Genomic DNA, 72,089 nt, shown 5'->3' with positions numbered 1-72,089 from the left:
CAGTTGATCATCCCTGAGGGCAGGGTTGCAGGCCCTAAAATTATAAGCAAGAGGAAATAATAATATAGATTATCTTTTTCTACAGAGACATGAATGTTTGTAGTATTTTGAATTTGTCTGATGGAGCATTTCAAACATTTGCAGATCTAGATTTGTAGATTTTTCTGAACAAGTTGCCAAAGCTATCAAAGTTAAGACAAGCTCTTGACGTTTGAAGAGAGAACTGCTTGTCTAAAGCTAGTATTTTCTATCTTCGGAGCAAAACCAATGACTAAGTAAATCCCTAAGTCCCCCTCCTTCTCTTTATATATAATCTCTGATATAGTTGTATGTGTATACACATCTATGTTAATCAACTCAGATGAAAAACTTTACTTAGAGAAACTTCTACGGAAAAAGAGCCACAGGTATAGGGATGAATGATCTTATCTTTCTAAATGTGTTTTCTATTATAGCAGTGGATATAGATAAAAATGCATTCATAGTGCTTTTAACAAAAATAGTTCTGAAATATAATTTATAAAATTTGTTGCCCAAAGGCTAAAATAAATTTATTAGCCATAGATGAGTACTCTGGTTCTAATAGGTCTGCATATGTGGGTAAGTATATATCGTGCCTAATATACGTTATATATAGTTTATATATATTCCTCTAACAACAGCTTAATAAACATTGTCTCCACAATTAAATTATTTTAAAATCAAAATTCATTTTTGAATATTTATAGATCTGTCTCAGTGCATACAGGGACAAAAAAGAATATAAAATAAAAACAAACATTACTTGTAAGACCGATATAAGTCACCTCACTTACTGAGTTCTCAATAACCTCAAGTTAAATAACGTTATTTTCATTTTACAGATAAGAAAACTGAAGGAGAAAAATGTTAGTAACTTGTCCAAGGTCTCACAGACTTTGCTAGGGGTAGGCTGTTATGGTTTCAAACTCAATTTTTTTAATTCTAAAGCCGTTACATTTTCCACTCTATCATACTATATATTTTTTTACTTTACCCCCCTTTTTTTTTCTTGGTAAGGGGAACTAGCTATGTTGTCCAGGGTGATCTTGAACTCCTAGCTCATGCAATCCTCCTGCTTTCAGCCTCCCTAGTAACTGGGACTACAGACACGCCACTGTACCCAGCTCATTATTATTATTATTATTATTGAGATGGAGTTTCGCTCTTGTCGCCCAGGCTGGAATGCAGTGGTGTGATCTTGGCTCACTGCAACCTCTGCCTCCTGGTTTCAAGTGATTCTCCTGCCTCAGTCTCCCGAGTAACTGGGATTACAGGTGCCAGCCAACATGCCTGGCTCACTTTTGTATTTTTTTTTTTTTTAGTAGAGACGGGGTTTCGCCATGTTGGCCAGGCTGGTCTCAAACTCCTGACCTCAGGTGATCCACCTGCCTCGGCCTCCCAAAGTCCTGGGATTGCAGGCGTGAGCCACTGTGGCCGGCCCCAGCTCATTATTTTTAAGGCATTCCTCATTGTAATTTTCCAGGGAAATAGGAAAAAAAGATTGGAAATAGTGGAAAAGTCAAATAAACAAACCCTAGTAATAGCAATGATATTAGTCGTATTTATAGTATTAAAAATTATTACCTGTACAGCCTAAGGAGTCATTGAGGACTATTTTATAAAGCCAGTTAACCAAGAGACACATTAGAGGCACATTTTTACAATTCTCTACTTGGCTTAAAATATGACTTTAGTAGCATGAAAATGCACAGAACACTTATCATTCCATTGTATAGTATGCTATGTCTTTGTCATACTTGAAAGCATTTCTCAAAAAGATGTCCGAACCTTCAGAAAATGTATATTCCCTCAGAAAAAAAAATTGTTCTATATATGTTAGCTCAGGTTTGCACAGAAGACCCCAAAATGGGATTAGGCAAGAACTGGGGGAGGGAGCTAGATGAGATGGGGAGAACCCTCAGACTGAAGTCTGATTTGCATGGGGAGAAAAGAGGAAAGGGAGGAGAACTGGGTACCCAGATTGTTTTTCACAGGTCGTTTTGTGAATTCAGTTGAGATAATATATGTGAATGATTTAACAGTTCCCGTATGCTAAATATATACTCCATAAACAGGTTTTGTTTTTAATTTCAATTTTTAGAAATCATTGCAATGAGAATTATAGATACTTGGTGCAAGTCATCTGCCCTGTGCATTTTTCTTATACCAAAGCCGTACCGCTACAATGGAAAATTTATGCCAGACCAGTGGTTCTCTTTCCTTGACTGAGTAGTGAGCAATCTTCAGACATCCTTGAAGCTAAACACTTTCTAGGTAAACCCAAAGGAAAGCGAAAGCATTCGGAGTCAACCTTTTGCTCTTATGTCTGCTTAAATAAAAATTTTATTCTAGAAATATTTTACTTTAAAAATCTTCTTAGTTTTATAAAATGTCATGCTCTTTGCAAATATTTTAGAATAGAACATTTGGAATAAACAGTAAAACTCAAAGTATTATTCTGTCCAACCAATTCTAATTTACACTTAAAAGTTGAACTATTTTAAAATAAAATAAAAGTTGTGTCTACATAAACAAATTAAATTGACCTTTGATTTAACAGACAAGTCGATTTAGTAAAAGTACAATTGAAGCTTTGAATCAAAACAATGATTTGCTATGTTTGATATGAGAACAAATATTATTTGATTGAGCTTTAATTTACATAATTTTTCCAGAACTTAAATTATATCAAAGTCATGGATGTTAAAATTGGACATGACATTTAAAAACTTCCTATTTTGACTTTGAAGGAAAAGGCAAAACTTGTACATATTATTGTAATATAATAAATATACAAAATAAATATATATATTTTATATAATAAATATATAATAAATATTTGTTTTATGTGATACATGACATTTATTTCAGCATCCTTTATTTTAACATTTTGAAAAAGTACATGCTCATTATAGAACATGTAAAATATTCAGAAAAATATGAAGAAAAACAAATTAAGGAGAAAAATTAATTTGTCTTTGGTTCTACTACCTAGAACAGCCTTTGTTAACATTTTAATATATTTCCTAAATAAAGTAAGCTGGGATAATCGCTCTTTAATGTTAAAAATAAATGTTAGGATTAATACTCTAGTATCATGTTCTCTTATCCAAAATTATGTTTAATTTTTCTCCTTGGTTGTGGGTCAGTAATTTTTTTTTTTTTTTTTTTTTTTTGAGATGGAGTCTCACTCTGTTGCCAGGCTGGAGTGCAGTGGCACAATCTCGGCTCACTGAAACCTCTGCCTCCCAGGTTCAAGTGATTCTCCTGCCTCAGCCTCCCGAGTAGCTGGGACTACAGACACATGTCACCATGCCCAGCAAATTTTTGTATTTTTTAGTAGAGATGGGGTTTCACCATGTTGGCCAGGATGGTCTCGATCTCTTGACCTTGTGATCCACCCACTTTGGCCCCCCAAAGTGCTGGAATTACAGGCGTGAACCACCATGCCCACATGGTCCGTGATTACTAACTCATTATTTTACTTCATAACATCCTTAACTTCTCTTAAAAGTGATACATAGAAAATGTTGTTTTTTACTTAAAGTAACTTTAAATCAAGTTTCTATGTTTGGGGCAGTTTATAATGTACTACATAGAAAAACCCTTGTCTCTTAAAACTACAATTGGGAGCTGCTATTAAAACGAGGAAATCATTAACATGAATGTGCCTTCCAAAAGTGTAAATGAAGTTTCAGAAAGACAAGAGCATTGTCTACCAAATTTCTTCTGCACATGGCCCAGGGCAGCTCATTGTCTTAACAAGTAACTTTTAATAAAGAAGATGGTAAAAGTTTAAACTCCTAATGCCAGTTTAGGTTCCATATCTATATTTTGTGTCACAGGCACAAAATCTAGAGTGTGAGATTTGGGATTACATTTACTTTTCTTTCTTTGTTGCCATAGATACATAAGAAATCTGTGACCAGAAAAATTTTAAAGGATAGAGAAAATGAGATAATATAATTTAGTACGTATCTACCATTTTTTTGATTTTAATTTTTTTGAGACGGGGTGTTGCTCTGTTGCCCAGGCTGGAGTGCAGTGACACAATCTTGGCTAACAGCAACTTTCGCCTCCCAGGTTCAAGCCATATCTACTCTTTCTAAAAAACGTTTTCCGGTGAAGGACGCTGTCATAGGTGTGATAGCATTTGTGCTTTAGGGTGGATTTGGGTGTTAGATAGGTAAAATAGATAACTGTCCATTTCCTGTGTGAAACATACTTTTGAATCGACTACAGGCTTCAAGTGGCCGTCAATGGGATAGAAAATGCCATTTGTGATAGATCACAATTAAGAGATTATATAACAGAAAAGAAAACATGTTACAGTTTTTGGAAAACATTATATTTTTAATAAAATGAACTTCCTCTTCCCTCAAGAAGCATCTTTGTTTTATATATATATTAATTGTGAATAGGCAAAGGATTTGTTTATTTGAGATATTTGCTTTGGAAAAAATAAGAAAAATAATTTGAGTGAAAATGATTGCAATTAGGCAAAGGTAGTGGGGAGAGAGAGAAAGAGAGAGAAAATCTGGGAATGAGAAAAGAATACAGTGAAGTGGAAAGACCATGAGCTTTGCGATCACATAGGTCTGAGCTTCACTGAAATTGGGGTTTCATTTTTGGTTCATTACATTCATAATTACGTGAAATGATTCCTCTGAGGACTATTTTCTTCATCTATAAAATGGGACTGTTTCTCAACTATCATTTATTAAACTCTTAGTATGTACCAGGTAATTTGCTGAATTCCTTACATTTTCATCTTAATTAATTAGAGGTACTACTGTTTTCTAAGGCAAGTATAATTTTTCCTATTTTATAGAGAGAAATCAGGCTTAGGAGAGTTATGAAACTTGCTCATCTTCCATAGCTAATTAATGGCAAATTCAGATCTGTCAGTGTTCTTTAACCACAATGCTATCTTACCCTCCCAATGGTAACAGTTAAGTCATAACAAAAATTATGAATTGACGATTTAAACATTTTATATCATGGTAGTTGAGATAACGTTGTTCTTTTTGGGAAGTGCCAGCAAGGGAAAATTAGTCAGAATAGCATTTTGACAGCTGTCTTATTTCGTCTTCTGCTGCTGTAACAGAATATCACAGACTAGGTAATTTATAAAGAAAAGAAGTTTGTTTGGCTCATGGTTCTGGAAGCTGGGAAATCCAAGAGCATGGTGCTGGTATCTGATGAGGGTCATTCCATGACAGAAGAGCAGAAGGTGGAAGGGTAAAAGAAAGGTGGAAGGGACAGACAGCCAAAGTCCCATAATAACTAACCTATTCCCATAATAATGGCATTAATTCATTCATAGGGGTGGAGCCCCCCAACCCAATCACCTCCTGAAGGTCCCACCTCTCAACACTATCACAGTGGCAATTAAATTTCAACAGGAGTTTTGGCGGGGACTCTTATACCACAGCACTTCATCCCTGTTGCCCCAAAATTCATCTTTTTCTTAGTACAACATGCATTCATTCCATCTTAATAGCCTTCAAAGTCTTAACTCATTCTGGCATCAACTCAAAAGTCCAAAGTTCAGAGTCTCATCTAAATCAGGTAAGAGTGACACTCAAGGTATAATTTATCTTGAGGCTAATACTCTTCAGCTGTGAGCCTGTGAGATCAAAACAAGCCATCTACTTCCACAATACAATGGTGAGACAGGCATAGAATAGACATTTCCATTCCAAAAGAGAGAAGCAGGACAGAAGGGGTAACTGGTCCCAAGCAAGTCCAAAACCCTGCAGGGAAAGCAACATTAAGTCTTAAATCTAGAGAATAGTCTCCTTTGGCTCCATGTCCTGCATCCTAGGTACACTGAGGTGGGAGTTGGGCTCCCAAGGCCTCTGACAGCCCTGTCGCTATGACTTTGCTGGGCTCAGCCCATGCTTTAGCTCGCTCAGGTATCCTATAGTTCTGTAATCTTGGGGGTCACTCCACTTGCACAGCTCCACCAGGCATTACACTTTGAAACCTAAGTGGAGGCAGTCATACCTCACAGCTCTTGCATTCGTCATGCTTACAGACTAAATACCACGTGGGCATTGCCAAAGCTTATGGCCTGTACCTTCTGGAGTAGTGGGCTGAGCCACTTGAGTCACAGCTGGGGCAGCCAAAGAATGCTGCACCGGAATGTGGGGATCAGAGTCCCAAAGTGGCTCTTGGCAACGAGCCTGTGTAGGGAACCCTGGGTCCATCCCCCGAAATGATTCTGACCTCTGATGGGGAGTGTAGCCTTAAAGATCTCTGAAGTGCCTTTGGGGGCTTTCTCCCACTGTTTTAATGAATAGCGCTTGGCTTTTTTTTTGTATCCATATTCATCTCTTTTTAACAATACATCCTTAATATTATCTCCCAAACACACATTTTCACTGTTTACCTAGCCAGTCTGTGAATATTCTGTCTTTATGTTCTACTTCTCTTTTAATTATAAATTTCATCTTTAAGTCATTCCAGTATGCAGTTAGAAGTAACCTTTTAGCAGTCTGAATGCTTTACTGCTTAGATATTTCTTCCACCAGATATCCTGGTTTATCACTCTTTGAGCTCTGCATTTCATAAAGTCCTAGAACATGGACACTATTCTGCCAGAGTCTTTCCTACTTTATTAAAAAATTTTTTTTTTATTTTTTGAGATGGAGTCTCACTCTGTTGCCCAGGCTGGACTGCAGTGGCACGATCTTGACTCACTGCAACCTCTGCCTCCCAGGTTCAAGTGATTCTCCTCCCAAGGTTCAGGAGGTTCACTGTCCTCCCGAGGTTCACTGCAACCTCTGCCTCCCAGGTTCAGCCTCCCTAGTTGCTGGAATTCCAGGTGCATGCCACCATATCCAGCTACCTTTTTGTATTTTTAGTAGAGACGGAGGTTTCACCATGTTGGCCAGGTTGGTCTCGAACTCCTGACCTCAAGTGATCCACGTGAGTATAATGCTGAGCCACCACCCCCGGCTCCTACTTTCTGACACTAATGGCCTTTACTCCAGTTTCCAATACCTTGTTCTTAATTTCTCTCTGACATCTCAGCAGAATAGCCTTTGCTGTCCACATTTGTATCAACATTCTGCTCACGACCACGTAAGTAATTTCTAAGAAGATTCAGGCTCTTACTAGTTCTGTGGTCTTCTTCTGAGCCCTCACTAGAATCACCCTTACTGTCCATCCACAGCAACCTGTGCTTTTTCTAGCCTACTCCTCAAATTCTTTTAGCCTCTATCCATTACCCAGGTCCCAGACCACTTCCACATTTTCAGATATTGCTTGTGGCAACTGATACTTCTTGGTATCAGTTTTCTTAGTTTATTTTCTGCTGCTATAACAGGATACCAAAGTCTAGGTAACTTATAAAGAAAAGAAGTTTATTTGGCTCACAGTTCTGTAAGTACAAGAGCATGGCACCAGTACTTGGTGAGAGTCATCCCATGGCAGAAGTGAGAAGGGTGAGAGAGAAAAAGAAAAAGAGGATAGAACTCCTGTGATAACTAGCCCACTCCTATGATGATTAAACCACTGCTGCAATGATGGAATTAATCCATTTGGGAGGACAGAGCCCTCTCGGCCCAATCACTTCCCAAAGGTTTCAGCCGTCAGCACTGTCACAGTGGCAATTAAATTTCAACATGAGTTTTGGCAGAGGCATTCAAAACACAGCAACAGCCTTTATGGAATTTATCTTCTGATCAATTGTTTGACTTCATAATCCCACTCTCACTCTCTCTCAAAAGGGCATAGTCATATAAGTTACTTATTATCTAATGTGGAAAATAGGTTTGGAGTTTGTGGAAAGATTTATAATACCCTGACAGTAGCCGGTGGAACTCCTGACTATCACACAGTTATTAGAAATCACTATTTTTGGTTATTAGTCATATTGGATCTGTATTCAGAAAAGTCTCCCATTTAAATAGAAAATCAATGTCACACCAAGAAAGGGCTGAATGGGAATCAAGTAAAGGATATTGCGTCACTTATTTCTCTAGTCAAATACAGCTGGAATAATCAAAAACATTAGAGGACAGTGGCAAGATTGTTCCTAATGACCTGTGACTGTAATAGACTCCATGTCCCTCATAGTTACAGCATATCAGAAGCAAAAGGTATTTGAGCAAAAATATGAGTATAAAAATTTAATATTTCCTGATGTAAATGACAAGTTGATGGGTGCTGACGAGTTGATGGGTGCAGCACACCAACATGGCACAAGTATACATATGTAACAAACCTGCACGTTATGCACATGTACCCTAGAACTTAAAGTATAATAAAAAAAAATTTAATATTTAACATTTGTAAATGTTTTTCATTTTAATTTTAATTAACGGAGAGATTTTTCTAGCATGTTCAGTTTGGTTCAACAATGATGAGTGCTTGATATGGAAAAAGCAAGCATATGGCTACACAAAAATGAAGACGTGGCTTCTTCTGTTCCCCACCCCCAGGGAGGAGGGAGCTCTCTTCTTACCTGGTAGACAGACATGGCACTAGATGCGTCACTATGCAGCATACAGTAGTTGCTATGCTAAGAGACATTATGGAAAAATAAAGGTCCTACCTGCATGCTGAAATGTTCATCACCATTTTCAAATTTTAAATGCATAGCAGTTCTAAAACTGTTGCTTTTGAGGAATTGGGTACTTGTAAAGGAAACAGAGGGTCATCCTAGAAAGAATCAAATGATTACTAGGGGAGGTCTCAAGGCCAATGTAGGGACTGTACTCACAGATCAGAAACACAGTAATTGAAAAACTAGAGGACCTACAACTCAGAAATGATGTTTTATAATAAATTTAGCTACTATTTTTATCTTGTGTACATCATTGAAAGTCTAAACTAAATTTTAGCTTTTTTTATTTCTACAAAATTAATGTATGTTATTTTTGGAAAATACAAGTAATGATAAATATAAAAATCAACTGTAACTTCACAAAGTTAACATTTTGCTGTATAGGGTTCCAGTATTTTTGCATTTGTAGATGAATAAAATAGTCACAAATATGTGGTCATCCTATAGATATAGTTTTGTAGTGTGCTTTTTTCACTTAATTTCGTTGGATTTATTTTTAACGTCTTTCCACTTCAGTATATGGTACAGTATTTTTAAAGACTGCATAGTATTCCATTGTAAGAAAGTACATGAAATTTAATTTACTCAGTCAATTTGGACATTTAGATTGTTTTCACTTTTCTACTTTTATGAACAATGTTGCAATGAAAATACATGTGCATATATCTTTTCACCTGGCTATGATTTTCTAGGGTAAAATCTTAGAAGTGGAATTGCTTTTGATACAGGTTTCTAAATTTTTTCTACAAAGCTTAATCAATTTACACTCAATAAGCTTCCCTCATACCTGCAGACCCAATCCTGGTCAACCTTAGTATTTAATGTTTCACTTTTTGTCAGTTTAATAGGTAAAACCGTATTTTGTTTTTTTAATATTATGTATTATGCTAAATATAAATGTACAAACTTTTTGGCAATATTCTTTTCTATGTTTGAATTATTGTAGGAAGGACACATTGATTTGAAATCCTGAGGACTAAGTTATACAGTTCTGTGTTGACTTTTATTCAATTCTTTACTAATTTTCTGATTTTTAAGCTATTTCTATTAACATACACAAGTCAGGTGTGAATTGCATAAACATCTTTTTATTAGAAAAAAGGTAGCCATTCTCATCTATCTTCAAGTGCTCTGAATCTGTATTTTTGCTTTAAACATGAAACCACAGGCCAAGTTTCGTTTCTCATTTACCACTTCTCCACCTGAGTTGTCAGTTTTGCTTTTGCTCTAACCCAAGGGCAAATGAAAGGGCATCTCATTAAATCACTGTGCTGGGCAAGGTTCATGTATCGTTACCTACTTTGCTTTGCATACTTTTTAGTTTGTCATTTGGAAATAAATTTAAACCTAATACTGTTCAAGATGTGTTCTTGTGTTTAAAATAATGAGTCTATACTTTTAAAGTCTTACAGATTTTTAAGACTAGAGAGTCTTAAAATCTATAAAGACAATGATAGCATTTTCATTTGAGGATGCTAATGTGAACACTTTAAGAAAATGTAACAATGTTTAGGAAGTAACCATATCAAAATAACAATTACGTAAGTGACTTGTATATGGACTAAGTATGGGCTTCTTCTAAACACTGGAAAAGACCAAGGAAAATTATTTGACTTGTCATTTTCCTTGTATATACTAAGCTCTTCTTGGGTGTCACTATTTCATTCTTTGATTTAAAAAAAAAAAAAAGCAACTAGGTGGATTCTAAACTCCATGAAAAACAAGTTCTGCTTCTACCTTTTAAACTCCTATAGAGTCGAGTAAAGTGATATACATATATCACTCTATATATTTATTGTGAACAAATACGAATGCCCAGGCTGGAGTGCAATGGCACGATCTTGGCTCACTGCAACCTCCACCTCCCGGGTTCAAGTGATTCTTCTGCCTCAGCCTTCAAGTAGCTGGGATTACAGGCATGTGGCACCACGCCCAGCTAATTTTGTATTTTTAGTAGAGACATGGGGTTTCTCCCTGTTGGTCAGGCTGGCCTCAAATTCCTGACCTCAGGTGATCCACCTGCCTTGGCCTCCCAAAGTGCTGGGATTCTAGGCATGAGCCATCATGCCCGGCCTCAACCTTTGTTTTTTTTTTTATATAGAGAGGGGTGTCACTATGTTGACCAGGCTGGTCTCAAACTCCTAGCCTCAAATGATCCTCCCATCTCGGCCTCCGAAAGTGCTGGGATTACAGGCCTGAGCGACTACACCCAGCCATGTTCAACCCTTTAGTAGAAATTTCAATGCATTTATATGCTTTTTGTAATTGCTGATGTATTTATGCATACATATGCCATTTTATTTTGTGTTTTTTATTTACTATGCTTTTTCTTTGCTGTATTTTCTCCTTTCCTGCATTCTGTATTTTATCAGTGGATAAAATAGTTATATTCATCTCAAGCACTTCAGTCTGAATATTAACAGCAACATTCAATAGATGCTTTTCAGCTGCAACTGTATACAGTATGTTTGTGGGTTTGTGCATGTGTATAAGAGAAAGAAAAGCTTGGGTGCAGTGGCTCATGCCTGTAATTCCAGCACTCTGGGAGGCCAAGGTGGGCAGATCACTTGAGGTCAGCAGTTTGAGACCAGCCTGGCCAAAATGGTGAAACTCAATATCTGAAAAAAAAAAAAAAAAAAAAAAAAAAAAAAAAAAAAGGAGCCTGGCATGGTGGTGCACACCTATAATACAGCTACTCAGGAGACTGAGGCAGGAGAATCGCTTGAACCCTGGAGGCGGAGGTTGCAGTGAGCCGAGATCACACCAAAGCACTCCAGCCTGGATGACAGAATGAGTGAGACTCCATCTCAAAAAAAAAAAAAAAAAAAAAAGAGAAAGAAAGAGATTTTGTGAATGTGTAACTGCAATATGCCTGTTTTAGAATCCACCAGTTACAATAAAAAGATTTAAGAATTTTTATGGCTGTCATGGTGCATTGTGTACGATAGACATTTTGCATTCACAGTTTGATGTTTGAAATTTTGATTGAAACTCCACAGCTGTATGACATAAAAAGCAGACATTTAAACCACTGACCTATGAGGTGATACGAAATGAGTCACTTAACTAGTGAGTCAGGCCAAACACTTAGGATAGATACCTCCTTTCAACTTTTCTTTTTATACATTTTACAGTAGCTCTGAAAACATTACATTTTATTCAATTCGTATGAAGTAGATTATATGCTATATTGAAGTTGGCAAATTTAGGGATTTGTGGAGGTTTTACAATGGATGATTATGAAATACAAAGTATATACTATATATACTCTGTAAGGAAAAGAGCAGTATTGCTTGCTGAAGGCTTTGCCACAGATATTTTTTACATAAAAATAAAGTCTCTAGTCATATGTAATTTTTGATGCATAAAATGTTATTTTCTCTGTAAACATCACAATAATAGTTTATATCTCCTGTTTTGTATATAATTAAGAGCAGATGAAAGAGTGCATTTATAGTGTACAGATCACAAATATGCTAGGCAGGAGCACTTTTTTTCTGTTTTATTTTGAACTAATAGAAATACAGAAATAAAATATTTTAAATCAGAATTGATAGGACCTAGCAAGTAAAAATGTTAAATTTCCTATCAATGTTGACAGACATGAGGTACTCATAGATGATGTTTAACTCTCTCTAACATGAGAGTGTTAGAAAACTAGTTAAGTATTATATATATTTAATTAGCAAATAAGAAAAATCACTGAATAATATCAAATTGACGAACATCCTTTACTAGGTTGGCAGATAATGATAATAATAATATGAATATTTTGTCATAGATCTTTAAGCACATGCAGCTAACTCAGAAAGTTTCACGGTAACTTGAAAGTACCTTTGGATCTTAGAAATTTGGTGCTTATATACATAAACCAGAAATGTTTTAGTTTAGTAATGTCTGTAATGTCTGCCCAACGGGCAGAATACTTTTCCCCTACTTTTAGATTAACAATGAGCATTTTATGTAAATTTACATTTCACTACCATTTACCTTGTCATGAGAACTTTTATGACTAGTTTGATACTTTGGATATTTAAAGTAGGGTTTTTTTGTTTTGGATTTTGTTTTTAATGCTGTAGGTTTATCGTAGGATGCAATTTCCACTTGTCATATATGTTTAGGAAATACAGCTCTATTAAGGAAATGGCAAAGCTAAGAAGAACCAATGAGTGTAACTCACCCTAGGGTGGATTTTTTACATTTACAATATAAAATCAAGTCACTGGCACAGTTGTTTTTCCCTGTACACTTATATATAAAGTCTAGTCATAATCGTTTACCTCTAAAACTGATAAAAACAAAGAATGTTGGCTCAAAAAAAAACCTTTAAATAATAACCAGCATTTGTAGGGGAAAATCAAATCCACATCAAACTCCGTGAAAGACAAAAGGAACTTGCAGTGGTCTGTAACCGTTCGCAAATATTTTGGTAGTTACAATCATCCTCTTGCTTTTTCTTCTGTGGCACCTCTTTTTCTAACGGGACTGGAGCCGTTATCTTGCTAGCAGGTTACACCAGTGGTCTGGTTTTAGAAGCAAATTTGTAATTCGTTTAGTTTTGGCTGGCTTTTATGAATGAGCTCTGTAGGAAAATAGATTCTTTGTGGCATGCACATTTGACAAGTCATTTCTCACTTCTGAGATCGCTAGGTAGAATAGAGAGTGATTTGAAGAGTCAAGATGAATCACAGAGGAAGATTTTTTTCCACTCACCTTATCATCATACTGTGCATTTCTGCATCTATTTAAAAATTAACTTGTGACCCCTAGTAATAGTCCATTCTCAGTCACGCACATAGCTTGCCTTTAAGACTGTTGTTATAGCTTTTCACCACAGAAGTGATTTTGACTTGTTAAGAGTGGACAGGTTAAGAAACTCCCAGGAATATCAGGTTAGTTTCAACCTTTCAATACAGCCCAAATGGAGTAAATGTGTTTGGGACAATATTTGCGACCATGCCTGCCTTGAGTACATTTCTTTTAAAATTAATTGTAAAGTATCAGACAACACATTACCTAGGATTTAATGGAGAGCTTTTCTGGGGTAAGTTAAAAAAGTTGTTTGAGAAATGCTGGAGAGATCACTATACTTTTATAGGTGTCATTTACATCCTCACAGTAACTTTGAACTACTTATGCAAATGACAACAAATAATGTTAATCTGTAGTGATTTCCTTGTGTGTTACGCTGAATTGTAAAAATTTTATTTCGTTTTCCTAACTTTGGATATAACTGGCAAGGCATGATTGTGTTAGGACGAAAGAGTAATTTTCTGGAAATTCTTGGCAATGCGTTGATTTGTTCTTTAATGATATTAAATTATCACAAACTAGCCTTTAGGCTAGTTTAATTCAGATAATAAAAACAATGAAAAGTTATAAATATGATTCTGTGTTTCTATGTATATCTGTATGTATATGTAGAACATCTAAATATGTATAGAAATAGAAATTGTTCAAATTAAAAATGGAGAAATATTATGGTTTTTTTTTTTTTGAGATGGAATCTCGCACTGTCACCCTGGCTGGAGTGCAATGCCCCAATCTTGGCTCACTGCAACCTCCACCTCCTGGGTTCAAGCGATTCTTCTGCCTCAGCCTCCTGAGTAGCTGGGATTACAGGCGCCTGCCACCATGTCCGGTAATTTTTTGTATTTTTAGTAGAGACAGGGTTTCACTATATTGGCCAGGCTGGTCTCGAACTCCTGACCTCATGATCCACCTGCCTCGGCCTCCCAAAGTGCTAGGATTACAGGCCACTGCACCTGGCCTATGGTTTTAAAAATATGCAAAATGTCAGACAACTAAATAATTTGTAATACATTTTTAATGCTATTATAATATAATGTAATACTGTAATATAATGTAAATGTAAATTACATTTCATACCAGCTGAATCCATATATAACAAAATAATGTACAAACTTAAGCTTTGAACTTTTTTCTATTAGAGTTATATTACCTACAAAATTATAGCTATTTTTTTCTTCCACGACTGGTACATTATGAATATAAACTACACTAAGATTTTATTAAAGCCTACAATTATTATATCTATTTAAAGTATTAAGAAACCGATAATACATATTTTTTGGTATTATTTTAAATATTCTCAGCAAAATTAAAGTGAAGAAGTAGAAATAAAACAAAATCTCAGTATTTTAAAAATGAGAATGATTAAGAATTATTTGATGTTAGTTTGAAAATTTGTAAGTAGTCAATTAATAATTAATAACAATTAATTAATAATCAATAATTCATGTTTGCCAATTTATAAAACCAAAAACTATTTTCAGCTTTTAATTAGGCTACAAGGAGATGTTCGATATTTCAGGTTTCTCTTAATATGAAAGATACATGAGATGAAATTAAATTGGCTAGTCTTTGAAAGGATTCTAAGTTTTTTCTGATTTTCAAATCTAATATTTAGAAGTAAAATCACTTTATATAGTAACTTTTTACAGTATCCTTGATAATTCTATAGACATAGATATTACCCACTACATTTAGGTATGAAAGATTAAAATGACCTTATTAGTATCATAACATTAAGGGTGAAGCTAAAATTAATAGGCCAGGTTTTCTCCTTTCCCAACCAATAACTTAGCTGATTGATTCAGCTATTTTTTAAAGGCAGTGTTTTTCAAAGGCAGTAACTTTCATGATTAGTAACGGTGTTTTTGCTGATTTATTTTAAAGAAATGTGTGTCTTCTACCTTCTATATTTTGTTTTTGTTTAACTTTTGGAGATCTATTCAATCGCATTGAATTTAGTTTTGAAGTTTTCCAAGAATATTTAATTTATTTGTTATTATTTACATGGTCTTTTTTTCTATAACCATAATAATTTACTAAAAGGTTATTAGAATTAGGATTAATATTAATATGTTGTTAGAAATTAATACAGTTCAGCAGAATACTTATGTAAGGAAATTATACTTTTATTTAATAACAATTTAAGAAAAATTAACAAGTTTGCCAATTTATAAAACCAAAAGCTCTATTTTCAGCTTTTAATTAGGCTACAGGGAGATGTCCAATATTTGAGGTTTCTCTTAATATGAAAGATACATGAGATGAAATTAAATTGGCTAGTCTTTGAAAGGATTCTAAGCTTTTTCTGATTTTCAAATCTAATATTTAGAAGTAAAATGGTAATTCATTCAAGTCAACAGTGGAGGTAAAAACATAACCCACTTTCCCTTGAATCAAAAGATGTTTACAGTAGCATGCTTGCTGCTGCAGAGTCTTTTGTGGTTGCCACTCTAATTACATGTTTTTCACATCAAAGTCTTCAAAAGTAATACAGGTACAAATTGACTCAATAACTATTTATTGGGTAAAGGAATTCAAGAAGGTTTCTGTGTATGGAAAAAATGTATGTAAAATACAAGTGATATCTTTGTTAGAGATTTTCTACTTCAGCTGAATACAGAGCAGCCTGTCTCCCTATATTACTGGATCTTATCTTGAAATTATAGGCACCAAGCAAATGATGCTATAGGGAATGTGTAGCACTAACATTTTAATTAAAATACAAAATGATAATCTGCATTGGGATAGAGTTAAGGATTTGATGAGTTCCAATTATATTAGTAATAACATTTTCATTTGATAACCAGATAACTGGGTAATTAAAAACACGTAATTAAAGCAAAGTCAAATCCTAATTTATAAAGGCAATGAAAACGAAAGAGCATAGTAAAACTCCATTAAAAAGTAGTCGCTGCACCATTATGAATGAGATACATTTTTATCAATATCTTATAAAGCAAATAGAGGTTGAATCCTGTCATATGTTTTTGTGTTAAAATACTAGAAGACCATATGATAAAGTCCCAAATCATAAACACAATACAAAATCCCCATGAGTTGTTTTTGCCAATCCAAAGCCATTGTGAATAGGCATAGGATGAAGCACAATGTTGGAAGATGACGAAGAATCACTGTACAAAGCTTCAAAGATTGAGGTCAGAATCTAGCTTAGTAACTCAGAAACAATTAATTGCAGAGTGCAGGTATATTATATTTTTGTTACCTGCATTGTTACTGCATTTCTCATCTGAAATAGGCAGATTCTAAATGATTCTGAAAGTAGGCAGAATCATTTAAATGTAGTCCAATTTGGAGCCCAGTATGAAGGGTGGTGGGGATGAAGGTACCGTGGTTTTTGAGAGAGGAAAGGCCCAAATGTGCATTAACAATCATGAAGAAAGGGACTGGTTCAAGCAGGAGCCTTTATCCAAGAGTTCAAGGACAGATGGGAATTGAATTTTCTCTGGTGGACTTGATTGGCAAGGGTGAAGAAGGCTGCTCAGCTGAGAAAACAGCACATGGCCTAATTATATCCACAACACAGGGATTTTTTCAGTCCTCTCTTTAAAAACGAACTCTTCCTTGCATCTATGAAGCAACGTGAATCCTATCATTAACACTTCTTTCTTTGTTGCTGACAAAAATTAACTCCTAACCCACCAACAGAGCTTGAAATGTCACAGTTCCCTTTAGAGGGACACAGACCTCTTCCTCCTCCTGGTAAAATCTTCTGCATGAATGAAGGTGGAGAGAGCCTTAGTGAGGTGACTATCTGATGTCTCGGTGCTACTCCCAAAGTCATAGTTTTTCAGGCAAGGGCACAAGCAGTGGACAATAGCCCGGCGGATGTAGCTGTCGAAGATATAGTAAATGAAAGGGTTGACACAGCTGTTGGCAAATGCCAAGGGTCCACTCACCTCCATACCAAGCTGAAGAATGGCTGAGGGAAAATAACGTTCTTGCTGCAACCCAGAGACAATGGCCAGGAGCTTGAAAGTATTGAAGGGCAGCCAGGAGACAAGAAAGGCTGCCACGACGATAAAGATGATCTTTATAGATTTCTTCAGCTTTTTGTTGTGCTTTCCTGACTGCTGGTAATGGGCACACAGCTTCCTTGCAATGCAACAGTAGCAGGTCACAATGCTCAACAAAGGGACAAAAAAGGTGAAAATTAAGGCCACCAGGGACCATATGAGTTTAAGTGGAGTTGCCTTTTTCTCTGCACAGTATGGCTTATCATCAATCAGCGTGAGCTCCCTGGACAGAAGAGTAGGCAACCCCAGCAGGCAGGAGATAAACCAGATGCTGGCACAGACTACATATGCACAGTCTGTCCTTCTGAATTTCCTGGATACAACTGGGCACACAATGGCCAGGTAGCGGTCAACACTCATGCAAGTGAGCAGGAAGACACTGCAGTGCATATTGACGGAGATCATGTAGGAGCTCCCTTTGCACAGGAAGGAGCCCGTCCTCCACAGTCCTAAAGATGCTTCTTTATCCACCCAGAGAGGCAACGTGACAAGGAAAATGAAGTCAGAGGCAGCCAGATTGATGATAAAGATGTCGATCAGTCTTCGGCTGCCGGGTTTGAAATGCAACGCTCCCATGAGAACAAGGTTCCCCAGCACTCCAGTCAGGAACACAGCTGTGTAAAAGACTGGAAGGAAGACAGAGGTGTAAGGAACATGGGAGTGGGTCTCCCTGATGTCCGGGTTTGGGCTTGTAGCATAGTAATAATCCAGATAAACTGAAGTTTCTTCTGGGTCCATCACCAAAGAGCAGGTGCCAAATCTGGTGAGTTTCCTCACCTATGATGTTTTTGTGTAAATTTCAGAAACCTCAAGGGAGCTTCTTTTATACAGTACCTGCCTCTTTCTCTATTTTTTCCCCTCCCTTTAAAGATCTTGGACAAACATGAAAGCCGAGATTAAAAAATGCAGTTTCTGCCAATCCTCAGAAAGGGCCCACAAGGAGCACCACTCTGATTGGTGTTGGTTGGTTGTGGTTGTGGTTTTTTTTTATTTGCATTTGCTCGTGAAACTGAGATGCTTTTTGAGTTCTTTTTTCAAGATATTCAATTTATTTCTTTAAGGCCAGTAATTAAGAAGTGAATTAACTTGATTTTTTCACTTCCTTTAAAGACCTCCTTTGCTTTTGACACTGAAATTTATTTTGATCTAGCCTTCTGTTTCACATAGAAGATACTGTTCTACTTTTAGAATTGTAAGGCAATGATGATGTATTCTTTTTATTTACTTTGTTGGTGAAATAGGAAGAAAACTAGTCTTTCATTTGTGTAAAGAGTGAATGAAAATTTTCCCAAATCGTACCAGTCTACAACTAGGTCAAACAACATGATTCCAATTAGGGCATGAGAATCTCCCCATCTATTTGGCTCTTTCATTTCACATGTAATCAATTCTGTTTCATAACTTTTAAAAAATCCCCCAAAGACTGGGACCACATTTTGTGCTCTTATTATTATTATTTAAAAATTTCCACTACAACTAGCATAGCATCTTGCACATAGTTGGTGCTTTGGACATGGTAGTTTATTAGGTTTGATTTAGAACATTCTTTTTGTTATCCAGCATAACTAGCAGAAATGAATTCACTGGGGTCTAACTTCAGGTATTGTTGTTATTTATGTAACTTACAAACACAGGTTTAAAAATCTCAGATTGCTATTTTTACCCTCCTATCTGCTATTGTAATTCAACCAGTGAAGTTCCCTTTTGTTAAGAGTTAACATCATTGATTTGGAGATTTTCTTCCTATTAACCCTCAAATATGCTTCATCAGACTCTGGATCCCTTCTGATCTTCTCTTCATTACACCACACCTTTGTAGCAGTGATTTTTTTTAGCTTCTGAGCCATGGTCTTCTGGTACCTCCACACATGAGTGAACATTACTTTTGGAATTGCTGATTACTGATCTGGCAACAGATAGACCTATAAGTGACATCATAATGGAGGTGCCAGCATGGACACTATAAAAGGGAAGATTTTTTGGTACATTTAAAACACTTGGGGAAAAGGCTAAAACAGAAAGAATTCTATCACATTTTCCTCTCATATGTTTCCTTTTATATTATGATGACCATAGTAAAATATAACACATTTTGAAACGGACTCCATTTATTTCAGCTCTTTACTGGCCAAAGTGACTCAAGGCTCTCTTGCACTCTCCTTTTCTCCTATCTGATTTAATCTTCAGAATTCTAGTTTCAGGTTGATACTGCTATTCATAGAAAAATGTATGTTTGTAGATGAAAATATAGTCATTAAACATTTGAAGTCCTTTCTTAAGTTGTTTTTTCATTTGTTTGTTTAATTTTTGAGGCAGGGTCTCACTAGGGTGTCACTTTGTCACCCAGGCTGGAGTTCAGTGTTTTGAACACAGCTCACTGCCAGGCCCATGCAATCCTCCCACCTCAACCTCCTGAGTAGCTAAGACTACAGGCATGCACCACCATGCCGGACTAATTTTTGCATTTTTTGTAGAGATGGGTTTTCCCCATGTTGCCCATGCTGGTCAGGAACTCCTGAGCTCGAGCGATCTCCCCATCTTGGCTTCCCAAAATGCTGGGATTACAGGCATGGGTCACCAAGCCTGGCCCTGCTGAATTGTTATTTCTTCAGTAATTAGTATATTAAAAAGAATCGGCCGGGCGCGGTGGCTCAAGCCTGTAATCCTAGCACTTTGGGAGGCCGAGACGGGTGGATCACGAGGTCAGGAGATCGAGACCATCCTGGTGAACATGGTGAAACCCCGTCTCTACTAAAAAATACAAAAAAAAACCTAGCCGGGCGAGGTGGCGGCGCCTGTAATCCCAGCTACTCGGGAGGCTGAGGCAGGAGAATGGCGTGAACCCGGGAGGCGGAGCTTGCAGTGAACTGAGGTCCGGCCACTGCAACTCCAGCCTGGGAGACAGAGCAAGACTCCGTCTCAAAGAAAAAAAAAAAAAAAAAAAAAAAGAATCATCCCGCTGGTTGTTCTTCCTCCTTCCCTCTTCCTCCTGATACGGTACAGTGTCACCTGCGTCTTAGGCAAGTAAGCTGAGGTCAGGGAAGGTTGAAGGCTCCTCTGACCTGGGACAGTCCCAGAAGTCACTCTGGAGTTGATTTGCGGGCCTGAGCCTCCCTTCTCCTGTGTCCCTGGCTGCTGTGCGCAATTCATTTAATTTCATGGAGGGCATATTCGTTACTAAATATAGACTACAGATCAGAGAAACTAATTAACCGCTTTGACATTTCTGGGACAGAAATCTTTCCCACTGGGTAAGCTTTAATTATTTAATAGAATCATTCATTTTGTCAAAAATTGGAGTAGGACAATATTTACTCGAAAAAGATTAATAGGGTAATATAGAATATTTAAACACATCATCTTTATCTGTGTGCCTGTGTGTTAAAGTACTAATCATGTATATTCTTTAGGTGTACTGAAATTTTAATATTAGAACGTTGTACCCTAGAACCATAAGTTCTTTTGGCATTTGAGAAAATAAGGTTGATTCTGGGTCTAAGGTTTTTCTACTTCTTTTTTTTTAATCCTTTGACATGTCTCAAGAATTCTACCTAAAGATATTATAAAATGGAAAAAGAGTTCATGCTCATACTGTAGAGGAAAATATTTGGCTGCACATTCATTCTGTATCCCTTACATTTTTTTTTTCAAATTTCAAAGGTTGCTGGACTGCCGATGTAAACTATCTCAAATCCGATTTCCTCAGCAAACTATTGAAGCAGTTGTAGATAAAATCATTTGCTTTATCATATATGGCCACTTTGAAGTATGATATTTAATGGTAGAATGCTACAGTGTGAGAATACCCACCGTCGATCAACAGTATCTTGGTACCCAAATCAGAAAACAAATTAAATGTTTTAAGCCAAAAACGGGCACATAGCATAGTGCCAGTCTTTTAGTACCTCAGAGTGCAATGCTAGTACAAGACAGAATCCACAATAAAGCTGGTTAAAGTGGGGTTGTAAATAAGCTGGTACAACGGTCAGTTTTAGGACTTTGAGTGTTCTTTCAAATAAACATGAAGATACTAACAATAAAATAGACACCTACACATAGATCAAAACTCAAAAGCAACACTGGGTTCCATGAACATATGAAAAGTCAGTGTAAACAGAGTGATGGCAAAAACAAAAAAAATAGAATAAGATGTAAGTATTAGTAACTGAATTAGAGCATATATGCCATTTCTCAGAAAATAACGCTCAACTTTCCTCCCTGACTCCTGGCAGAAATAACTGCTTCTTCCTTTGTATTTCCTAAGAACTTTAAAAATACTGGTTACAAAGTACTTGTCTCATTTCACACTGTTAGTTATCTTTGTATCTGACCCCGCAGCTGATAATGAGCAACCTGAAGGAAGAATCCATTAGTTATCTCTGGACTGGCCTCCAGCATACAGAAGTTACCCAACTAAAGTTCTTTTTGGACTCTTAAAAAAGCCATTGTTTTGAATTTGTGAATGTCAGATAGTATTACCCAGATTAGAGTCATCAGGGACACCTGCTAAGCTGTAGATTGCCAAACCCTATTCTAGATGTCTTCAGTCAGAATTACTGGGGAAGAAGTCTAGGACTTTGTATTTAAAAAGCATTCAAGGTGATTCTCATACACACTAAAGTTTAGAATCACTGTTCTAATTCACGTAAGTTAACCAACATTATATATTATGTTTTGTTATTATTTTGACTAACTTTTTAAAAAGACTTAAAAGTTACCTCAAAATTTGAAATTTGTGGAAGTCTTTCAGTCTGAATATCACAAAATTTGAGGAATTAATTTAGATTTCTAGGCCCTACTTATTCCATGTTCCAATTCCTGAGTTATGCTCAGAACTGGTTCAGGTGTTGAAGATGAAGACAAAGAAAGGTTTTCTCTACTGAAACGTCTGCTCAAGTGGATCCATTATTATTTGCTGCGGCTTGCAGCCTCTGCTTCACCAGCAGGCTGAAGATTTAATAATAGAGCCACCCCAATTAGGCTTATTGAACTTATGATTCTATTACTTCGGCCTCTTCCCTGTCAACCACCGTATCAGGTGGAGACTCATCAGATTACATGCGTATAGCACAGAAGAAAGAAATCCCTGGATACAAAGCCTTTGACTCACACATGCTCTGCTGATATGTCCCAGAATAAATGGCAAAGAACGTGAAGCAACTAATTATTTCTCATTAATCATATCAAACAGTGTCATTATATATTCACTTGTTAGGTACATTATCTTGTTCATTTCTTACAAGTACCATAAAGTGCAAAGTCAAATGGTTAAGTTTAAGAAAACTGATAATACTGTTTATACTCTAGGAGTTTATTTTTATTTTTAAATTCTCAGTTACTTGGAGAATTTAGTGCTATATAATTTAATATCACATCATGCCAAATTAAGGGGCATGTATTCACTATTAGGAGGGCGCCCACTTAATTTACTGGGTTATTTCCCTTGGTAACTAACACTTATATAGATAGAAATGATGTTACTATTCTAGGAATATATACTTTAGGTTTCTTCATAATAGTAGATTTAATCTGAATTTAGGTTGTGCATAACAAAAATTGTGTTTATTTATGTTGGTGTCCTTGGCATCCACCAGAGTGTCTGGCAAGCAATAGATGGTCCATAAATGATTGTAGATCTGGGATGAATCATGCTTGAATTCTGAGTTATTTCCGAAGAGTAGGGACTTTTCACAAACTTCTTAGACAGCTTCCATTTTCTATTTGATCCTGGGATTGTCACATCATAAACTAATATGAAGAGATGTTTCTAAGTTAATGCAGCATATTTTTTTTGTCAACTTATGCTAATGTTTTCACTTAGCACATCTTGTTGAATCAGAAGCAACTTGCAAACCAATAAATGTGAAAAATATCACTGCCATGGACTCATAATAAGTATGATGGATAGTGATGAGAAGAGGACTCTCTCAATGAAGACTCAAGTTTATTAATAATTAAATTAATGTATTACATTAGTTTCTTATCTGCAATAAAGATTTTTTTGAAAAGATATTTCTGGGAGGTCCACAATTCATACTCATAACTCTATACTAATAAATGTCAATTAGAAGAAATCACAAAAGTTTCCTTCCATAATTTTACCTTCATAATTACTGTTAATGTTTGAAATAGCAAGGGCTTTTTATTGGTATCTTTTCTAATCAGAATGCACATAGTCTTCCTCCTTTTCCTTGGCAAACTACAATTGCCACTATCTCTGCTTCTAGTACATTGCCTAGGCTTGAGGGATAGGGTATATAAATTCTGCAATGAAACTCTAATGCTGTGGATCTATGAAACACTATATTTTGTAGTTGCATTATTCTTCTTCCGGTAGAATTATAAACTGTAAAATTTTAGAGTGTAAAATTGTAAAGTGATATTAATGATCATTAGTATGACTGTTTTACTAATGAGGACCCTGGGGTCCATAAAGGGGTCATTAACCAAAGATCCATTGATAATTTTTAAATAAAGGATAATTTAAACTTTAACTCCTCATTTACATAGGGCTCATTCACTGTCTTTCAGGAGCATGGGCATCTAAAAATTATAATTTTTTTTTTTACTATATGTGGCACTTTACTGGAACTGCTAAAAAAAAAAAAAAGAAGGAGACATTTTAGATGCATTTTTCTATTTGCCTTGATCTTGATTCTGTTATTGTTCTACAGTGAATGGGTGCAAGGAAATGCAAAGGTAGGTACATTTTTAAAAATGGTTTTTGATTGGAACCCAGAATTGTACATATTCCCATTTTCTTCCTTTCTGAAGTTCATAAAGAAAACAACCAGGAAAAAAATTACATGAAAAAACATAATGTAAATATATCTTGTAATGTAGATATAACTTTTAATTCCTAAAAATGTGCAATTAAAAATAAAATAATATGAAATGTATTGGGGAATTTGGTATTGATGGAAATTCTAGTGTGAAGGGTTGTTTCATAAGTACACAGTAAAAACAAGTTACAACATCTGGGTATCTAGATTTTCAGTTATCGGTTTTATTTTAAATGCGCTATAACTATAATGCCTTCCTGTTGAAACTAGAACCATCTTTAACAAGTTAAGCTAGATGCCTCATTTAACTTTGCTTTTAAACCTAAATTCCATAATCCCCACATGGTTGCACAAAATCATCTTTCATATTTGTGAAAATATGAGGCTAGCTACCGTTTCTCAAACAGCAGAGTAAGAAGCAGAAAGTAGAAATTTAGCTCCATTAATTAATTAAGGATTTATTTTACCTACTCATACAACAAACAAGCATAAATAGAAATTAGGAAACACCAAAGATGCAGCGATAAACCAGAAATACGGTTGTGTGGTTGGTGAAACTGGGTGTGAAGAGGCCGTTCAGGTCCTCTCTCAGGGTGATCGAAACCACAAACACGTAGACACCTCCAGGTTTACACTAGGTTGGTCAGTGAAATGCATCCTGCGTGTTTTCTAGGCATTCTGAAGACTTGAAGGGTGCAAGTATCATCCTCCTTTGCAGGTCTTCCCAGAAACATCCACCTCCTGAGTCATGACGACTTGTGTATGACACGAACCCAGGCCTGGGAATCTACTGAACAGGGCTAAACAAGGATGCCCAAAATACTAGCCCTGGCAAATCTTTCCTAGTCATTTGGTGGTCAGTCCAGAGCTTCTCAAACCTGCTGAAGCGAGCAGAAACACCTATCTCTATAAATGGCTTTTCTCCATTTAGGGGTAGCCTCTAGGGTTAATCTAGGAGCTTTAAAAGCTGTTTGTCTTTTTCGTCCTTTTTTCCCGGTCGCTGCTCGATGAATGGGTGCAGGGAGCAGGTCCACGCCTGCTCCCTAAGTGCCTTTTCGCCATGCCTCCGAAAATTGAGGAAATCAAGGACTTTCGGCTCACAGCCCGACAAAGGATGCCAAATCTGTCAAGATCAAGAAAAATAAGGACAATGTGAAGTTTAAAGTTCGATGTGGCAGATATCTTTATACCCTGGTCACCAGTGACAAAGAGAAGGCAGAGAAAGTGAAGCAGTCCCTGTCTCCTACTTCGGCACTGAAGGAGCTGAAATGAACCAGCCACACTGACTGGAACTGTATTAGAATACAAAAACAAAAACAAAACAAAACAAAACCAAAAAAAAAAAAAAAGCTGTTTTCACTAAGCTTACTCAAATATTGTAGACGTTCAACGAATATTTGCAAACACTAATAATTTAATGATTCTTTCCTAAGCCTCAGGTCCTGTGCTGGGCATTGTATATGTATTTTCTCAATCTTCTCAATGATCATGTGGGATAGATGCTACTGTCAACATCCATATTTTCGAGAAAAGACAACCGAGACTTAAAGAAGGTTAATTCTCCAAAGTCACAAAACGAGTATATTCAAGTGTGCTACCATGGCAGTCAGTTACTCTAATATCCAAGTTTGCTACCAAGTCAGTTACTCTCTCTAGTTCCTTTATCTGTAGACTGAAGTTGTTTCTTCTTTACTCTCCTTTAAACTTCTCTTTTGCCTGGTTTACTGACCACAAGATCTCAGTGGAGAGGTAAATCCGAAAGTAGGGGATTTCTCTTTTTTTCTTGTTGAGACGGAGTCTTGCTCTGTCGCCCAGGCTGGAGTGCAGTGGCGCGATGTTGGCTCACTGCAAGCTCCGCCTCCCAGGTTCAAGCGACTCTCCTGCCTCAGCCTCCCAAATAGCTGGGACTGCAGGCGCCCACCACCATGCCCGGCTAATTTTTTTGTACTTTTAGTAGATACGGGTTTTCACCGTGTTAGCCAGGATGGTCTCCATCTCCTGACCTCGTGATCTGCAAGCCTCGGCCTCCCAAAGGGCTGAGATTACAGGCGTGAGCCACCACGCCCGGCGGAAAGTAGGGGATTTCTAATGAAGGCTAACGGATGAAGACATTTCCTGGAGTATAAAGGCATTTATGCGTCTTACTACACACTGACAATTTGCCTGTGCCCCTCCGCCACTGACAAATTTTTTTTTGATTGTATGCTGTATGTAAAAATCCAGAGTCATGTTAGAATATATTTGGCTACTAGCTTATTATGTACTGCATATGAATATCGGTTCACTCAGGTGAAAGAAATGTAACTACAGATAGAGAAACATACCATGCCTTTAATCTGTCAAAGTGGTAGAAATTTAGTATCAACTTGAAGCTCCCATCTTTCTCCTGTGCTAAATTACAAGGCATTAGGGGACAGAGTGGAGGTTTGAGAGCCCCTCTGGTCCTTGAGTCAGTTTTCTCTGTAGGTTACCGTTGAGAAATCCACCATTTGCTGGTCCCAGGCCACGTTAATAGTTCCACTCATGTTATTGTTAAGATGTCCCTGCTTCCTGTCCATGAATTTCTGTGTTAAACCTGAGGGCTCAGAAACATTGTTTCCTGTGTGCCACACATCATCTGCAATCTCCAATGCTGTCCTTGACCTTATCTACTTGAGTGATGTTCCCCAAATTTCAGTCTTTTTCCTACTATACCCACAATTTTTTATTCATTTTTTGACATATCTGGTATGCTCAGTATTATTAACTTAATATTTTTAAAATTAAATGAAAAAAATTTAAAAGGAACAACATTACTGCAATAGAAAACTAGTATCACTTGTCATAAAAAATAGGCAGCTACAAACACACATTTTATGAAACCCAAATAATGTCATTACATTCTTGATGGATACTGTCTGCCAGGTCACATACCTCTTAGCCTAAACTTATGCAATAAAACGAGAAGGACTCTGCTCCAATGGGAGGGATTCTGGGAGAGGGAAATAAAATGGGTCAACGTTTCACAAGTAGAATCCCATTTTTGTTCATTTATACTTAAATCTAGAGGCAGGGTGGTGTGATAGGGAAAGCACAGCCCTAAAAGTCAGACCTAAGTTATACAGGTCACGGTCATTGACTAGAGGCGACCGGAAACAGGTCCGCTTTACTTTCTGGACCATTGTTCCTTCCTCCCTAAAATGCAAGAATCCAACAGCCTAGACTTCCCTTCTGCGCACCGGCTTGCCCTGAGGAGCTGAACTACATCTCCCACAATGCGCCGCGCGCGGCGCCAGGATGCCTATCGCCGCCTCAGACAGCTTTCAGTCTGTCCCTCCTACAACTCCCACAAGGCCCCTCGGTCCCGGGCCGCGGCCCGGCCCGGAGTGGGGGCGGAGGCGGAGGCGCGGGAGTTATGGAGGGGGCGGGCTCTGCAGGGAAGTGCGTCAGAGGAGGCGCGGGGAGAGTAGGGTGCTGTGGTCTGAGCTAGAGGGTGAAGCTGGCGGAGCAGGAGGATGGGCGGTGAGTGAGCGGGACCTGCGTCGCTGGGCGGGGGTCGCGTTGCGGTTCGATGTTCCCGGCGGTTTGAAGCGGGGCCCCCTTCCCGGGCGTGGTCGGGACTGGGCGGGTTCCGAGCGGCGGGTTTGTCCCTGGGCCGAGCCCTCCAGGGCGGGGCCTGGTCGGGTACTGGGGGACTCAGGATGGGGGCCGCACACGACTGCCCCGCCCCAGCCCTGGCCTTCTCCGGCCCCGCTGTGAGGCCCTGGAGGTGACCGCTCCAGGCGTCCGGCTTCGATGAACCGCCGTTCCCAGTGCTGGGACCCTTTAAGGTCATTTGAGAGCACCAGGATGAAGGGGGGATTTTTAAAAAATCAAAATGCAAATCCAACTTTTTGAGTTAACGTTGTCATTGCCCTTACCTTTCCTGAGTCACTTCCAATTTTCCAAACTCAGCAACCCCAGTTTGCGAGTCTGTTTTCGTGCACCTTTGTAAGGTGTTTGGTGCGGTCACGGTGTATACTTGCCGTGTAGTATTTGGCTCAGCGCGATCCGCCTTGAGTCATTTTACCGCGGCCATTTACTACTGCCGTTGAGCCCTGTCCACGCCTTGGGAGTGTTGATATTTTGAGAGTTTTCTGTCTGGCTGAGGAAGGATCATTTAGTTTTTGCGGACATATGTTGCACTTAGGGTTTAGGGAGAGAGCAAGGTTTCAGTTGAGGAGGTTCAGAAGTATAAGGAATAGGGAGAGTAGATAGGAGTGAAGCATTTGGCAGCGTAAAGAAGCGTGGCTTAGCTTTAATGGATTAGGGAGAGATTGCTATCTAGCATTATTATATGTTATTGTTCTCTTTGCTATTTTATACACCTAGAACAACCTTTCCCTCGGGGTTAACAAACATCTTCAACTCTGTTTTCCGTATGGCTCCTGACTCTTACCTTTGTTTTAGGAGGCTTCCCTCTTCAGAGGAAACTGGGAGAAGCCAATTTCCACTGCTTTTTCCTGTGTCTTTTTAACACTCAAACCCAGAACACTTAATCCTCTGCAGCTCGTGCAAAAATTCAGTCTGTGATTTAAAATGTGTGCACGGTAACACTGCTGACCATGGGCATGTCTGTTGTTTGTATCTGTAATGTGTATGTCCATTTCAGTGTTGTCTGTTTTAGTATGCAGGTGATAGACTAGAGAACAAGACCTCTGTCTCCGTAGCATCCTGGGTATGTGAGCATTCAATAAGTACTTTTATGAGAATGAGTTTTGTTTTAAGCTTAATTAAAAACATGCTTGCTTTCTAAAAAAAAATTCTTAATGGTTATATGTACGAAGGGATGGGGAATTGGGTAAAGGGTGCATTTGGAATAATTCAAAATAGTCTTTCTTATTTGTCCTTTAAGACTAACTTTCTTCTTTCTTCAACTTTTAAACAGAGCAGTCTGAATGCCAGAATGGATAACCGTTTTGCTACAGCATTTGTAATTGCTTGTGTGCTTAGCCTCATTTCCACCATCTACATGGCAGCCTCCATTGGCACAGACTTCTGGTATGAATATCGAAGTCCAGTTCAAGAAAATTCCAGTGATTTGAATAAAAGCATCTGGGATGAATTCATTAGTGATGAGGCAGATGAAAAGACTTACAATGATGCACTTTTTCGATACAATGGCACAGTGGGATTGTGGAGACGGTGTATCACCATACCCAAAAACATGCATTGGTATAGCCCACCAGAAAGGACAGGTATTTCTCTTATTTTAACTTCTCTCTTCTTTACCTGGTTAATAATAGACAAAACGACCTAGTGATTGCCCAGTTACATGTAAGCAGGTTTATTGGTTCTCTCTCTCCTTAAAGAAATAAATCATGTGTATCTTCTCTTTCTACCGCCTTCTCTCCCCAACTTCTTTGCATTACCATGGTACTCATCAATATTGGTTGGATGAGGAACTTTTCTTATCTTGGGAAAGCCATTAAATTTTTTTTTATTTACTCACACATTAAAACACTTTTTATTAATCTAACACGTCATAAAGAAATAGTTGGAAAAGTACATCGAAAGACTTTAAAAATATTTGGTAACTAGTAAAAGGACTACCATCGAAAATCAGCTCAACAAATTGTCCTTTTATGGGTTAGCTGTATTATAATACATATCTATCATTTACTCCTATGTTTTAGGGGATATAATTTGACCAGCTCTACATTTAAATCTGTGTAAGTATGAGACTGTTTTACAGCAATCTTGATGCAGAGTTTGTAGGTTACGAAATTTGTATTACAGAAGTAAAAAAAAAAAAAAACTAAACTTTTTCAGGTTTATTTTGCAGGCATTCTTATTTAACACTTAAAGTTTTTAATTTCCACTTATTAAAATGGTAGCCTTAGAACTCTTTGTAAGGAACAACGTTAATGACTACTTCTGTTGGCCACTTAGTGGGGAAGCATTGTATTCAAATCATAGCAGAACAGGCTTGTGTTACCATATATCAAAAGGATGATAATATGTCACTGTATCTGGAAAAAAAAGGAGGTAATTTGGAAGGAAAGGAGAGAAAGTTGGTTAAAATTCATTGTAAAATGTTCAGTTTGACTTGTGAGGTTACAGGGGCACTTGATATTGGAGTGTTACCATTTAGTCATTCATTAAACAAATAATTTATTGCATGCCTCCATGTTCCAGGGCCTCTTAGCTGGGAGAACATCAGGAAAGAGAACACAGTCCTTACTCCTGGGGAGCTAGCATTCTCATAAAGGATGACAGGCAATGAACAGAATGTAACAGTATAAACAGAATAAACAATTATTTAGTATGTTAAAAAATGACACGTGCTATGGCAAAACAGAACACAAAAGTGATTTGGAAATGTGGGAAAAGGAATATTGGTGGCCATAGGTTATGATTTTCAATAGGATACTTAAGGTAGGTCTCATTGAGAAGACACCACTTGAGTAAAGAATGTAGGTAAAGACTAGATGAAAGATTTGGCCATATGGGTAAATGGGGAGGAAGTCATTTAGGTTGGAAAGGACATCTACTGCAAAGGCCCTATGGCAGGAGCATGCCTGAAATATTCAAGGACCAGTAAGGAAGCCACTGGGCTGGAATGGAGGGAGAGATGGGAAGTTGGGTGTATGCTGTCAAAGACCTACTGTGGGAGTGGGACTGGGGCAAATCCTGGAGGACTCTAGGCATAATGAGAACTTCGGTGTTGACTCGAAGTACAATGCTGAACCATGATCTGGTCACTCTGGCTGAGAACAGAGGCAGCAGACAAAGGTGGAAGCTAGAAGACTCTGGTTAGGAGGCTATAGAAGTAATTCAGGTTAGGTGATGGTTATGACTCACACCAGAATGGTAGCACTGAGCAGCAGCTGAATTCTGGACATAGTTTGAAGGAAGAATTGCTGGGATTTCCTGATGGAGTGTAGATGTACAAGAATTTCTCTAAAGTTTCTGGTCTGAAGAACTGGAAGGGTGGAGTTGGCATTCCCTGAGGTGGGGATATGGTTGGTAAAGCAGGGTTGGATGAGAAGATCAACATTCCTATTTATTTCTGTCTTTGTTCCCTCCCCTTCTTCCTAGGCTTTCCACATAGCTATTCTGCCATTCATTTTACTGCTTCTACTTTATTTTTCTTCCTTGTGTCTATGTCTTCACTTGCCACTGAGAACCAGTGGCATCCATTGGACATCTATGAAACCTATGTGTCAGTCAGGGCCAGAGGAGTTGCTGACCCCTCTGGAAACGTCCTTTACTTTTTACTTCAGAGAATAATTACTGAAAGAGATTTTTGTTAAATGTTTATAATTAAAACAACAGGCAATTGTTCTTGTTCCAGAGTCATTTGATGTGGTCACAAAATGTGTGAGTTTCACACTAACTGAGCAGTTCATGGAGAAATTTGTTGATCCCGGAAACCACAATAGCGGGATTGATCTACTTAGGACCTGTGAGTACTTTGATTTCACCAGGACAGTTGGGGGAACAAAGATAATTTTATTTGTCTCTTTTTGGACTATGTTTTTGGAATCAGATGAGTTAGTAGATTGTGCCAACTTGAAATGAGATCTCTAACAGTATCCAATGAACTCTATTCTGTTGATATTTTAGAAGGTAGATACTTGCTTACCAAATTTCAAATGATTTGAAGTTGACAGGGGCAACTACTTCATTGGATGATGAGATCTAGACCTTCAAAAGATATTATTAGTGGGCCCATTTAATAAGAGGAAATTTAGTTGGGATAACTTATAAATTCCTCTACTTGAATTAAACACTTCCCATTGCTTGTGTTCAGATAGGTATATGTGAAAAAAGTTGACTGCAAGCTCTAAATGAGTCAGTGAGTTGTCAGGCCTGCCAGAAGTGTTTATCCAGTCTTAGGTGATAGTAACTAAAGGGTAGATGTCAAAAAATATGAAAGTATTTATTAGGAACAGCCTATTCCTTGATGATCAGGCGGCCCATGAAATACTGTCGTCAGATTTGAGCCTCAGTTTTCAGGGCTACAGGGACTTGCCCAGAAGAATGACCATGTTGTAAGAGAAAAGAGTGAATAAGGTGTAGGTATTCAGTTTTATAAAGAGAATATGTAGCAAGCAGTTTATTACTAGGAAAGTTTGAAGAAAGTAAGTTCGAAAAACACTTAAGAAGTTCCAGAAAGCAAAACCAGCACCAAAAGGTAAAGTTTGGTGAAGATCGATATGAATACATTTCTAATAATGAATATTGTCTGAAAATGGAATGGCATGTTTTGTAAGGTCATCAGGTTTTCTTCCCATGTTGATGAGGGATTTATGATAATTAAAACTACCTTTAGATTCTCTGCTTTGTGCTTTATGTATATTCTTTCAACAGCCCTATAAGACAGGTCATTTGTAATTACCATTAATTTACCTGTTATTACTGCCTTTAGAACCTGTAAAGACCTAGATATTGTTGGTAGGTAGAGTCAGACTGATATTTGTATCAAATCCTGGCTCTACCACTTACTGTGTTATTTTTACAAGTTATTTATGACTCTTGCCTCAGTTTCCTTAATTGCAAAATGGAATTAATAATCATACAGCTGTAGCTATGGGGGATTGGATTCAGGATCCCTTGCTAATTCCAAGGTTGCTAAAGTACCTTATATAAAATGGCATTGTATTAGCGTATAACCTACACAATCCTCCTGTATACTTTAAATCATCTTTAGATTGCTTATAATACCGAACACAATATCAATGCTATGTAAATAGTTGTTATACTATATATTTGTAAATTTGTATCATTATTTATTTTCTGAATATTTTTAACCCTTGGTTAGTTGAATCTGTGGATGCAAAACCTGCAGATATGGAGGGCTGACTGTACCTACTTTCTAGGGTTGTTGGGAGGATTAATACAGAAAATGTGTAGACAAACCTAGCATGGAACATAGTGAACCCTCAGTAATTGCTACCTGTTAGTGTCCTTTTACTTTTATCAGGACAAGGTTAGCATCCTGTTGAATATTGTGCTTTAGAAAAGAGGCCTCAATGTTAAAATACTTTCTCACTTTTTGAGAAAAGATCTAATTAGAATATGAAAGAAATTGCCATTGTGGGGAAAATGGTCTGAAATCATGGTAACATTTCTGTTCTTTCTTTTTAAAAATCAGATCTTTGGCGTTGCCAGTTCCTTTTACCTTTTGTGAGTTTAGGTTTGATGTGCTTTGGGGCTTTGATCGGACTTTGTGCTTGCATTTGCCGAAGCTTGTATCCCACCATTGCCACGGGCATTCTCCATCTCCTTGCAGGTAGGTTTTGTCATCATAGTTACCTTTTAGCTTCTTCCTGTCTCTTTAGGGACCAAAGAATTATAAATCTTAAATGTTCATGTATTAACTGCCGTGTCTCATTGCCTGAAAAGCCCTTTACTGTGCTTTTACCCAGCCATGTTTTGTTTTGTTTTCTGAATTTTCCCCCAAGGTCTGTGTACACTGGGCTCAGTAAGTTGTTATGTTGCTGGAATTGAACTACTCCACCAGAAACTGGAGCTCCCTGACAGTGTATCCGGTGAATTTGGATGGTCCTTCTGCCTGGCTTGTGTCTCAGCTCCCTTGCAGTTCATGGCCTCTGCGCTCTTCATCTGGGCTGCTCACACCAACCGGAAGGAGTACACCTTAATGAAGGCCTATCGCGTGGCGTGAGCAAGAAACTGCCTGCTTTACCATTGCCATTTGTATTTTTTTAAAATAATACTGACATTTTCCCCACCTCTCAATTGTTTTTAATTTGTATTTTATTTGCGGATATACCATTTTATTATGAAAATCTATTTTATTTATGCACATTCACCACTAAAGACACACTTAATACCACTAAAATGTATGTGGTTTACTTTAAGTGACGCCGTCTTTCAAATAAACTAATCTAGGCGTAGACAGAAAGAACTGGATAAAGACTTGACACAAATGTATGAAAGAAAATTGGCAGTAGGAATGTGACCCCAAACAAGTTGTGCTAATGTCTGTTAGACTTTTCAGTAAAACTAAAGTAACTGTATCTGTTCCACTAAAAACTCTATTAGTTTCTTGGGGAAACCTCTCATCTTTGTCAAAACTTTATGTTCACTTTGCTGTTGTAGATAGCCAGTCAGCCAGCAGTGTTAGTGCTGTTTTCAAAGATTTAAGCTCTGTAAAATTGGGAAATTATCTAAGATCGTTTTCCCTAAGCATTGACACATAGCTTCATCCGAGGTGAGATATGGCAGCTGTTTGTATCTGCACTGTGTCTGTCTACAAAAAGTGAAAAATACAGTGTTTACTTGAAATTTTAACTTTGTAACTGCAAGAATTCCAATTCAGCTGGGCGAGGATTAATCTTACTACTATTATTTTTAACTCTCCATAGGATTTTCAGTACTACCAAATTGTTTTGGATTTTTAAATTTCCTCTTCACATACCAGGGTTATGAAAAGTGTGCTTTCTTTTTAACATTATATTACAGTTACAAAGTAAAATTCCCAACTGCTATTTATTTGTTCCAGCCCAGTACCATAAAGAACGTTTCACCGTAATGACCCCTCCAGAGGTGGGAAACCTACCACAAGATCTAAAGTTTTGGCTGTCGATTAACCTCCAACTATGGTCTTTATTTCTTGTGGTAATATGATGTGCCTTTCCTTGCCTAAATCCCTTCCTGGTGTGTATCAACATTATTTAAATGTCTTCTAATTCAGTCATTTTTTTTTATAAGTATGTCTGTAAACATTGAACTTTTAAAAAAATCTTATTTATTTATTCCACTACTGTAGCAATTGACAGATTAAAAAAAAGTAACTTCATAATTTCTTACCATAACCTCAATGTCTTTTTTAAAAAATAAAATTGAAAATGAAAAGAGACTCAAAGAATTGTATGTAGAGTCTGAATTGATTTAAATCTCAACACTTTAGGATAAAGAAGTAGAGGGAATCTCCGGTTGACTGTGGAAAGTGCATCTTGCTGTACAGGGCTGTCATGTCCTGTGTTTGGGTCTCTTGTTTTATCTTCTGGAAAATGTGGGAACCCCTTCCCCCTATTAGAAATAAGAAAATCTTTATCTTTTATTTTTCAGAATTTTAAACTATGTTCTCAAAAGTAGTTCTGTTATCTCTACATGTCATACTTAATGTGGCTAGTTTTCTGTGAAGTCATTTAGTGGTTGTGGATGTTTGTGTTCTATAGTAAATAACCAAGTCAGCTTCTGACTTAGAACAAAGCCAGCATTACTCAGTAGCCAATTATTGCCAGTAAAATGGCTGGTTACTCAGGTTTCTATCTAATCTTAATTCTTGAAGATTCATTACCCTTCAGTCCCTTCTGTGGAAGGTGGAAAAGGGAAAAGCTAAGTGAACAAACAAAACACCTTCGGGAATGGGATAAGAAAATTTTTGGCAGCGTGACATTTTTGTGTTGGTCGGTTATTTTAAACTATGTCCCTGCCTCTTACCTCCCCAGAGTTACCTGGGAAGCTAGCACCGTAACCCCTGGTGCTGCATATGTGTTGTAGTTGGTATTTTTAGCATGTTGCAGGGTAGCTGAGGTTATCTTTCTCCTGCAAAGACTTTTTTCTTTGGAATATATAGGGCTGCATTGTTTCATTTAATATGAAACTGATTCTATTCAGGTTGTACTGTATGAAACTGCTCATATTCAAGCATTTTTGATCAACCTAATAGATAAAATCTGGCAAAGCAGATCCTATTAAATTTAATCTTTGAAAGCAACTCTGAAGTAAAAAATTAATTTTCAGATTTTTCAGAATGAAATTTTTTTTTTTTTGAGACGGAGTTTCGGCTGTTGTTGCCCAGACTGGAGTGCAGTGGTGTGATCTCAGCTCACCACAACCTCTGCCTCCCGGGTTCCAGTGATTCTCCTGCCTCAGCCTCCTGAGTAGCTGGGATTACAGGCATACACCACCATGCCCAGCTAATTTTGTATTTTTAGTAGAGATGGGGTTTCTCCATGTTGGTCAGGCTGGCCTTGAACTCCCGACCTCAGGTGATCCGCCCACCTTGGCATCCCAAAGTGCTGGGATTACAGGCATGAGCCACCGGGCCCAGCCTCAGCATGAATTTTGTGGCAATTTAAGAAATGTGTTTTAAGACCTTAATTCTAAAGCTCCTAACTAAATGATGTGGGTAAATATCCTCTATGATTTTTAGCATAAGACTCGTTTCAAAATTTATTAAGTATAGCCATAAAACACTAGAATTTGGTACAACTACAAAAAGGAATTCCAGAAGAATTTATTTGTTCAGATAACACTAAGTGTGCCTTCTGTCCGCATCGTATTACACTAGGATTTCAAATTCATAATGTAATGGGAATGTGTTAAAATTTTATCTGCTGTAGTAGTGTAATGTGCATTAAGGATAGGGTTGACAATTACTCCTACGTGAACTCATTTAGTCATATGATTTGAGAAGAATGAGATGACCACAAATCATGTCAATTTAGTTTGTTTTTCCATTCCAGAAACATCACCAAATTGCAGACTAGCACAGTTAAAACCTATAGACCGTGTCATGTTCAATTGACTGTAACATACATAGATCAGGTCATTTTAATGTAAAGTTTCACCAAAAATGAAAACGTGTTAACCTAATTTTGCTGATTGCAAAACTTTCTTTTTGTGATATGGAGTCTCACTCTGTCCCCCAGGTTGGAGGGTAGTGGCCCAATCTTGGCTCACTGCAACCTCCACCTCCCAGGTTCAAGGGATTCTCCTGCCTCAGTCTGTGGAGTAGCTGGGATTACAGGTGTGTGCCACCACGCCCCGCTAGCTTTTGTATTTTTAGTAGAGACGGGGTTTCACCATGTTGGCCAAACTGGCCTCAAACTCCTAACTTCAAGTGGCTCACCCACCTTGGCCTCCCAAAGTGCTGGAATTACAAGCGTGAGCCACTGCACGCGGCCTGATTACAAAACTTTCTCGAATTCTCTAGCAGCTAAAAGAGCAGTTAATGGGTGCAGCTCTGAAGATGCAAATTGTTATTTCACAGGCTTCATGCAGCTGTGTCCTGGCATAGATGGGTGGAGGCTTTTGTCCTCCATTCAGCACTCTTCTCAAAGGGAATAATGATTCATACCTTGAAAAGCGAGGAATAAACAAGGAAACGAATCTAAATTATTTTTCTATTGCTCATCAGGTGTTCTTATACTCCATCGTAATAAGATAGGCTTTTCCCTGGGGCCAAATTATATGCCATTATCCTGCCAATTCATAATGTGAAAATGCTCAATTGTAAAAAGAATAACAGAATTATTATTTGCCCTATAGAAGTTACCATATAGTCATTACATTCTCTTCAGTGCCAGAATTTCTATTACTAGCATTACATGTATACAAATATACGTTATTTGACATATAAACATTTACATACTTTCAGCAAACTTTTATAAAAGCAAGATCCAATTTATATTTGTATGTTTGCAAAGGTTTAGAGATGTGAAATGAGATTTTTTTTTTTCTGCTGTACACCTTTTAATATAGCTGAGTTACTAAGTAATGTGTCATCTTTACTGGTCCAGTGTTAGTGTCTCAGTATGTGAGCTTTACCTCACCTGTCCTGCAGCCTTTCAGCCCCTCCCAGCCTTTTGTTCGTTTTTTTCCGCCCTTAGCTTGTATCGTCATTGTATGCTCACAAGCATGTTTGGTTCTCTTGCTCCCACAATTTCCCATGACACCTTCCTTCACAATCCTCAGCCCTATCTTCATAGACTGTGCTGTCCAGTTTTCTTAATCTTCAGATATCAAGGATGGCTGTTCAGAACTACCAAGTTGATTCTATAAAAAATTATGCTGTATGACTTCAACTGCTTTATAATTCTAAGCATCTCTAATTATTGATCTTTTAACACCCTGCCACACATTTCCCAGGTCTCTACAAATGTTAGTTTTTGGAAACCTTTATTCTTCCTGCTTAACTTCCATGGAAGGAGTTTATGCTTTCTTTTAGAAGGGAATACTGGAGTCAACTCTTGTAGTATCTCTAAGCCTTATTTGCTTCTCTATATAAAAGGAGAATGTATTAGCTGGTTGGAGAGATTGCTGGAATCAGGGCATCCACAGGAGCAGCATGGCATATGGTGGTTAAGTATTTAGCTTGGGAGACAGAATATGAACTTTGTAATCCCAGGTCTGTCTCTTGTCTCTCAGCCTTTTTCCAAGCACCGCTTTTCCCATCTGTGAAATGCTGTGATTATCATGTGTCTTTTAGAGTTCCTGGGTGTGTCTGGGAGGGTGTTGCCAAAGGAGATTAACACTGGAGTCTGGACTGGGAAAGGCAGACCCACCCTCAGTCTGGGTGGGCACAATATAATCAGCTACCGGGACAGTCAGAATAAAAGGCAGGCAGAGGAATGTGGAAAGACTAGACCAACTGAGTCTTCTGGCTTCCATCTTTCTCTCGTGTTGGGTGCTTCCTGTCCTTGAACATCGGACTCCAAGTTCTCCAGCTTTGGGACTCTTGGACCTTTGACCACCGACAGAAAGCTGCACTGTGGGCTTCCCTACTTTTAAGGTTTTGGGACTCGGACTGCCTTCCTTGCTCCTCAGCTTGCAGACGGCCTACTGGGGGACCTCACCCTGTGACCATGTGGGTCAATACTTAATAAACTCCCCTTTATAGAAACATCTATCCTATTAGTTCTGTCCCTCTAGAAAACCCTGACTGATGCAGCCCTCAAGGACTAATTTAGAGCAGCAGTACCCAATTTAACATCCTAAACTTTCACCCCAGGCCTTGCACCCGCCACCTAAAACTCCCCAACCCCCAGGCATTTCAAATAACATGTCTGGGGGAAGGAAAGGGAGGGAAAGGCCTTGAGCCTTTGAGTAGGGAGTGCTGTGGCCTCTCCCTCTTCACCACAGAAAGTTAGGTGTAGACTCCCTCCTATGCGCTAGACACTATTCTAAGTGAACAAGTAGAGCTGCTCTGTAATTAATTCCTGACTTTAACATCCACAGAACTACTCTGGATTTAAACAGATCTGTTTGCAATCCCAATTCTTTTTACTAGCTGAGAAACTTTGGGCAAGTTCTATCATTCTTTAGTTCTCAGTAGAATAATAATGCCTATTTTTCATGTTAACTGTGAGGCTTATAAGGTAATATATGTAAAGTGCTTAGCATGGAGTCTGGTACATTTTAAGCTTTCAATAAATGGTAACCGTTATTAATCTTCAGATGATTTCAAATCCCCAACCCTGCCTTCTCTTCTAAACTCCAAGTCCAAGTTCCTAAGTGCCTTCAAGACAGCTCCATTTGAATATTTTCATGATACCTAAAATGTAATATGTTTAAATTTACACTCGTCTGTCTTTTCGTAGCTGCAACAATTCTCATTTGTTTTACATGTTTTCCCATCAACTAGACTTTTCATGTTGACATAATCTTTGACTCCTCCTGTTCCCTGGCCCTCTATATCCAATTAGTTATCAAGATTTTTTGATTCTATTTCAGTAATGCCTACCTCACTGAAATTCTGTGTAGTCACCTTAGTTCAGGTTCCTTCCTGGATGATGACAGTAGACTCTCTGCTGGTCTCCTTGCCACTAACTAGCTCACCTGAAACCCATTTTACACATCCTGCCAACCTAATTTCCTAAAGCGTAGATGTTATCGCATCAACCTTTTACCCCAAAACCTTCAATAACTCTCTCCTGCTTAGAAAAACAATCTAGAATAAAGTCTAGATTTTGTCTAACATCAAAGCTGTAACATTGTCTAGCTCTATCTTTGGATCTTCTTCTCTGATTCCTTTCCTTATACTTTAGTCACAGTGATTGTTACTTATACCCAGTTTGGACTTTCTTATATCTGTGATTCATCTTATATCGTCTTTATTTATGGAATGCTATTCTCCACCCACTCAAATCTTGATCTATACCACTTCACTGCAGTTCCAGTTGCAAAAATCATGATCACTTCTTTACCAACTGAAATAACTGAAGACTTGTCTCCAATGTCTTGGTCTTCTGAATCCCTGTAGCATTCTGAGTAACCCCCTTCTTGCTGCTTTTGTCACTTTCTACTTTTTGTATAACAGTGATTGTTGTGCATATCAACCTTCCTACTAGAACTTATTGCCTATTTAATCTTTGTATCCCTCCAACATCTTCCACATTGCCTTGCAAAGAATAGTCCCTCAATAAATGAGAGAGTGGCTTCTGAGTTATAATCCTTGACATTAATAGAAAGCTGCATTGTAAAATATATACGTGAAACTAGATTAACTAGGGAAGAATTAGAATTGATAGACAAGAGCTCAAATTGAACACCTTGAAGAGACTAGGCTATGCAATGGGTCCTTCAAGGTAATTTTGGGATTTACACCTCCCCCACTTCTTGCCCTGGAGCTGGAAGAAGAAGAGAGTTTGGTTGTTTGCCTACTGTGATATCACATCCATAATTTTACCCAATCACATAGGCTTTTGTGATTTTTGTTCACTTCATATAAAGTGCTTATACTAGAAAATGTTTAAAGATTTTTGATGACATGGTTAGAAGATAAAAGCTCAAAGCTGACCACTGTCGGCAAAGTTTGATGAAATAAATGTATCCTAATCTGTATTTAAACTATGAAGTAAAATGCTACAATGAAATCAGAGTATTGTTAGTTACAAGTTTAAGAGATGAGTGGAGGGGAACATAAATACTTTAACAAATCTCAAAATGAAGATGGCTGTTATTTCAAATGCACATTCATCAGAAGGTAACTTTTCATCAAGAGGAAACTTTACCATACATTTCTAATCTGTCCTGGTTACCCCCAAATCTGCCCAATATTATGCAATCTGTCTTGATTACTATAGTGGTGCTTGTCTTGATTAAAAGTAGATTCTTAACAAGTAATAATTTATTTCTTTCCACAGGAAATTACTCAGATTCTTGGCTCCATGAATAATTTTAATGATCTTCTACATTATCCTTGATAATTACTCATTTCTCAGTAATCTTTTAATTTCATCCCATGACTCTAAGGATAACTTCCAAGCTCTTTAAATGGCCTTAAAACTCATTGGCAATTTCTATACTTCAGACACACTGAACTTTTAGTTTTTCCATTGGGCCATGACTATGGTAGTTTAAAAACATGGCCTTAAAATCCTTTGATCAGTCTTGCATTGAGATTCCCACCCCCTTGAATGTAGGCTGGCTTGTGATGGTTTTGACCAATAGAATGTGCCTGAAACGACACTCTTCTCATGAGGTCATAAAGATCATGGGTCCTTAAACCAATTCTGGAACTCTCAGTCTTAGAACACTCCCGCTCCAAACCCAGATACCATGCTGTGAAGTCCAGGCCACATGGAGGGGTCCTGTGTAGATGCTCCAGCTGAAATCCCAAGCTAAGCTCCCAGCTGATAGCCAACAGCATTTCCAGCCATGTGCGGGAGCCATCCTGGATGTCCAGCCTTAATGAGCCTTCAGAGGACTTCAGCCACAGCTATTATCTTACTACATCCTTGTGAGACTCTAATAAAGAACCAACTAGCTGAGCCCAATCAACCTATAGAACTGATAGAAATAAAATGAATTGTTGTTTTACGCTGCTATGTTTTGGGGTCATTTGTTATGCAGCCACAGTATCTGCAACAACGCCATTTCCTACCACAGGCTTTCTCATGGTTTTTTTCCCCCCCCTTTTTCTGAATAGCTTTTTCTGACCTTTACGCTCCTGCGTCCCACTCCTTTTACCCAGGTAACTCTTATTTTTCAGATCAAAACTTAATATTTGCTACTTCAGTCAAGTTTCCCTAATTATCTATTCTGGGTTAGTTCTCTTACATTTCATCGCACTGTGAAGTTCTTGAATGTGGTAGTTTATTGACTGCAGTAGACAGTTAAGTCCAAATATAAGAGTGATTTCACTTGCTACTGCTCCTTTGAGACTCTGTAGATCCATTTTTTCTATACTGCCATAAAATCTAAGGTAGGGTTTTTAGTCATTTAATAATTAATTAGCCAGGCATGGTGGTTCATGCCTATAATTCCAGTTCTTTGGGAGGCTGAGATGAAAGAATGGCTGAGGCCAGGAGTTTAAGACCAGCCTGGCCTTTATCTCTACAAAAAATTACCAAAAGAAAACAAAACAAATTAATGAAGTAACCCCTTTTGAGGTAGAGAAGCACTAAAAAGTCAGTCTAATAATCACACTCCAGTTCAGTTAGGGAGGTGTAAAAACTCACTATTCAATGTTAAAACTCTTCTCTCTCTTAGCTTCGGTTTGCCTGTCGTTGGGAGGCTCACAGTAGGGGAGGAGGCTTTCTCAGCCTCTTCTCTCTATCCTCAGTCACTGACTGTTTCTGATCTCTCTATGGTCAAACCAGTGGGAGAGTAGATTAGGGCAAAGTATATTTCCATTGTGGCTGGTACTGTTGTCATCTGAACCTGGAGCCATGGAGAGCCCATGCATAATGCTGGCTCTTTCTCTTTTTAGAGCCATTCTGTGAGTTTCTCAGGGGCTTTTTGCAGATCTTCAGACTGCAGCTTTGCTAACATGTAAAATCAATATCTGTCCTTCAGCGGGCTGCCCCTCAATCCCATTCCTGGCAGGCTGTGATTCCCCTCTGTTGGGACCACACTGAAGAATTCTCTTTGGGTCTGGGCACAGTGGCTCACGCCTGTAATCCCAGCATTTTGGGAGGCTGAGGCAGGAGGATCACTTGAGGCCAGAAGTTTAAGACCAGCCTGAGCAACATGGCAAGACTTTGTCTCTACAAAAAATTTAAAAAATCGGCATGGTGGCACATGCCTGTTGTCCCTGCTACTGGGGAGGCTAAGGCAGGAGGATCACTTGAGCCCCAAATTTGAGGCTACGGTGAGCTATGATCTTAGCCTGGGTGACAGAGTGAGATCTTGTCTCTAAAAACTTTTTTAAAAAGAAAGAGTTCTCTTTTATTAGGCCCCCAGGCCAGCTCCTTCTCTTAGGAAGACTTTTAACCCACAAGAATCATGAAGGATTAATGGATATCTGTACAGTGGGAGTGCTGGTCTCTCTCAACTCACCTTGGGGTCTCACTATTTCAGGGCTGTCTAATCAAGCCCTTTCACCTTTGGACCCCTCAAAGGGGAGTCATATATTCTTCTATGGGTTTCCAAAACTCCAGGGGACATGTATCAAACTCTCTGAGTAAAGACCCTCTCAATCGGGTAAGTAGAGTGAGCGGGGACAAGCTTCCTCATTGCAATGGGTGGGACTAGAGGAAAGCCCGTAAATCTTTCTAGAGAATGTCTGTGTCTGAATTCTCCAAATTCCGATTAATTCCCAAGACTCATAGATAGTTGAGGGGGATAATGAATCAAAAGTCACAAGATAGGGTTTTGAACTACTCTCTGAAAATCCTGCACAGGAGTTGGTGTCTTAATTTGGAACGTGGAGCTTCTGATAAAACTAAATTGAGATGTCAGGAGAAATTGCACATAACTCTTAAACATTTATTAAATTGTAATGATTTTAGTCTAACATCTTCCTCCCAAGACTTCTGTAAGACCCATGACAGAAGAAATCTTGACTAACTTTGCTCATAGTGTGTGGTGTATTTTTAAAATGCTCAGTATTTATTGAATGACGGATGAATAAATAAATATTTAGATTATGCCACTGGCATTTCATTGTCTATGAACTAATTATTTGGTTATCCATAATACACATTTTTCAAATGTAAAAGTACATAGTCATACTCATAATTATTACATTTTGAGCTTATTTATTTTCTATCAGTCCTTAAACAAATAAGTTACTTTGTTGGTGTATATTTTCTCAAGGAGAGTAATATTTCTATCTCAAAAATAGTAATTTCCCTTTAAATAAGGGTTATGTATTTAAATATGAAGTTAAATAGAAGAAAAAATTGAGAAGGGAAGTATTGTGAAGGATAAGGTTCTACTAGGTTTACTATTGGTCAATTATATTAAATGTGCTATAAATATCCTACACCATTTTATTTTGTTTTTTAATAGCCTGCATTAGATACATTTCTATGAAGCAGGGATTGTGCCTATGTAATTCTTTTTACTGTGTGTGTAGCCCTTTATCATTACCCAAGCGATATGATTTGGCTGTGTCCCCACTCAATTCTCGTCTTGAATTGTAACTCCCACAATTCCCACGTGTTGTGGGAGGAACCAGATGGCAGGTGATAGAATCATGGGGGCAGGTCTTTCCTGCACTGTTCTCGTGATAGTGAATGAGTCTCACCAGATCTGATGGTTTTAAAAATGGGAGTTTCCCTGCACAAACTCTCTCTGGCTGCTACCATCGCCATATAAGAATTGCCTTTCACCTTCTGCCATGATTGTGAGGCCTCCCCAGTCATGCGGTACTGTAAGTCCATTAAACGTCTTTCTTTTGTAAATTGCCTAGTCTTGAGTATGTCTTTATCAGCAGCGTGAAAACGGACTAATACACCATGTTAAGAGGAACTAATTCAATACATTCTTTGCTGGGATGAAAGAAGACGTGCTTTACAGGAGGGGATGAGGAGGCAAGGAAGAGCAGCAGCAAAGGAGAACAGCCATCAGATTGCTGAGGAAATTATACCAGATTTCATCTCTTTGGTGCTCATTGCATGCCTCTCTCCAAGAATTCTCACCATGATACATTTCAGTCTTACTTTTTGTGTGTGTGTGACAGTATGAGACTGAGCGTGCTCAAGTAATGGGGTTTTTGGAGAGTCACACTCCCAGTTCAGCTGACATAAAACTAAGAATAGAACTTGTATGAGGGTTCTATTCGAACTATAATAGAACTTCTAAGAGGAACTGCCTCTTCCTGTGAACCCAGCTGCCCCCAGTCTTCCAGGAACCTCAGTTTGGGACATTATCTGGTCTTGATCTCTGAGAATTAATGACTTGCTTGATATATGCCTCATTCATCTGGGCTGTTTCTTGTTGAAGAGCAAGCAATATAGATTAATTGATGTGTGCTACTGAGACAATGAGTCACAACTCCCAAAGTTTTTGCCATTTTGACACTTTGCCATTTTGACATTTTGACACAAAAAAGTAACACCTTAGTCTTACTTTTTTGCTTCTTGTCTTTTATGCTTCCCTTTTTTCCCCCCATTTCTTTATTATTATTATTATTATTATTATTATAAGTTCTAGGGTACATGTGCACAACGTGCAGGTTTGTTACATATGTATACTCGTGACATGTTGGTGTGCTGCACCCATCAACTCGTCAGCACCCATCAACTCATCATTTACATCAGGTATAACTCCCAATGCAATTCCTCCTCCCTCCCCCGTCCCCATAATAGGCCCCCGTGTGTGATGTTCCCCTTCCCGAGTCCAAGTGACCTCATTGTTCAATTCCCACCTATGAGTGAGAACATGCAGTGTTTGATTTTCTGTTCTTGTGATAGTTTGCTGAGAATGATGGTTTCCAGCTGCATCCATGTCCCTACAAAGGACACAAACTCATCCATTTTTATGGCTGCATAGTATTCCATGGTGTATATGTGCCACATTTTCTTAATCCAGTCTGTCACTGATGGACATTTGGGTTGATTCTAAGTCTTTGCTATTGTGAATAGTGCCACAATAAACATACATGTTCATGTGTCTTTATAGCAGCATGATTTATTGCTCTTTGGGTATATACCCAGTAATGGGATGGCTGGGTCATATGGTATTTTTAGTTCTAGATCCTTGAGGAATCCCCATACTGTTTTCCACAATGGTTGAACGAGTTTACAATCCCACCAGTGTAAAATGTTCCTATTTTGCCACATCCTCTCCAGCACCTGTTGTTTCCTGACTTTTTAATGATTGCCATTCTAACTGGTGTGAGATGGTATCTCATTGTGGTTTTGATTTGCATTTCTCTGATGGCCAGTGATGACGAGCATTTTTTCATGTGTCTGTTGGCTGTATGCATGTCTTCTTTTGAGAAATGTCTGTTCATATCCTTTGCCCACTTTTTGATGTGGTTGTTTGTTTTTTTTTTGTAAATTTGATTGAGTTCTTTGTAGGTTCTGGATATTAGCCCTTTGTCAGATGAGTAGATTGCAAAAATTTTCTCCCATTCTGTAGGTTGCCTGTTCACTCTGATGGTGGTTTCTTTTGCTGTGCAGAAGCTCTTTAGTTTAATTAGATCCCATTTGTCAATTTTGGCTTTTGTTGTCATTGCTTTTGGTGTTTTAGACATGAAGTCCTTGCCCATGCCTATCTCCTGAATGGTATTACCGAGGTTTTCTTCTAGGGTTTTTATGGTATTAGATCTAACGTTTAAGTCTCTAATCCATCTTGAATTAATTTTCGTGTAAGGAGTAAGGAAAGGATCCAGTTTCAGCTTTCTACTTATGGCTAGCCAATTTTCCCAGCACCATTTATTAAATAGGGAATCCTTTCCCCATTTCTTGTTTTTCTCAAGTTTGTCAAAGATCAGATGGCTGTAGATGTGTGGTATTATTTCTGAGGACTCTGTTCTGTTCCATTGGTCTATATCTCTGTTTTGGTACCAGTACCATGCTATTTTGGTTACTGTAGCCTTGTAGTATAGTTTGAAATCAGGTAGCGTGATGCCTCCAGCTTTGTTCTTTTGATTTACGATTGTCTTGGCAATGTGGGCTCTTTTTTGGTTCCATATGAACTTTAAAGCAGTTTTTTCCAATTCTGTGAAGAAACTCATTGGTAGCTTGATGGGGATGGCATTGAATCTATAAATTACCTTGGGCAGCATGGCCATTTTCATGATATTGATTCTTCCTAACCATGAGCATAGTATGTGCTTCCATTTGTTTGTGTCCTCTTTGATTTCACTGAGCAGTGGTTTGTAGTTCTCCTTGAAGAGGTCCTTTATATCCCTTGTAAGTTGGATTCCTAGGTATTTTATTCTCTTTGAAGCTATTGTGAATGGGAGTTCATTCATGATTTGGCTCTCTGTTTGTCTGTTACTGGTGTATAAGAATGCTTGTGATTTTTGCACATTAATTTTGTATCCTGAGACTTTGCTGAAGTTGCTTATCAGCTTAAGGAGATTTTGGGCTGAGACGATGGGATTTTCTAAATATACAATCATGTCATCTGCAAACAGGAACAATTTGACTTCTTCTTTTCCTAACTGAATACCCTTGATTTCTTTCTCTTTCCTGATTGCCCTAGCCAGAACTTCCAACACTATGTTGAATAGGAGTGGTGAGAGAGGGCATCCCTGTCTTGTGCCAGTTTTCAAAGGGAATGCTTCCAGTTTTTGCCCATTCAGTATGATATTGGCTGTGGGTTTCTCATAAATAGCTCTTATTATTTTGAGGTACATTCCATCAATACCAAATTTATTGAGAGTTTTTAGCATGAAGGGCTGTTGAATTTTGTCAAAGGCCCTTTCTGCATCTATTGAGATAATCATGTGGTTTTCGTCTTTGGTTCTGTTTATATGCTGGATTACATTTATTGATTTGCGTATGTTGAATGAGCCTTGCATCCCAGGGATGAAGCCCACTTGATCATGGTGGATAAACTTTTTGATGTGCTGCTGGATTCGGTTTGCCAGGATTTTATTGAGGATTTTTGCATCAATGCTCATCAGGGATATTGGTCTAAAATTCTCTTTTTTTGTTGTATCTCTGCCAGGCTTTGGTATCAGGATGATGTTGGCCTCATAAAATGAGTTAGGGGAAGATTCCCTCTTTTTCTATTGATTGGAATAGTTTCAGAAGGAATGGTACCAGATCCTCCTTGTACCTCTGGTAGAATTCAGCTGTGAATGCGTCTGGTTCTGGACTTTTTGGGGTTGGTAGGCTATTAATTATTGCCTCAATTTCAGAGCCTGCTAATAGTCTATTCAGGGATTCAACTTCTTCCTGCTTTAGTCTTGGGAGAGTGTAAGTGTCCAGGAAATTATCCATTTCTTCTAGGTTTTCTAGTTTATTTGCGTGGAGGCATTTATAGTATTCCGTGATGGTAGTTTGTATTTCTGTGGGGTCAGTGGTGATATCCCCTTTATCATTTTTTGTTGCATCTGTTTGATTCTTCTCTTTTTTTCTTTATTAGTCTTGCTAGCGGTCTATCAATTTTGTTGATCTTTTCAAAAAACCAGCTCCTGGATTCACTGATTTTTTGAAGAGTTTTTGTGTCTCTATCTCCATCAGTTCTGCTGTGATCTTAGTTATTTCTTGCCTTCTGCTAGCTTTTGAATGTGTTTGCTCTTGCTTCTCTAGTTCTTTTAACTGTGATGTTAGGGTGTCAATTTTAGATCTTTCCTGCTTTCTCTTGTGGGCATTTAGTGCTATAAATTTCCCTCTACACACTGCTTTAAATGTGTCCCAGAGATTCTGGTATGTTGTATCTTTGTTCTCAATGGTTTCAAAGAACATCTTTATTTCTGCCTTCATTTCGTTATGTACCCAGTAGTCATTCAGGAGCAGGTTGTTCAGTTTCCATGTAGTTGAGCGGTTTTGATTGAGTTTCTTAGTCCTGCATTCTAGTTTGATTGCACTGTGGTCTGAGAGACAGTTTGTTATAATTTCTGTTCTTTTGCATTTGCTGAGGAGTGCTTTACTTCCAACTATGTAGTCAATTTTGGAATAAGTGTGATGTGGTGCTGAGAAGAATGTATATTCTGTTGATTTGGGGTGGAGAGTTCTGTAGATGCCTATTAGGTCCGCTTGGTGCAGAGTTGAGTTCAATTCCTGGATAGCCTTGTTAACTTTCTGTCTCATTGATCTGTCTAATGTCGACAGTGGGGTGTTAAAGTCTCCCATTATTATTGTATGGGAGGCTAAGTCTTTTTTAAGTCTCTAAGGACTTGCTTTATGAATCTGGGTGCTCCTGTATTGGGTGCATATATATTTAGGATAGTTAGCTCTTCCTGGTGAATTGATCCCTTTACCATTATGTAATGGCCTTCTTTGTCTCTTTTGATCTTTGATGGTTTAAAGTCTGTTTTATCAGAGACTAGGATTGCAAACCCTGCTTTTTTTTTGTTTTCCATTTGCTTGGTAGATCTTCCTCCATCCCTTTATTTTGAGCCTATGTGTGTCTCTGCATGTGAATGGGTCTCCAGAATACAGCAAACTGATGGGTCTTGATTCTTTATCCAATTTGCCAGTCTGTGTCTTTTAATTGGACCATTTAGTCCATTTACATTTAAAGTTAATATTGTTATATGTGAACTTGATCCTGTCATTGTGATATTAGCTGGTTATTTTGCTCATTAGTTAATGCAGTTTCTTCCTAGCATCAATGGTCTTTACATTTTGGCATGTTTTTGCCAATGGCTGGTACCTGTTGTTCCTTTCCATGTTTAGTGCTTCCTTCAGGTTCTCTTGTAAAGCAGGCCTGGTGGTGACAAAATCTCTAAGCATTTGCTTGTCTGTAAAGGATTTTATTTCTCCTTCACTTATGAAACTTAGTTTGGCTGGATATGAAATTCTGGGTTGAAAATTCTTTTCTTTAAGAATGTTGAATATTGGCCCCCACTCTCTTCTGGCTTGGAGAGTTTCTGCCAAGAGATCTGCTCTTAGTCTGATGGGCTTCCCTTTGTGTGTAATCTGACCTTTCTCTCTGGATGCCCTTAACATTTTTTCCTTCATTTCAACTTTGGTGAATCTGAGAATTATGTGTCTTGGAGTTGCTCTTCTCGTGGAGGATCTTTGTGGCGTTCCCTTTATTTCCTGAATTTGAATGTTGGCCTGCCTTACTAAGTTGGGGAAGTTCTCCTGGATGATATCCTGAAGAGTGTTTTCCAACTTGGTTCCATTTTCCGCCTCACTTTCAGGCACCCCAATTAGACGTAGATTTGGTCTTTTCACATAATCCCATACTTGTTGAAGGCTTTGTTCATTTCTTTTTCCTCTTTTATCTTTAGACTTCTCTTCTCACTTCATTTCATTCATCTGATCCTCAATCGCTGATACTCTTTCTTCCAGTTGATCAAGTCGGTTACTGAAGCTTGTGCATTTGCCACGTATTTCTCGTGTCATGGTTTTCATCTCTGTCAGTTCGTTTATGGCCTTCTCTGCATTGATTATTCTAGTTATCCATTCTTCCATTCTTTTTTCAAGATTTTTAGTTTCTTTGCGCTGGGCACATGATTCCTCCTTTAGGTCTGAGAAGTTGGATGGACTGAAGCCTTCTTCTCTCAACTCGTCAAAGTCATTCTCCTTCCAGCTTTGATCCGTTGCTGGCAATGAGCTGCGTTCCTTTGGAGGGGGAGATGCACTCTTATTTTTCGAATTTCCAGCTTTTCTGCCCTGCTTTTCCCCCATCTTTGTGGTTTTATCTGCCTTTGGTCTTTGATGATGGTGATGTACTGATGGAGTTTTGGTGTGGGTGTCCTTTCTGTTTGTTAGTTTTCCTTCTAACAGTCAGGACCCTCAGCTGTAGGTCTGTTGGAGATTGCTTGAGGTCCACTCCAGACCCTGTTTGCCTGGATATCAGCAGCGGAGGCTGCAGAAGATAGAATATTGCTGAACAGCAAGGGTTCCTGTCTGATTCTTGCTCTGGAAGCTTCCTCTCAGGGGTGTACCCTGCCGTGTGAGGTGTGGGGTGTCGGTCTGCACCTAGTGGGGGATGTCTCCCAGTTAGGCTACTCAGGGGTCAGGGACCCACTTGAGCAGGCAGTCTGTCCGTTCTCAGATCTCAACCTCCATGTTGGGAGATCCACTGCTCTCTTCAAAGCTGTCAGACAGGGTCATTTGCATCTGCAGAGGTTTCTGCTGCTTTTTGTTTAGCTGTGCCCTGTCCCCAGAGGAGGAGTCTACAGAGACAGGCAGGCCTTGAGCTGCTGTGGGCTCCACCCAGTTGGAGCTTCCTGGGGGCTTTGTTTATCTACTTAAGCCTCAGCAATGGCAGGTGCCCCTCCCCCAGGCTCGCTGCTGCTTTGCAGTTAGATCTCAGACTGCTGTGCTAGCAATGAGGGAGGCTCAGTGGGTGTGGGACCCTCCCGGCCAGGTGTGGGATATAATCTCCTGGTGTACCATTTGCTAAGACCCTTGGTAAAGCTCAGTATTAAGGTGGGAGTTACCCGATTTTGCAGGTGTTGTGTGTCTCAGTTCCCCTGGCTAGGAAAAGGGATTCCCTTCCCCCTTGTGCTTCCCAGGTGAGGCGATGCCTCGCCCTGCTTCAGCTCTCGCTGGTCGGGCTGCACCAGCTGACAAGCACCAATTGTCTGGCACTCCCCAGTGAGATGAACCTGGTACCTCAGTTGAAAATGCAGAAATCACCTGTCTTCTGTGTCTCTCACCCTGGGAGCTGGAGACTGGAGCTGTTCCTATTCGGCCATCTTGCTCTGGGTCCTGTCTTTCATGCTTTTTACCTGTTTGCCTTTCTTTCTTAATATAGTGTTTGAATGCTTCAGCTGGTGTCATGCATTTAATAGATCCTGAGACACAGACTGCACCCCTCCCCTCACAAATAACATGGAATATGTGCCACCACATTTGTTTTAAAAATAAATAATTTTTTAAAAATATGGAAGCATAACACATTTCATTTCTGAGTCCAATCAATCGTCCTCTTACTCATGTGGCAGGAAAGATAAAATCTATCCATCATGTTTGCCTCAATTTAGTATTCTAATAGTGGAATATGTACTTGCTATAGAGTTGGAGAAGTATTTTGACTAGAATAGTTTAGGTGCCCCTCATATTACATTACTTGACCTACGCGTCGGGTTAGTCTATACATATTTGCCTTCCAGGCATGAGTAAATAAATTTTCCCTGCCCTGTTATCCCCACTTGTGGTATCCTAGAGTAACTCATTTAGTCTATATTCAGATTGATTGCAAACATTCAAAACATGTCTCCTCCCAACCCCTGACTGCCCATCTTAAATGGTATACCAGTAAGCTCCAACACCTGCATTCAGGTTAGAATGTCCTAACATGCCCATCAGGGCATCATAGCCAAAAGGCTGTTGTTTACTTTTCTCACATTAATTCTCTGGTTTTATGAAGAACTAGTTCCACATAGATACATATCTCTGTATAAAGTCATGTTTAAAACAATCTCCAGTAAGTTATTCTCCCAGTAGAAATTTTGTGACTTTTATCTCAGTCAGTTTTCCTTCATTTCATAAGTATTATTTTATCCTGAACTTCTAAAGGGAGCGTCAAACAAAATAGACCTATAAGTCATATCGGTATATGACTCATTTCTCCAAAGTTATCACACTGATTTGATAATACATGCTGTCCTACATTAGTTTTTGGCTTTCTTTCCTTATGAAAATGGAGCTACCTTTATTGTTAACACCTTAAACAGGACTAACTGGTATCTGTTCTCTGTTCCCTGGGATTGATGTTGATTCATCAACATAAACAAAACATAAAATTACAATGCAGAGATGAAGCTAATTCAAACCAAATAAAATAGCAAGTTTATAGTTAATAAAAGGGTTGGTCAATAAACATATTTAGTAAAATGTATTTACTTAAAATGAATTATATTGATTATTGTTCTACCATATTTCTATCAAGTTCATACCTATATCTCCTGCTCAGTAAAACTGAATAATTTTTTTTATAAAGAATGTACAGCTCAAGAGTTAACTGTTTACTGTATAAGATTTTCTTTTTTAAAATAATGTATTTGGCTTATATTTTTCTTTTAAAGTTTTCTTAAAGTTTAAAGGAACAATTAATATTTTATCTCTTTTTTTGTTAACCTCAGTACAAAAGTACAGTTGATGACTTGACAAAAGGGCTGCATCTATGGCTTGAAGGTGCAGCGCTTTCAAGTCATCAACTGTATTTTTGTACTGTTGAATTTCTCCAACAGTAACAAAGGAGAGCATGCTTCCAGCTGGAGCTGAGTCCAAGCACACAGCCATTCCTGCACACGCATGCGTGCAAACAAGGAAGCCCAAGTAGGAGAAGAGGAAAGAGGTTGTAGGGATTTGGGAAGAAATCTGATTATTCCCCAGAGGAAAAGACAAATCTACTTTCCTGAAATCGCCCTGAAATCTACTTCCACCCTCAGAACTTAAAATGAACTGCATCCTTCTTTTCATCTTCATTTCTTCCCCAGTGAATATGATCTCCAAACCATTATTTTTTCTTTGAACTGTAAATTTTCCACTCATGGATGATGTAACCAACAGATGCAATCTCTGAGAAGATGGAAGTCGGGGCCTCTTACTATAAAATTGACCTAGCTGGACTCAGGAAACCAGGGAAGAAGTCAATGCAGGCATTTAAAATGTAAAGCTTTTTCTGGTTAAACCTATTTATATTTCTTGTAGGTTGAGTATTTCTTCCCAATTTTTCTCCTCTGGTGTATAACAAACAGGTCAAAATTTCCCATCTTTCCTCCTGGTACTAGTTGAATCCTACATTGCATACTTAATGCATAGTGAAAAGGTATCTAGCAGAAATACACACCCCAAAAACACACCACCGTTTTATTAGGTGCCCAATAAATTCTGTATTTAGCTTATTTATTTATTGTTATTTTTGCTTTTTCTTGACCCACTACATGTGACTGCAAACGAATTAATAAATTATCCCTTCTGGAACTTTTTGGTCATTTCTTTTTTTAAATGTTTTCACTATAAAAGGTAAGCTGAAACATTGAGAAATTGTTCAAATCAGCATATTTTATAATTCACAACTACAACTTGGTAAATATTTTTACTGTAAGTAAGCACTGAAATAATGAAGTATGATGAGAGGCAGTAGTTTTTAATGCAAAGTTATACATTTAAATGTTCAGAGGGGCCAGGGAGATGACATAAGAATTGTTGCCAGTTTTTCAAGAAAAGTCAAATTTTGCTTTTATAAAAAATTTTAATAAATATTCTCCTGATTTTTAAATCTCTTAGAATTAATTTTCCAAGGAACACTATGCTGTTCTGCATTGCATGGGATATATAATTCTGTGCAATATCTGGGTGACCTTTTGTGATTTCTTACGTAATAATTGAGAATGTAGTTTTTGTGGTTAGGCAGCCTGGGGTTCAGGTCATGCAGACTCCTGTGGGTCATTGAACAAGTGACTCAACCATACTGCCCTTCATATTCTCACCTGTCACATGGGATAATAATTGTAGTTCTCTCACAGGATTTATGAGGGTTAAATGAGGTAATAATGTGTATATACAGCTTAGCACAGGAGGGACACATAGTAAGTATTCAAATCCATTTGGTGATGCTGATGGAAGTGAATTAAGCAAAAACTCAATTGATGGGGTTTAAATTTGAAACAGGCAAGGAAATACTGAAATGTCTGAGTATAACTGGAATGAACTAGGATAGATTTTCTTGGAGGTTACAAATATACACTATATTTTTATAGTTTTGCATTCATGGTTTAGGGAATTATATCTAGAAAATATATCTATTTTCTGCTCCTTTTTCTATATAGACTCAGCATGCTGATTTTCCATGTGATGCAGTGATGAGACCCACTGCAACCTGACAATTGCCTTCTGAAAATTTAGATGTGACCACAGAGCATCAAGAGAGGAGGTGGAAGGGAGAATTTTTCTGTTACCTGTTATGGGTCCTCCTTGTTCCAGAAGTTAGTAATTAAAATAATGGCAATGTTCCATTATTTAAAAAGATGAAAAGAGTGGTGTCTTGGTCATTAATATGTCTTAGCATCTAGAACAGTGCTCGCACATAGCAGAATCTCAATAAACATATGTAGAGTGAATAATTGGAAAGTATTTCTTTATGATGTCACATAAGATTATTAGGTTCTATCCATATTAAACAACTTTAAGTTTTGCAGTGGTGAAGGAATAAAAGAAAGTATTTGAGATAAGCCCTGCCCACAGTTCAACAATCATACTTTTTGACATGTCTATATATAATATACCAAAAGATTGTGTCTCCATTGTTTAACCCCTTCCTCACCTCTCAGGAGGGGGCACAGAGAAGTTTAGCCTAACTCACTGACAATGAAGACTCTTCAGATCTATATGAAGCTTGAACTGTTTGTCTAGAACTTTATGATATGGTATCTTTATGCATGCAGATTTTGGAGTAAATAAAACTTAATGAAACCTATCTTGAAATTAGACATTCTGATTTTAATTATTTAAATGATTTAATTATTTAAATCATTTTAACAACAACTTCAATTTGGAAATACAATATTCACTTTTATTGGGCACAATAATTTCCTGACTATCCCATTCTAACTACAATAATGTCCCCCACACACGATTACGTTTTCTTCCTCAAAATCCACTTGCCATTTTTGTTGCTCATGGATGTAAGTAATTTCATTGGTTGACTGTTCACATGATCTTAAACACTTAACTGTAATGCTCATGTTGTAAGCTATTAGAATGGGCTGGTTATCAAAGCCCACTTTGTAAATGGAATAGCCTTCTACATTTGTAACTTGTAGTTTTGCTGTTGTTTTGGGTGTTAATCATAATTGTTACTAACACAGTCTATAGGCATGGTGGCATTCTACATTGCTGCTTGAATGAATTCAATGTCTGGATGTGCTTTTAAATTCTGAGTAAAGATTTAGCACAATTCACTCCTTTCCATGAATTTTCCCTGTCACATATTTCTGCTTAATTTGATTGCATTTTGACATGTTTTAATATTTTGTATACAATTAGTACACTTCCTCTGTGTAATTTTATTTAGAAGGTTTTTGAGCATTAAACCATTAAGCTAGGATAGATGTCATTTGTTCACACTTCCTTGAGATTTTATTTTCAGCAGAATTTTTCTTAAGACACTTATTACTTCCTTGTTTCTCAGGCTATAAATAAAAGGATTTAGTAAGGGAACTACTATTGTAAATAAAATGGCAGCTGGTATATCATTACCTCCTTCTTCAAGCAAATTTGGTCTAATGTATATGAAAAAAATAGATCCATAGAATAATGAAACTGATGAAAAGTGGGATGCACAGGTAGAAAAGGCTTTGGCCCTTCCCTCTTTGGATTTCATTCTGAAAATAGTAAGAAGAATATAGAGATAAGATATGAAGACACTACCTATCGTAAAGACTTGAATTGAACCTGAGAAGATGAATAGAACCAGTTCATTGATGAAAGGGTCAACACAGGAGAGTCTATACAAGGGAAGAATGTCACAGTAAAAGTGGTTGATGTGATTCGATCCACAGAAAACTAACCTAAATACAAGCCCCACATGAATCATGGAATGCAGGTTTCCAGCTATGAAGGCCCCTGTGGTCATCTGAATGCAGAGTTTCTTGGACATCATGAGGTGGTACTGCAGTGGGCTGCATATAGCCACATAGCGGTCATAGGCCATTGCCGCCAGAAGAAAGCAGTCTGCAGTTTCCACAGTGCAGAGAAAATAAAACTGTACTGTACATTCATAGAGGGAAATCCTTTTGTCCTCAGAAAAGAAGTTCTCTAACATTTTGGGGGTAATGGCACAGGCACAGCAAGAATCCACAAGAGCCAGGTTTCCCAGAAAGATGTACATTGGTGTGTGAAGTCGACGGTGTGTAAATATCAGTGCCACCATACCAATATTCCCCACCATGGTGATCAGATAGATGGCAAAGAACACCACAAACAGCAGAGTCTTCAGCTCTGGGTGATCTGTAAACCCCGTGAGGATAAACTCATTTTTCATGGTATGATTTTCTTCAGCCATTCCTGACTTGTCTGAAAAACAATTGTGGAGAAATAAGGCACCAATTTATAATATGCCACAACTATTGAGGTCTCTTTGGCTTAAAAGAAGGAGAGCATCTTCCACAAGATGAAAATAAGATTTAAACAAACCTGACAATATTGAGTGTTATCTAGGAAACAGTAAAATGGCAACCTAATTGCATTCCTAGTAAATGTATAAATTGGTGTAATCATTAGAAAGTAATTTGGTAATAGATTAAAAAACTTTTAAGGTTCATACCTTTTAACCATACCTTTTAACCAGTAAAAATAAATCCGTCAAAAAGAAATAACTAAAACTTCAGAAAATATGTACATATAATGATGTTCATTGTAATCTCATTCATAATAGTGAAAAATTTAAACACCGAAATGGTAACCATTTAGTTAACCAGTATGATTAAATAAATGTGAATCATCCGTATAAATGTATACTGTCAAATATTTTAAATGGTGTTTTGCTAGAATATTTATTACAATAAAACAGACACAAAATATTGAATAAAAGCAAAATAAAAGGTTTCACATGCAGTATAACCTGAATTACCAAATAAATATTTACATGTAAATGTAACAGAAGGTAGTACAGAAGCACATCAAAATGTTTTTACTAGTTTTTGCTATATATAAAAATTATTGGTCATTTTTTCCTGTTTATATTTTTCTCTATTTTAAGTTTTCTATAATAACTATTCCTCATATTCAAGAAACAATCTTTATTAAGTATGTAAAATTAAGTACCCTTAGAACTGCTATGTTTTATACTTCAATAAATCCATAAAAATCATTGGGGATTCAACTAATGTTTTCTGCACTTTAGAAATCTACAGTGGAGAACATCACAATGCACTTACTGAACAAGTGCCTGCTTCATTCTCATGACAATGACATTGGTAGTTACAATAATTATTTGCTGACAGTCTTGCATGTATCTCAAAACATTCAGGGTTATGTTCACATCTTGTGGTAATGCATTCTTATGATCCTTTACCTATAAAAGCAGTATCACCTTAGTGTCAACTTTTGCTCTTTTGAACATTATGATTTTATGGTATTCCTAGATTCTATTTGGAATAGATTCTAGATCACATTTGTTAAAATTTGAGGATATTTTTAAAACTTCCGTTACTAACCCCTTAGGTAGGTCCTTAAACATGGAGTTCTAATCTGTTGGGGCATGTTTTATTTCAATCTACCTTCATTTATTATAGTTACTTTTGGAAACATGTATGCATGCACTGATAATGAATGCCTGTTTTATGTTACTTTCTTTAAAAGGTAGTTGAGACTGTTCTAGACATTTACAGGTTGATAATTTTCTGGATAGTAAGTGATCACAAGTACACTCCAAATTTCAGGAACAGAGAAAATGTTTTGGAGAGACATAGAAAGACCTCTTCTATTTTAGTTTCCTGAAAATATTGCTGACTTTTAAATATCAGATTATTTGGGGGATGATATCTTTAGAAACAATATTTTAAAATGAACTTTGAAATGTATATAAATATAATTTGAATACTTTTCCTTAACTAGTTACCCTTGCCAGTTTAAAGTCACATAACATGAGATTTCCTTCAGTTTTCTCGGTTGATTATAGTAAATTAAACAGATATATGGTTTATATTGGTATTTGATTTCTCTAAGAATCAAAAGAGAAACAAGAACACTCCCTAAAATTATATCGGGGGTTTAAAAGATTGGTTTGAAATTATAGTCCTTGCTCATATGTTTTTTTAATACATAGGGAATGCACAATACATTTTCAACACTATTTCATTGTAGAGGTTACCTCATTATTTAAAGAAGTTTAAACATTTTCCCTAATGTATTCTGTTATTACTACCAAAGTGTGCTCTTATTTATTTTTGAATCAATGTAGGCTCCTCTTGAATTCATAAGTGATATAAATGAATTATAGTAAATTGTCTAGAGTTTACACAATAGACTTTAGATTTAGAAAAAGAATATAAGAATCTTAAAAAATTGAAAAATTAGAAATGTAAGGAAAAAGAAAACCATAAGTAACTCAAAGAAAAAATGTTTCAGGATATCAGTTTTTTTAGTAATAATAAGTGTTAAATTCTCACCTCGATTTTCCTGATAAGAGTTTTATAGAGACCATCTGGTTGCCTGGTATTAGTTTTTAAATTAGATGCAGCAATTAAACTATCTTTTTGATCATTTAGGAGAATATATGTACAATGAGATCAATGTTAATATTTATGTCCTTGTAGAGAATGACCCAGCTCTTCAAAATAATTCTAAGAGGATTTACTTTGCATTGACATCAAAGTATAGCCTAAGAGACTTAATCTTCTGAACATTCCACACATACTAAATTGGATTAATTAGGCATATCCTTTGAGACCTGGAGAGTAAGCCAAAAATTGATTAACAAACAAACTTTAAGGGCCATATTTTGATTTTCATTCATTTGAGTTTATACCACTTATCCTTATCATCAATCTGAGTATAAAATCCTTAGTGGGAAGAAAATATTCATACTGGAGCAGTCAGCAAAGGCTTCATGGAGGAATTGTCAATTGAGCCAGGATTGGTTGCCTTGGAGGGGAGATTGCTTGTTGTGAGCAGAGGTTGGAAGTTAACACATTCTCTATATTTTTTTTCTTTGGTTAGTGATAGTATTTTATTTCAGGAGCTCTGGCCTTACTGCATTTTTTAAAATTTATTTTTAATTGGCTCATAAAAATTGCATATGTTTATGGCGTACAACATGATGGGTTAATATATGTATATATTGTGGAATGGCTAAATCAGGCTCATTAACATGTATTGCCTATACACTTATTATTTTTGTATGGGTGATAACTTTTAAAATTTATACTCAAATATTTTCAAGAGATCAATACATTGTTTTAACTATAATCACCATATTGTACAACAAATCTCCTGAACTAATTCCTTCAGTCTAACTAAAAGTTTGAATCATTTGATCAATATCTACCCACTTCACTATCCAACCATTCATAACCCTCTGCTGTACTCTGCTCTATGACTATTTTAGATTCCACATATAATCAGATCATATGGTACTGGTCTTTCTGTGTCTGAATTTTTCCCGTAACCTAATGTCCTCCAGGTTGGTCCATGTTGTTGCAAATGACAGAATTTTCTTCTGTTTTAAGCACAATAGTATTCCACTGGGTATATTTATGATGTTTTCCTTATTAATTAATTTGTTGATGAACACAGGTTGATTCCATATCTTGGCTATTATAGATAATGCTACATGATCATAGGAGTGTAGACTTTTTTGACATCTTGATTTCATTTCCTTTGAATATATACCCAGTAATGAGATTGCTGGTTAATATGGAAGTTCTATTTTTAATTGTTTAGATTTGCCTCTATGTTTTTCACAATGGCTGTATTAATTTTAATTACCATTAACAGTGTGCAAGGATTCCATTTTCTCCATATCCTCACCAACACTTGCTATCTTCTGTCTCTTCGATGATAGTCATTCCGATAGATGGAAGGTCCTGTCTTTTGGTTTTAATTTGCATGGATCTGATGATAGTGATGTTGAGCAATTGTTTATATATCCATTATTCATTCCTTCGAGAAATGTCTATTCAGGTCCTTTGTTCACTTGTAAAATCACGCTGTTTTCTTACTATTGAGTTATTTAGGTTCCTTATGTATTTTGGATATTAATCCCTTATCAGATGTGTGGTTTGCTAATATTTTCTCCCATTTTGTGGGTTGTCTCTTAATTGTATGAATGCTTCCTTTGCTGTGCAGCAGCATTTTAGTTTAATGTAGTCCCATCTGTCTATTCTTGCTTTTGTTGCCTGTGAGTTAAAGGTTATATCCAAAAAATTATAATCTAGACCAATGTCAAGAACTTTTTCCTATATTTTCTCCTAATAACTTTATGGTTTCACGTTCTACATTTAAGTAATTACATTTTGAGTTGTTTTTTGAATAAAGTGTGAAATAATGGTTTACCTTTATTTTTCTTCATGTGGGTATTTACGTTTCCCAACACATTTAATAGAGAAGACTGTCCTTTCTGCATTGTATGTTCTTTGCAATTTCATTAAAAAGCAATTGACCTTAAATGCATGGATTTATTTCTGGGCTTTCTATGCTATTCTACTGGTTTATGTATGGAATGTCAGTACTATGCTGTTTTGATTTGTAGTAAATTTTAAAATGGGGCCAGTTTTGATTTTTTTTGCTTTAGACTGCTTTTGTCATTTGAAATTTTTTCTGGTTCCATTGTAATTTAACAATGCTTTCTATTTCTGTGAAAAATGTTATTAAAATTTTAATATTTCATTGAATCTGCAGATAGCTTTGACTTGTATGGACATTTTCACAATATTAATTCTTCCAGTACACAAACATGGGATGCATTTTGTTTTATTTGTGTCTTCAATTTCTTTTATCAATGTTTAATAGCTTTCAGTTACAGATTTTTTGCCTCATTGGTTAAAGTTATTCTTAAGTATTCTATTTTTGTTTAATGTTATTTTGAATGAGATTATTTTCTTGGTTTCTTTTTCAGATACTTTGTTGTCATTATTATACAGAAATAGTAATTTTTGTATGTTGATTTTGTATCCTGTAAACTTATGGAATAAATTATTAGTTCTAACAGTTTTTTGGTGGAGTCATTAAGGTTTTCAATACTTAAGACTATGTCACCTTCAAATACAGAAAATTTTACTTCTTCCTTTCCAGTATAAATACATTTTATTGGTTTTCTTGCCTGATATCTCTGGCTAGGACTTCCAGTTCTATTTTGCATGCAGGTAGTGAGGATGGACATTCTTGTCTTGTTTTTTATCGTTCAGAAAAAGCTTTTAGTTTTTCATGTTGAGTATGATGTTACCTCTGGGTTTGTTCTATGTGGCTATTATTATTTTTAGGTACATTTCATCTATACCTAATCTGTTGAGAGTTTTTATAATATGAAAGTATGTTGAATTTTGTCAAATGCTTTTCTGCATATATTGAGATGATTTTTTTTTAACTCTGTCATTCTGTTAATGTGGTATATCATATTTGTTGATTAGTATGTCAATCATCCTCACCTCCCAGGGGAAAATCACACTTAATCATGGTGTGTGACCCTTTCGATGTGTTGTGGTGTTCAGTTTGCTAGTATTTTGTGGAGGACTTTTGTGTCTGTGTTCATCTGGGAGAGTAGCCTTGTAATTTTCTCTCCCTATAATGTCTCAATCTTGCTTTTACTAGTATAATGCTGGGCTCATAAGCCATGTTTGGAATATTTCCCTCTCTTTAATTGTTTTGAAGAGTTTGAAAAAAATTAGCATTAATCGTTCTTTAAATTTTTTCCTAGAACTCACCAATGAAGCTATCAATTTGTGGACTTCTTTTCTTTGTAAGTTTTTTGATTACTGATTCAATCTTTTTACTTGTTATTTATCTGTTGAGATTATTTCTTTATGATTCAGGCTTGGTAAGTGGTATGCTACTAAGAATTATATATCCATTTCTTCTAGGTTAACCAATTGGTTTATATATGTATAATCATTTATAACAGTCTCTTTTGATGCTTTGTATTTTCATGATACCAGTTGTAATGTCTCCTCTTTATAATTTTAGTTTTGTGAGTCGTCTTTTTATTTTTCTTAGTCTAGCTAAAGGTTTCTTGATTTATCTTTTCAAAACAACTCAGTTTCATTAATATATAATATTATTTTCCTAGTTTTTTGTTTTATTTATTGATGATCTGATATCTGTTATTTTGTTCTAGTTCCTTGAGATGTAAACTTATGATTTTTATTTGAGATCTTTCTTCTTTGTTAATATTAGCATTTATTGCTATGAACTTCTCTCTTAGAACTGCTTTTGCTGCATCCAATATGTTTAGGCAGTAGTTTCCATTTTCATTTGTCTCCAGATATGTTTTTATTTCTCTTTTGATTTTCTCTTTGTCCTATTGGATGCTTAGGAGTGTGTAATTTAATTTCTACTTGTTTGTGTGGATTTTCCAATTTTCTTCCTGTTATTGTTTTCTGGATGCATACCATTGTTGTTGGAAAAGACTCTTGATATTATTTCAATCTTCTTGAATTTTTAAAGACTTGTTTGGTGGCCTAACATATAATCTATCTTGGAAAATGTTTCATGTGCACTTGAAGAAAAATAATACCGCTCAAGTATACTGCTGCTGTTGGTTGAAATATTCTGTACATGTCTGCCAGGTTCCTGTAGTCTATAGTGTTGTTAATGTCTACTGTTTCTTTATTGATTTTTTGTGTTAATTATCTGTCCATTGTTGAAAGTGGGGTATTGAAGTCCCTCACTATTATTATATTGCTATCTATTTCTTCATTCAGTTCTGTTAGATTTGCATTATGTATATTTAAGTGTGTCAAGATTGGTGTATACATATTTCTAATTGTTACATCATTTTGTTGAAGTAGCTTCTTTATCATTATATAATGACCTTCTTTGTGTTTTATATCAGTTTTTGACTTAAAGTCTAATTTGTCTGATAGAAGTATAGCCATTCTTGCTCTCTTTAAGGTCAATAATTAAGTACTTATTGATAGGTAAGGACTTACTACTACAATTTTTTAGTTGCCTTCTAATTATATCATCTTCCTTTGTAATTTAATGATTTTTTTGTAGTGGTATGCTTTAATTTCTTCTCTTTATCTTTTGTGTATCTGCTGCAGGGCTGCAGTTGTTGTTGTTGTTGTGGGTGTGTGTGTCTGCACTTACCATGAGGTGTACATAAAATATCTTATATCTGATGAGTTTAAGCTGATCACAACTTAGCTTTGACTGCATACGAAAACTATATATTGTATTTACTACTCCCCTCACAATTTACGTTGTTAATGTTACAATTTAATTATTTTATATTTCATGTATCCAAACCTAAATTATAGTAGCTATAGTTATATTTATCCTTTTATCTTTTAACTTCATACTAGAGTTAAATGTGATTTGTGTATCACCTTTACAGAATGAGAGTATTCCGGATTTGATTATATTCTTACCTTCACAGTGAGCTTTACATGTTCATATATTTTCATGTTGTTAGGTAGCATTCATTTGTTTCAACTTGAAAAACTCCTTGTAGCACTTAGGCTTTTTTTTTTTTTGTCTGAAAAAGTTATTATCTCCTCTTTATGTCTGAAGGACATCTTGCTGAGTATAGTATTCTTTGTTGGTGGTTTTATCCTTTCAGCACTTTCAATGTATCACTCACTCTCTTCTGGCCTGAAATAATACCGATGATAAATCTACTGTTAGTCTAACTGGGCTTCTTTTGCACATAACAAATTGCTTTTCTCTTGCTGCCATCAAAATTTTAGGTTTGTCTTTGATTTTTTGAGCATTTTAATATAATGTGTCTTAGTGCAGATTTCCATATACTTAATGTATTTAGGGTTCTTTGGGATTCATGGATTTGGATGTTTATTCCCTTCTTCAGATTTGAGAATTTTTTCATCATTATTTTTCTAAATAAGCTTTCTGTCTCATTCTATTTTGCTGACACTTCTGAATCTTCCACAATGTATATATTCATTCACTTAATGATGTCCCATAATTTTTATAGACTTTATTCCTTCTTTTTCATTCTTTTTGCCCTCTGTTTCTCTGACTGGCTGATCTCCAGTGAGTTTTCTTCAAGCTCACTAATTCATGTTTTACTTTATTGAGTCTGCTGTTGAACTCTTTACGGAATTTTTCATGAAGTCATCTAAAGCTCCAGAATTCCTATTTGGTTCTTTTTAATGGTTTCTATTTCTTTAAGTTTTTAATTTTATTTATTGATTTCATTATTACATTTATTTGTTTATCTGTGTTCTCTTGCATCTTACTAAGCTTCTTTGAGATTATTATTTTCATTCTTTTTAGGCAGTTCATAAGTATCCATTTCTTTAGGGTCCTGTTATTGGTGCTTTATTTTGTTCCTTGGTTGGTGTCTCATTTCCCTGATTGTTCAGGTTCCTTGTGGCTATGTATTAGTGTCTGTACATTTGAAGAAGCTGGCACCTATTTCAGTATTCACAGACTGGCTTTAGCAGGAGATGCCCTTCAGAAGTCAACCAGTCTAGAGATTCTTGTTAGGCCATTTGGTGGAGTTCATGGGTGGGTGACTTACTGTTGGAGTTCTTGGCAGGTTGGCCTGGAGCTAGTGTTCACTGGGATCAGTCAGGATCTTGGATCCATGAGGGAATTGCCTACATAGTTGGGCTACAGGGTTTTGCCCAGATGTTGCGTTATTCTGTGTCCTAGGGCTCTGGATGCCAACTTGGTCCATGGAGCTGCAGGTGTTATCCTGGAACTGGGTTGGGCATGGAACCTGGGTTTGTAGGAGGCTGGGCTGGAGTCATGAGTTTTGCAAACAGGTCTGTCACAGGGGTCTGCTTGAAGCCTGGGGCTGCAGGAGCTGGCCTTTTGATGTGGTGGGACTGAGTCTAGGGCTGCAAGGTTGGCCTAATACCTGGGTCCCTGCATACTTACCTGGAGCTTGAGGTTGCAAGGTCCAGCCTGACATGGATGTCAGCTTGAAGTGTGGGACTACAAATGGGGGCATGTCACAGGGATGAGCCTGAATTTGTTGACTGTGGGTGCTTGTCTCCTCTGGGTCTGCAAGGGCTGGCCTGGTTCTGGGGTAGGTCTGAGGCCTTGGAATGAGAGGCAATAAGTAAATGAGGCCAGCCTGGAGGCTAAGTTCCTGTGTGCTGTGTAGGAATCTCAGGTCATAGGGGATGGCCAGGCACTTGGGTCCATGATAAATTTGGGTGATTATTTCAGTCTCCTTTCCCCAAACAGAGTCTACCTCTCTCACAGCTGTGCTATGCAGGCATACGTATGTGTTGGGAGGGCGTGACATGAGTCATATGAAATTGTCCTTTTTATCCTCTTTAGTCTGTCTTATTTCTGTTTTATGCCCATGTTCTGTAACTTTCAATCTAGTTTCCTTAGTTCTTGTGAAGGTATTTTCATGCATGGATAGTTGTTCTAATAGATGTTTTTGCTAGGAGACAAACAATGGAAAGTCTTATTTCACCATTTTGGTCTATCTCCAAGCTTTGTCTTCTAATTCTTAATTGTTAAAAAAAATTTGCCTTTATAATTTAAAATTTCAAAATTTTTAATATTAAGTTTCACTTTTATATAGCTTCTATTCTTGTATTTTGAATGCTGTAAATTTTAATTTGTTTGTGATGTGATTACTTTTGGAAATTTTATTTTGTTGTCTGATTTGTCTCTTTTCCTCAAAGTATTTTTCTTTCCTTCCTTTTTTTAAAAAAAAGTTTGCTTGTTTTCCCATGAGATCTGTGAAGCCCTTCTATGTCCAGGACTCCTGTGGGATTGATTCAGGCTGTCAAGTGTCTATTGTATTGAATTTCGCTTGCTACCAAATCCCTTTTTTTTTTCATCCTTTCCATAAGAATTGACTCCAAGGGCATTCCCTATTAAACATCTACACACTAAACTCTATCTAACATCTTATTGCTCTTGAAATCCAATCACTGACAATTAGTTTTGAAAGAGATGGATTTGGCATGAGAAGGAGAATATATTTTTCATTTGTGGTATGGCCCCTACTTGATTGAGGCCCCTCTAGAGAGAGATGTGAGGCAGAACTCAAAGTCTGCATGAAGGATCTGCTGAATCTGTCAGCAAGGGCTGAGGGCCAATCTGCTTATGGAATATCTCAAAGATATTTTAATGAGATTCTAGGTTTAAGAAAAGTTTGATGATCATGCCTCATATTGGAATTATTTGTGAAAAAATATATTTTGACGTGCCATTAAGGTGCCAGTATTATACCATTTTTTTTATTTTTGGTTAACAAAAAGGTTTCATATGGGTTAGTCTAAAACATTTCAGCTTCTTAAGTACAAGTTTTACTCTTTCAAGTTGACACTAGGTCTTATTTAATTTTTGTTTTAACTCAGCACCACTACCTTAATGCTTCACATGTTGCAAACCTCAGAAGTGGGTTGGCTGAATAAAGGGATAGATCTTGCACATATGGAAAAAATAAAAATGAAAGAAAAAGTCTTCTGAATTGATTAATGGAAAAACAGTAAACAGGGAAATAGTCAGATAGCATAATAAGAAAGGGGTGATGCTTTACATCAGTCTTAGGTGAAAACTGGAGTTGCCATTTTTATGTTATTTCCAGGGAAGGTGAGAATACGCCATGTGGAAAAATATTTGTACCATATAATACTCTGAACTTATCCAACTTAGCACTGTAAGAAGTATAGACAGCAAAAGAGCAGCAGAAACCAGAAGCTTAGCCTAAGATAAATTTTGAAGAAATAAAAATGACTGATCTTTGCTACTGCCTAGGAAACTACAAAGTCCTTGGTTAGGCAGAGCCAACATGGAAAGACTCAGGTATAAGTTGCAGGCTGTATGTTTAATGTTTAATAGAATGAATAATTAGTAAATGTTTCTTTAAGAAAAATTAATAAACAAATTGTCATTATAGACTCTTAAAGTTTTTACAATTATTTTAAAAATTATCTTTAAAATTCAGTTTTCTGAAGTTTTGAAAGTGGGTTATTCATTAACTACCAAGGCCCAAGGAGGATGAATACATTTTGATAGTATCAGGACAATATAAATGTTTGTAGGAAAATATAACCTTTTCTACTTGTGACTCAAGAGCTACAGAAAATGGAACAAAGTTATGAATACATGCATTATGTATATGCATGTGAGATATCTTTTGAATACAGGTAGTTAATTTATTGTATATTTTTGTTGTTTTTGTATCACTGCATACATTTTTTCTTGCTATAATTTAATGCGTTATCTTTTGAAGAAAGGAATAAGTCCAGCCCACCAGCAAGGCTATCCCCTTTGAAAAAGAAGTAGAAAATTATATTTTCAAATAGTTAAAATTTTATTATTTTTAATTTTATTTAAATAACACATTTATGAGATTTCAAATTGATAGAAATAATTCATCATAATATCAGTTTTAAATCTTTGAAAGACATACAAGACTGACACATCAGAAGGTAAAATAAGGTCTTTTATTTGCTCTGATATAGAAATAATTTCCTAGTATTGCATATAACTTTTTTCTTCTCCTGTACATAATCTTAATAGAGTCCCATCTTAATATATTATAATTATAATCAGAGAGTTACATTAAACGAAAATATAATATTTCAACAGTTAGTATGACTCTAGAGTTGAATGGGCTATAGCTATTACATTCTACTTCTCAAATGTTTAATCAGCATCACTTATGACCCAACATTTAAAATTATGTGTTAGCTGGGCACGTTGGCTCACGCCTGTAATGCCAACACTTTGGGAGGCCAAGGCAGGCAGATCACTTGAAGTCAGGAGTTTGAGAATGGCTTGACCAAAATGGTGAAACCCTGTCTCTCCTAAAAATACAAAAACTAGTTTGGTGTGGTGGCAGGCACCTGTAATCCCAGCTACTTGGGAGGCTGAGGCAGGATAATTTGAACCCAGGAGGCAGAGGTTGCAGTGAGCCAAGATCACACCATTGCACTCCAGCCTGGGCAACAGAGTGAGACTCTGTTTCAAAATAAATAAATAAAAAATAAAATAAAATTATGTGTTGAAATAGACTTGCTGATAAAGCAGACTTGTGCAAATTAGCAGTGCCAACTTTAGAGCACTTTTCCTGAGCTGGAAATGTGTAGGAATTGGAGACTAATATGATCTGAAGGGGCATGATCTGTAGAAGGCAGAAAAATGGTGTCCCCAGAGATGAATGTATAAAATAAATATTCTCTAGTCCACCAAACCTTGGATACTCAGACAGTTGACAATTCATCCTGGATGACAGGAAATGGCATATTAGGATTTAGGTAATACGTCAATAATTAAAATGTAAAAAGAAAGTGTTAGCAACATTAACAATTTCTACAAATTAGTTTTTGTTTTTTGAAAAAATGGCAGACAGGAGGCGGGACTAACCTGCAGCTCCCTCTCGGATGAACAGAACAGCATGTGGAGACTCACATAGTGAGTCCAAGAACTCCAAGAACTAGCACAGGCATACGAGGAAAACTGAAAGAGCCCACAGACCTTTTGAAAGAAGTGGCTTGCTGATGCACACTTTGTGAAACAGCTGAGAAACTGTGAGTGCCCAAAGTGTGAGTGGGGAAAGTTCACCTCCTAACACACATCCTCACATCCTCACTGGGGCACCTGAAAACCCAGATCATGGAAGAAGGATTTAACCTTACCTAGAGCTGAAGAGAATTTAGAGAGCTGAGCAAAATATAAAAGTAGAAGAAGTATAGAAAAAGCCCTGTAGGTATTCCTGGTTCCCAGGGAAGCCATTTCTGACGTTTTCTCACAGAAGTCATTGGGTAGGGCTGCCAGTGGAATTGGGGAAGGACCACAGGTAGAAGAAAGCTTTCAGCTGAACTTTGTAATAATTTTGACCAAGTGCTAATTTTCCTGGGCAGAATCTGGGGTGGAGGGAATGGGAAGTGCAGACAGCAGCACAGAAGCTGTGATAGGCAAGGAGGGGTGGGACCTGAAAGCCCTGTTTGCTTTCTCAGCTAGAAAGCATGTAGCCTGAGGCAAGATCGCAGCACTGCTCATTGGCTGCCTGGATATAAACTAGGTACTATTGGTGGGGCATGGTGGGATTGAGACTGGCCTTGCTGGCTGCATAGGAGACCAGCGAGGCTTGTCATTGCCAGCTCTCCCCCACTTTCCAGGGAACCCATATGATGCAACAGAGGCAGCCATTATGCCCCTGGGAACATAGCTCCATTGGCCTGAGAACCACACCTCCATCACCCACAGCAGCTGCAGCAAGCCCCACCCAGGGACAGTCTGAGCTCAGACTCCCCTAACCCTGCCCCGACCTGATGGTCTTTCTCTACCCACTCTGATAGCCAAAGAAAAAAGATACAATCATTCGAGAGCTCTATGGCCCCGCCCATCGCTTGAGAAATCCAAATACTTTTCCAAGTGACACCACAGCAAGCTTGTATCTCCCCTATACTACTGTAGCTGATGCTGTCTTGAAAGTCTCCTGGCTGGAGGCCAACAAACTCAAGCCATTATAGCAACTCATAAAAGAAAAACCCTGCTCCAAGAAAGGAGAAAACAACAGCTAATTCCACCACTGAAACATACTGGCTAACCATAGGTGCTGTGTCTGTCCAGGTGACAACTTCACTGCTAGCACAACCAACATTCAAGAAAATCAGCACACTAAAAACTACAACTATGGACCCTCAAAGAGTCTACTTCAGTCCCCTGCTACCACCACAGGAGCAGGTGCTGGTATCCACAGCTGACAGACTTAAAGATGGATTGCATGACAGGACTCCTTGCAGACTCTCTTCAGTACTGGCCCAAAGCTCAGTAGCGCTGCTGGGTAGCTAGACCCAGAAGAACAATGACATCCACTGCAGTCTGAATCTCAGGAAGCCCCATCCCTAAGGGAAGGGGGAGAGCACCACATCAAGGGATCAACCTGTGGGACAAAATAATCTGAATAGCAGCTCTAGAACCCCATATCTTTTATTTGATAGATATAGTCTACTCAAATGAGAAGAAACCAGAAAAAATAATTCTGGTAATACGACAAAGCAAGATTCTTTAACACCCCCGGAAGATCACACTAGCTCACGAGCAATGGATCCAAACCCAGAAAAAATCTCTGAATTGCCAGAAAAAGAATTCAGAAGGTCAATTATTAAGCTATTTAAGGAGGTGCCAGAATAAGGTGAAAACCAACTTAAAGAAATTAAAAAATAATACAGAATATGGATGAAAAATCTCCAGAGATATAAGTAACATAAATAAAAAACAATCACAACTTATAGAAATGAAAGACACACTTAGAGAAATGCAAAATACACTGGAAACTTTCAAAAATAGAATTAAACAAGTCAAAGAGAGAACTTCAGAGCTTGAAGACAAAGCTTTTGAATTGTCTTTGAACAAGGCTTTGAATCTGAAAAAAGAAAAAAATAATAAATGAAAAATGACCAAAGCCCCCAAGAAGTTTGTGATTATGTTAAGCGATGGAGCCTAAGAATAATTGCTGTTCCTGAGGAAGAAGAGAAATACAGAAGTTTGGAAAACTTATTTGAGGGAATTATCAAGAAAAGTTTCCCTGGCCTTGCTAGAGATCTAGACATTCAAATACAAGAACCTAAAAGAACACCCTGGAAGTTCATCACAAAAACATTTCATCACCTAGGTACTCAAGAGAGCTATGAGGCAAAAGCATCAGGTAACCTATACAGGAAAACCTATCAGATAAACAGCAGATTTGTCAGCAGAAATCCTACATGCTAGAAGGGATGGGAGTCCTATCTTTAACCTCCTTAAACAAAACAATTATCAGCCAAGAATTTTATATCCAGCAAAACTAATCTTCATAAGTGAAGGAAAGATACTGTCTTGAAAATTAACAAGGATATTCAAGACTTGAACTCGGCTCTGGACCAAGCAGACCTAATAGACAGCTATAGAATTTTCCACCCCAAATCAAGAGAATATACATTCTTCTCAGCACCACATAGCACTTATTCTAAAATCGACCACATAATTGGAAGTAAAACACTCCTTAGCAAATGCAAAAGAATGGAAATCACTCACTCAAAACCACACAACTAAATGGAAACTGAACAACCTGCCCCTGAATGACTACTGGGTCAATAACGAAATTAAGGCAGAAACAAATAGTTCTTTGAAACCAATGAGAACAAAGACACAACATACCAGAATCTCTGAGACACAGCTAAAGCAGTGTTTAGAGGGAAATTTATAGCACTAAATGCCCACAGGAGAAAACAGAAAAGATCTAAAATTGATACCCTAACATTACAATTAAAATAGCTAGAGAAGCAAGAGCAAACAAATTCAAAAGCTAGCAGTAGACAAGCAATAACTAAGATCAGAGGAGAACTGAAGGAGATAGAGACACGAAAAACTGTTAAAAAAATGAATGAATCCAAGAGCTGGTTTTTTGAAAAGATCCAGCCAGACTAATAAAGAAGAAATAGAGAAGAATCAAATAGACACAATAAAAAAATGATAAAGGGGAATATCACTACTGATCCCACAGAAATAAAAACTACCATCAGAGGATACTAAAAACACCTCTATGCAAATAAACTAGAAAATCTAGAAGAAATGGATAAATTCCTAGACACATATGCCCTCCCAAGACTAAACCAGCAAGAAGTTGTATCCCTGAATAGACCAATAACAAGTTCTGAAATTGAGGCAGTAATTAATAGCCTACCAATCAAAAGAAGCCCAGGATTCACAGCCTAATTCTACCAGAGGTACAAAGAGGACCTAGTACTAT

At 37.3% G+C, this 72,089-nt stretch overlaps 3 protein-coding genes and 1 pseudogene across 18 annotated transcripts; 2 read left to right on the top strand and 2 right to left on the bottom strand.

The window, feature by feature from the left end:
• Window positions 1-15,524: 15,524 nt before the first annotated feature.
• Window positions 15,525-18,312, bottom strand: GPR15 (G protein-coupled receptor 15). Its single transcript, XM_025377872.1, has one exon. It carries the CDS (start codon window positions 18,181-18,183, stop codon window positions 17,101-17,103), a length of 1,083 nt encoding a protein of 360 aa, XP_025233657.1. The 5' UTR covers window positions 18,184-18,312; the 3' UTR covers window positions 15,525-17,100.
• Window positions 18,313-25,287: 6,975 nt separating this feature from the next.
• Window positions 25,288-25,499, top strand: LOC112619746 (annotated as a pseudogene).
• Window positions 25,500-27,508: 2,009 nt separating this feature from the next.
• On the top strand, window positions 27,509-53,680 carry CLDND1 (claudin domain containing 1). 16 transcript variants are annotated; one of them, XM_025377875.1, is made up of 6 exons: window positions 27,509-27,728; window positions 28,880-28,923; window positions 29,134-29,443; window positions 31,543-31,653; window positions 33,346-33,483; window positions 33,656-35,079. In XM_025377875.1, exons 1-6 carry the CDS (start codon window positions 27,722-27,724, stop codon window positions 33,874-33,876), a joined length of 831 nt encoding a protein of 276 aa, XP_025233660.1. In that variant the 5' UTR covers window positions 27,509-27,721; the 3' UTR covers window positions 33,877-35,079. The 16 variants fall into 16 exon arrangements, with proteins under 16 accessions (XP_025233660.1, XP_025233668.1, XP_025233667.1 ...); XM_025377879.1 differs by having other exon boundaries at window positions 27,515-27,728; window positions 28,873-28,923; XM_025377880.1 differs by having other exon boundaries at window positions 27,590-27,728; window positions 28,858-28,923.
• Window positions 53,681-55,785: 2,105 nt separating this feature from the next.
• LOC112619744 (olfactory receptor 5K2) lies at window positions 55,786-56,834 on the bottom strand. Its single transcript, XM_025377873.1, has one exon. The coding sequence runs from the start codon at window positions 56,760-56,762 to the stop codon at window positions 55,812-55,814; it is 951 nt and encodes a 316-aa protein (XP_025233658.1). The 5' UTR covers window positions 56,763-56,834; the 3' UTR covers window positions 55,786-55,811.
• Between the last annotated feature and the right edge of the window lie 15,255 nt (window positions 56,835-72,089).

The sequence above is a fragment of the Theropithecus gelada genome, chromosome 2 (genome assembly GCF_003255815.1).
Source record: "Theropithecus gelada isolate Dixy chromosome 2, Tgel_1.0, whole genome shotgun sequence".
Lineage (NCBI taxonomy): Eukaryota > Metazoa > Chordata > Mammalia > Primates > Cercopithecidae > Theropithecus > Theropithecus gelada.
This window is presented reverse-complemented; position numbering and strand designations above follow the sequence as displayed.

What these genes read in the sequence shown, in the direction of transcription:
- GPR15 (XM_025377872.1), bottom strand. Translation starts at nt 18,183, where the DNA reads ATGGACCCAGAAGAAACTTCAGTTTATCTGGATTATTACTATGCTACA.
- CLDND1 (XM_025377874.1), top strand. Translation starts at nt 29,023, where the DNA reads ATGTACGAAGGGATGGGGAATTGGGTAAAGGGTGCATTTGGAATAATT. An exon ending in TAGCCCACCAGAAAGGACAG is followed by an intron (nt 29,444 to 31,542) that starts GTATTTCTCTTA and finishes TTCTTGTTCCAG; the next exon opens with AGTCATTTGATGTGGTCACA. An exon ending in CATTCTCCATCTCCTTGCAG is followed by an intron (nt 33,484 to 33,655) that starts GTAGGTTTTGTC and finishes TTTTCCCCCAAG; the next exon opens with GTCTGTGTACACTGGGCTCA.
- LOC112619744 (XM_025377873.1), bottom strand. Translation starts at nt 56,762, where the DNA reads ATGGCTGAAGAAAATCATACCATGAAAAATGAGTTTATCCTCACGGGG.